General features: G+C 41.4%; 6 protein-coding genes across 11 annotated transcripts in view; 3 read left to right on the forward strand and 3 right to left on the reverse strand.

Moving 5' to 3' along the window:
- Window positions 1-3,375: 3,375 nt before the first annotated feature.
- On the forward strand, window positions 3,376-15,761 carry npc1l1 (NPC1-like 1). The gene is made up of 21 exons (XM_069178362.1): window positions 3,376-3,420; window positions 5,367-5,528; window positions 5,691-6,602; window positions 7,512-7,805; window positions 7,894-8,117; window positions 8,205-8,305; window positions 8,407-8,579; window positions 9,005-9,133; window positions 9,642-9,824; window positions 9,920-10,034; window positions 10,172-10,437; window positions 10,616-10,705; window positions 10,811-11,001; window positions 12,410-12,537; window positions 12,632-12,761; window positions 12,847-12,902; window positions 13,002-13,152; window positions 13,312-13,543; window positions 13,721-13,834; window positions 13,944-14,106; window positions 14,198-15,761. Exons 1-21 carry the CDS (start codon window positions 3,379-3,381, stop codon window positions 14,416-14,418), a joined length of 4,077 nt encoding a protein of 1,358 aa, XP_069034463.1. The 5' UTR covers window positions 3,376-3,378; the 3' UTR covers window positions 14,419-15,761.
- Window positions 15,762-16,342: 581 nt separating this feature from the next.
- On the reverse strand, window positions 16,343-37,427 carry LOC138215896 (rapamycin-insensitive companion of mTOR-like). The gene is made up of 37 exons (XM_069178361.1): window positions 37,364-37,427; window positions 37,191-37,238; window positions 35,600-35,697; window positions 32,701-32,765; window positions 32,313-32,444; window positions 32,031-32,094; window positions 31,375-31,501; window positions 30,443-30,612; window positions 29,989-30,056; window positions 29,481-29,548; window positions 29,291-29,373; window positions 28,209-28,296; window positions 27,873-27,963; window positions 27,699-27,765; window positions 26,921-27,001; window positions 26,580-26,680; window positions 26,193-26,358; window positions 25,779-25,880; window positions 25,649-25,695; window positions 25,420-25,555; window positions 25,118-25,317; window positions 24,862-24,988; window positions 24,362-24,526; window positions 24,130-24,206; window positions 23,941-24,019; window positions 23,710-23,819; window positions 23,532-23,619; window positions 23,286-23,378; window positions 23,084-23,190; window positions 22,700-22,929; window positions 21,472-22,576; window positions 19,732-19,991; window positions 19,437-19,643; window positions 19,105-19,257; window positions 18,465-18,588; window positions 18,198-18,336; window positions 16,343-18,095 (listed from the first exon to the last, which is right to left on the reverse strand). The coding sequence occupies exons 1-37, from the start codon at window positions 37,410-37,412 to the stop codon at window positions 18,018-18,020; spliced, it is 5,193 nt and encodes a 1,730-aa protein (XP_069034462.1). The 5' UTR covers window positions 37,413-37,427; the 3' UTR covers window positions 16,343-18,017.
- A 2,311-nt stretch (window positions 37,428-39,738) lies between these two features.
- On the reverse strand, window positions 39,739-43,070 carry cunh5orf34 (chromosome unknown C5orf34 homolog). The gene is made up of 11 exons (XM_069139062.1): window positions 42,809-43,070; window positions 42,579-42,668; window positions 42,143-42,484; window positions 41,806-42,068; window positions 41,641-41,733; window positions 41,147-41,267; window positions 40,954-41,045; window positions 40,801-40,870; window positions 40,592-40,689; window positions 40,443-40,489; window positions 39,739-40,310 (listed from the first exon to the last, which is right to left on the reverse strand). Exons 1-11 carry the CDS (start codon window positions 43,010-43,012, stop codon window positions 40,132-40,134), a joined length of 1,599 nt encoding a protein of 532 aa, XP_068995163.1. The 5' UTR covers window positions 43,013-43,070; the 3' UTR covers window positions 39,739-40,131.
- Window positions 43,071-44,265: 1,195 nt separating this feature from the next.
- Window positions 44,266-51,269, forward strand: rnf34a (ring finger protein 34a). 4 transcript variants are annotated; one of them, XM_069138697.1, is made up of 8 exons: window positions 44,266-44,425; window positions 44,977-45,278; window positions 46,256-46,642; window positions 47,657-47,719; window positions 47,988-48,189; window positions 48,302-48,331; window positions 48,564-48,605; window positions 49,280-51,269. In XM_069138697.1, exons 2-8 carry the CDS (start codon window positions 45,075-45,077, stop codon window positions 49,465-49,467), a joined length of 1,116 nt encoding a protein of 371 aa, XP_068994798.1. In that variant the 5' UTR covers window positions 44,266-44,425; window positions 44,977-45,074; the 3' UTR covers window positions 49,468-51,269. The 4 variants fall into 4 exon arrangements, with proteins under 4 accessions (XP_068994798.1, XP_068994797.1, XP_068994799.1 ...); XM_069138696.1 differs by having other exon boundaries at window positions 45,060-45,278; XM_069138698.1 differs by having other exon boundaries at window positions 45,064-45,278.
- Window positions 51,270-52,370: 1,101 nt separating this feature from the next.
- kdm2ba (lysine (K)-specific demethylase 2Ba) lies at window positions 52,371-63,448 on the reverse strand. 3 transcript variants are annotated; one of them, XM_069138322.1, is made up of 10 exons: window positions 63,308-63,448; window positions 59,833-60,057; window positions 59,484-59,627; window positions 58,400-58,486; window positions 57,718-57,996; window positions 56,780-57,597; window positions 56,493-56,656; window positions 56,240-56,401; window positions 55,630-55,848; window positions 52,371-53,644 (listed from the first exon to the last, which is right to left on the reverse strand). In XM_069138322.1, exons 1-10 carry the CDS (start codon window positions 63,359-63,361, stop codon window positions 53,463-53,465), a joined length of 2,334 nt encoding a protein of 777 aa, XP_068994423.1. In that variant the 5' UTR covers window positions 63,362-63,448; the 3' UTR covers window positions 52,371-53,462. The 3 variants fall into 3 exon arrangements, with proteins under 3 accessions (XP_068994423.1, XP_068994422.1, XP_068994424.1); XM_069138321.1 differs by having other exon boundaries at window positions 57,718-58,003; window positions 58,398-58,486; XM_069138323.1 differs by having other exon boundaries at window positions 53,554-53,644; window positions 55,507-55,848; window positions 57,718-58,003; window positions 58,398-58,486.
- A 1,912-nt stretch (window positions 63,449-65,360) lies between these two features.
- The window catches only part of LOC138191891 (calcium release-activated calcium channel protein 1-like), a 5,904-nt gene continuing 1,918 nt past the window's right edge, over window positions 65,361-69,346 (forward strand). Inside the window, exons 1-2 of the mRNA XM_069138956.1 lie at window positions 65,361-65,645; window positions 68,106-69,346. The exon at window positions 68,106-69,346 is cut by the window's right edge and continues 1,918 nt beyond it. Of these exons, the coding sequence (XP_068995057.1) occupies window positions 65,532-65,645; window positions 68,106-68,654 (663 nt within the window). The 5' untranslated portion in view covers window positions 65,361-65,531 and the 3' untranslated portion in view covers window positions 68,655-69,346. The remainder of the gene's footprint in view (window positions 65,646-68,105) is intronic.

Below are 69,346 nucleotides of genomic sequence, written 5' to 3' on the forward strand. Positions count from 1 at the left end.
TGTACATTAATGAGAAATAAAATGAACTTTTTTGATTTTAGCAAATGGCTGCAATGAAACAAAGAGTGAAAAATTTAAAGGGGTCTGAATACTTTCCGTACCCACTGTATATATATAATATTTTTCATTATTCATTTAATCATTCTTTTTTTTAAATGTATTTTTGGGGAGGTGTGGTGTTTTTTCTTTTCCAATGGCGATGCCAGTAGGGTGTGATGTCACGACGGAGTGTCCCATTTTACTTTTTATACCATTTCAGCCCTCATGAACTGAAACACTCAAACTTACAGTTGTGACATCAGTCAAATCAGTGAGGGTTTAGGTTTAGGGTGGACATGGAATTGGGCCTGAGTTAAAAGATAAAGCTGATAACCATTGTTGAGTTAGCTCAGGCAAAGAAAGCCTGGGTATGTCGAACTTGCTTCATAGTACACCCCTCTGGTGATGGACTGAAACGGTTTAGGCCTGGATAATAGATAATCAGTTGCAGCTTGTATATGCCTGGCAGTAAAAAAAGAGCTTGGTTTGTATTATCATATTTGTGTTGTGTAGGAGGATCATCAGTTTCACTTGTGTGATTTAGAGCCACTTTGGTTAAACCTCTGCACAGAACAAATCAAACTTCAATACAAAAGTTTCAGACTTGAATGAAGAAACTCATTGCATCCTGTTAAACATCTCAAATGTCAAAACATCTAGCTGTTACATGTTTTTTCACTGTCACTGCTTTGAGAGTGATTAAGTTCGTATTGGTGGATGTAAGACTCCAATCTCTGTCACACGAAGGTTTTATATCCCCTCCGATAGTTTTAATCTGATAACGAAGACCTTTCTAAGAAAACTACCCTTCACCTCTATTGGAGTCCAAAATTTCTAGATAGTCAGCTTTCCCCTTGATGCAGCCTGATAATAATTGTCATGGAGTCTATCATAAAGAGATGAAAATATGTGTTATCTGGATGTGAGATAAGCAAGGTCTAAAATGGTATAGATAGTTTTTTTCTTTATTTTTTTTTTTATTTTTTTAAATTACTGCACTTTGGCGGATAAAAAGGAAGATTTTTCTGCATCTCTCTCTCACTTTCTGTAAAGATTTTCTAATTATGTCGACAAATCCCAGGCTTTCAAGCTGCTACCCCTGAAATCCACATAGATTTAGTGAGTTATTTAGTAACTTTAACATGCATAAATATAATATTCAAAAGCTTTTATTATCATCTGCACATCAATAATACACATTAGACAAAATAAATGTGAACATGTTGGATCGTATTGTCAGTGTTTTTTACCTGCCAGAACCTCTTTATATAAATTTGTATATTTATATAATGTTATGTTAGATTTTTTTTTTCCTTTGCAGTTTCGCCATGAAAATAAATAAATACACCCTTATTCCTTATGCTTCCTTTTTTAGTGCAGTCAGTGCACAACATTTAGCACACGTTTCTGTGTCTTTACAATAATTACATAAAAATGAACATTGATATCAAGTTTATAATCCTTTCATAACCTTTTATTTTTAGCTACTAGATAAATATATTGCAGTAAAAATAAAAGGTTATAAAAAAATGAAATAAAAAAAGAATACATAACATCCTAAAAACAAAAAAACAGAACAGAAGTTACCATAGCATTGAATTAAAGATTTGTTCCTGTCTCAACAAGCAATATTATATCAAAAAAGAGTAGTATTTCTATTTTAAAAGGTGTCTTAGAAATACTTTTTCAAAGCAATTCTCCATTTAGGGAGATTCCTGTGACCTCTGAAGGTGACTCCAGTCAAAACTGTTGGCAAAAAACAATTACACAGTTTTGCAAAGGAACAGAACCAAAATGTGTGAATAATTTTTTTTAAATCTTCATAAAATTGTATTCATTTATTTTGTATGTAGACTTTGTCGTCAAACTCCTAAACATATACTGAAGTGGAAATTGTTTCAGCACATAAATGTAATTCAGCCTGTGTCCTTGGTGCATAAAGATTTTTTACGTTCTTCCCTGCAGAAATACATACATTTTTGAATTATTCAATTATTTGGCTCATCTTTTCGAAAAACATTTTATGAATGGGCAGGGTCCCTTCATATGTGGAGGTAGCACTCATAAACGATGAGTGCCAGCATCTTTCAAGGTTACACAAACATGATAAAACAGAAGTCTTTGTCAGAGCAGTAATAAGATAACAAAGAGATAAACAAAAATAAAAAAAATCTCCAGGTGTAAAACTCCGATGAAGGCAACTTCATTTTATGTCTTTAATATTATACATTCTCTGTTTGTGTGGCTGTCCAATACTACAATCACTCTGTAAACAGTAGGTAGTCATGCCAATAAAACAGTTTTTCCCTTGAATTTGAATATTGTGCAGTGCTGTATATAACAGTATTTGGTGTGCAGGCAAAGTTACAAAGTTGTGTTTGTTGCCATGACTTATCAGCACACGACAGATCAAAGAACATCACCATATCTGCCCAATTTCATCTTGTCTTTTTTATCATCTCCAGTTATTACAAATTTAAATATTGGTGCACCTTCGCCCTGTTGATCTTTGGTTGTTTGCTTTATCGGGGCAATGACCTTGATGAGTGATAAAGGCATTGATTACAAAGCTGATCTTAAATGGTGGGACGTGATCCAGGAAGTCATACTGTCTGCAGGCTGTCACTGGGTTTCATATGAGACTTTAAACAAAGAACAGCTAAAAACAACAACAAAAAAAGCATATCAAAGACATCTCCAGATATACACTCTTTCTGAACACTGTTGATCAGATTCGCTGCACACAGCAGTCACTTTGATGATGGTCTAAAAGTCATGTTCAGCCCTATTTAAACTTGCTGCGTTTTGCATGTTTGTTGTATTGACCACTTTAAAAACAATCAAACTATAATAAAACTGTATGCTGTTGGCTGTAAATGGATTCATCTGATTGAGGTCAGTCATATGTTTATCTGTCATCAGTAGAAATATCAACCGTTTCAGAGGGTCAGATACATGTAAGTGAAGGTCTGGGTGTGGCTTTCACTTTGGATTACACTAATAGTTTCTTCCAGCCACTTTGAAAATTGATTCCTAGCAACCCTATCAAATAGCTCCCGGGTTAATTATCAAGCTCAGGAATTGATCATCCATAGCCATGATTGGCCAGCTGGTGCATCAGACCAGATAAGACAGGTGTGACATCACACGGCGTGATGACGTTGGACATGTCATGATGTTTCTCCCTCCCCAACCCTAACACTGTAAGACAGACAGACGATAGGAGAGAGGACAGAGCAGAGTACCTCTCACTGTCTTTGTCTTATGTAACTTCACAACAGTTATTAATATACACTCCAATTGCTGTATAAGGACTCTGTTGCTGGAACTCTCAGAATCATGGTCCGTGTCGCAGTCCTGATCACTTTTCTGACTTTTGTGGTAAGTTGGTCTCGTGATTTGTCTTTGTTAAGAAACCTGTACCTGATGACAGTTTCATCATGGTGTAATGTACTATTACAATAGACTTTTTTCAGTCAATAGCATTATAACCTTGTACTGTTTATATTGTGTATTTGTTTTCCTCTAAAGGTCTATACTAAGATATGATCTATGACTGTAATTGAAAAGTAAAAGAATGATAGTAATTTATTGTGTAAATCAAACGCTAAATAAATGTGGCTGTTTAATTATTGATTCAAATGTTGGTGGTAGTAAATAAGAACAACAGCACCACAGACGTCACATCTATGCATCCAAAGCCAAGCTTAGGGGACTGTTTATGTTGGCAGCGGAGACCTAATAAGTCACTTAGATAAATGACTCCTCAGAAAAAACGCCTTCTGTGGTTTCAAGTTCAACTGTATGGAGGATAGTGAGTGCCTAAATAGAAAATAAATTAAAAAACATGGGCACAAATTTAAATACATTACTAATTGAAATGTGTATTTAATTTTTCGGTATGTGTTGCGATTTGTGTTTAATAGAGATTTAAAATCTTCCATAAAACTAAAGGTACTTAAAAGTAAAAATGACTTATATATTAAGAATTTACACTAGAGGTAAGTAACCTTTTAAAAGATCACATTTCAAAAGTAATGCCCCTCACTATATTGGTCACTTTAATGTAACTTATTGAGGTTCTTTTGTTTGTTTTGTTTTTTGTAAATGGTGTTCAAATCTATAATTGCTGGGTCAAATATATTTTATTTTATTTGTCTGTTTTTTGAATTAATACAATCTGTCATGATATGAATTTGTGTACATGTTCCAAAAGTCTACATCGTGTTTGGCTATCAATTTTTTTTTCTTAAAGTTTGAATCAAGTTATTAATAAATTACATTAACAATTATTGAACAAATAAGTATTTTTACACAAAAGTACAGAAAATACAATAATAAGATGAAACCAAATGAAGGAGCTTAAGATCAGTTTAAAAAAATACCACTAGCTGGGATGATAGACTAACTAGTGAGGTCTTTCGACAAATAATTGTACTTAAAGTCTTTATAACAATGTGACTCTATGGGAAGTCTGTAAAGTGTTCAGACAAAAAAAAGCTGCTTTGTTATCAAAATGATGTATGAATTGGTAGTTATATTTTAAAGTGGTCTACTCTTGCCACGGATGTACATTGTGGATGTAATCAACCTTGAACATGTGTAAAACTTGTACATTCCCCTTTTTATTGTTCTTGTAGGGCGTTAAGGTGACACGCAGATCAGCACAATGCTAGAGTCACTGATATTTATGGGTTATTACTGCAATATCATAAAGAAAAAGTACTGATTGTTATGAGGTGAGGTGTAACAGGACCGAAACGCAGGCACACAGACTCGGGTATAAGTTCAAAACACAGTCTTTATTGATCAAAAAAGGCCGGTACCTAAAGTCAATGTCTGATGTCGGGAGGGAAACTCCACCGACTCTCACTGGGGGACAGGCTGCGCTGGGGTCATCCCAAGGTCCTCCACAGCAAGCGGCAACAAACTCTGCTACTGGAGTGACTGGGCAGCTCTGACTGGTGGCTCTGACTTGTAGCCCCACAGCACCTGGTACTCCCAGGTGGTCTCCCATCCAAGTACTAACACTGACACTGATAGTGGAAATAATTATCTTTATCAAACCAGACCTAAACATATTACTTGTGAGGCTGAATGGTAATTATAGCGTTAATAATAAAATCAGTGTATTGGAATTGTAAAACGCGATACGTGCAAACTTGTGCAAACATAATCAAAATGACATGCAAATATAAAGTATAAAGAGAATTGGCTAGTTGTAAAAAGAAATTGCATTTAAAACTGAGCCATCTTGTTCACTCACCTGCAGCAGACTGCGACCTCCTCTGCTGTGGTTATTTCTGATAAATTTGCCTTCCACACAGGTGCTGTCGGAGGCCCAACATGAACCAGGCTACTGTGCTTTCTATGAGGAATGTGGTCGTAACCCGTCGCTGGAAGGCACCCTCATTCCTCCTATCGTCCCATGTTTGAATTACAGCCGTGCCCGAGCCGTCACAGGAGAACACTACAAGAAACTCCAACAGGTTTGTAGATCCTGCTTTTTGATTAAGTGAAGCAAAGAAACAAAGCATGGAGTTGGTCTTTGACAACTCTTAAATACATATTTTTAAAAGTATTCCTTTGACAAGAACTGATCTCGTATTTAAGTGAGTCATTTTAGAATCTATCACCTTTTATTGCTGTAGGTGTGCCCCATTTTGGACCGTGGACAAGGCAACACATTCGCCTGCTGCTCCATCAGACAGCTGACATCCCTGGAAATGAGTCTGACCCTGTCCAAGGCTGTGCTGATCCGCTGCCCCTCCTGCGCAGAGAATTTCGCCCACCTGCACTGCATCAACACCTGCAGCCCGAACCAGAGCCAGACGGTCAAGATCATGAATGTCATGAATGTCACTACTCTGAACAAGACGAGGGAGGCCGTGGTGGGTTACCAGGCATTTATCAGCACCAGCTTTGCCGAAGCCTCCTTCCAGTCATGTAAAAACGTCAGGATCCCAGCCACAGGAGGCTTTGCCATCAGCACCATGTGTGGTCGATATGGAGCCAAGTTGTGCAACCCCCAGCGTTGGTATGATTTCCAGGGCGACTCCAGTAATGGCCTGGCTCCACTAGACATCGACTTCAGACTGATAAAAGAGGGAGACACAACAGGAATGCCAGAGGGTGCGATTGCCTACAGTGGACGTGCTCTGAGGTGCAATGAGATCACACCATCAGGAGGTCAGGTCTGCTCCTGCCAGGACTGCCAAGAGTCGTGCCCAAGTGTGCCGTCTCCTCCACCTCCCCTCGCCCCTTTCAAGCTGCTGGGGACAGACGGTTTCCTCATCATTTCCATCATCTTACTCTGCCTCCTGGTATTTGCCTTCCTGTTCTACCTCTCTGTCTCCTGGTTGGTGAGTTCTCGAAGAAAAAAGTCTGAAGAGAAGGGAACGAGGAAGGGGAAAGGCAAAGACCAGAACAGTAATGATGTGACCCAACGGGTCATTCATCCAGATGAGGTGACTTGTGCTGACAAGAACAGCTTGGTTGCTCAAGCTTTCCTGAGCTTACAGTTTCAAAGGTGGGGCACCCTCATGGCAACGTATCCCCTTACAGTAAGTGTTCTCAACCAGCAAAAGAAGACACATGATATGCACCTATTAATGCTTGTGTTTGTTTTAGTTGACAAGTTAAAGCAAGGAAATTTGACTTTTGTTGAACAGTGGCAACTGTGGCCACAAAATGTCTAAAGTTGGCTAAAATAAGCTCAGACCACACAAGGCTGAAGCAACAAAACCTCTGAGTATTAAATTGAGCATTTAATGATTATGAATTTAATTTTGTAACACAGAGTGTGTTTTTTCTGTTCATTTATGGCTTGTATCAAGCAGATTAATTTCGGGAACAATTAGAAGAACTGACTAAAAACAGAGCCGAGCAAACTAATTTTCAGCAAGAGCTCCTTATTTTTATATGACCAAAAAACTTTTGCAATCATTTCAAAGGCATTCAATTCAATTGAATTGTATTTATATAGCGCCCATACATATCAGGGCACTTCACATAGTGAGATTTTACTACATTATGGAGAGAAACCCAATAATTCCCATGTGAGTGATAGCTCGAAAGAAAAACTCCCAGTTAACAGGAAGAAAACCTCTTACAGAACAGGCTCAGAGGTGAGCAGCACCGGTTGGGAGAGAGCAGAGAGAGAAAAGAACGGCAGAGAGAGACAACAAACAATAAACATTGGGCATTAATCACAGATCAGATACTGTACATGCAGCTCTAGTTCAAGAGATACCTGCGGAAAAATAAATGCATGGAGAGTGAAAAAGAGTAAACGAGAGGAGCTCAGTGCATCATGGGAGTTCTCCAACAGCCTAGGCCTAATGTAGCATAACTAGGGGATCGCTCAAGGTCACCTGAGCGAGCTGTAACAAAAAGCTTTATTATAAACACATGCAAACTGTACACACACACACTTTTTTTTCTCAGTCATGAATATTTTCTGTTCATTCAAGGTGCTCCTTCTGTCGGCTGGAGTTGTGCTCGCTTTCTCTGTCGGCCTCAAGTCCATTGAGCTCACCACTGACCCGGTTGAGCTGTGGTCTGCTCCCAACAGCCGAGCCCGCCAGGAGAAGGAATTCCATGACACACACTTTGGCCCATTCTTCAGGACAAACCAGCTGATCTTGACAGCACCGAGCAGAAAAGGCTACATTTACGACTCATTGCTGTTCGGACTGCAGAACTTCAGCGGGATTGTGTCTAAAGACCTCATCCTTGAGCTTTTGGAGCTCCAGAAAAAAATACAGGTAACAGGCCATATAGTCAAAGTTGAAAGCTGACATTGTATGCAAGATTTTGTTGCACTCTTAGATGCCTCTTCTCTACTATTTTTAGAACATTGAATTCTGGTCAGAGGATCTGAATCGCACAGCAAGCCTGAAGGATGTGTGTTACGCACCGCTCAACCCATCCAACCCCTCTCTGACTGACTGTGCAGTCAACAGCTTGCCACAGTATTTCCAGAACAGCCTGGAAAACATTAATGCAAAGGTGAATATGACTGAGCTGGGAGTGACCAAAGAGGTGGACTGGAGAGACCACCTGATCTACTGCCTCAAGTAAGTATGCATTAAAAATACAGGGATTCGTCTGCAGTTGTTCAGGGTCTTCAATGACATAACCGTCCCTTCCCATCTCCTTTCAAGCTCTCCGCTGTCCTTCAAAGACATCACTGATTTAGGCATGAGCTGCATGGCTGATTACGGAGCTCCAGTTTTCTCATTTCTAGCTGTCGGTGGCTATGACAGTAAGTGTCTTTCAGCGTGGAAAAACCTGCACAACACACACACACACACACAAAAAGGTGTTTCTAACTCAATTGAACCTCATACGTCTTGCTTGTCCCAGATGATGACTACACCAATTCTGAGGCTCTCATCCTGACTTTCTCCCTCAACAACTACGCTCGCAACAACCCCAAGTTCAAAGTGGCCATGCAGTGGGAGACAGAGTTTCTTAAAATTGTCCAGGACTACCAGAAAAGCCCAGAGGCCAGCTTCACCTTTGCATACATGGCAGAGGTAAAGTAAACTGTGGGATTTCAGAGAATATGCTATTAATCTTTCATTTGTGCATTTTCTGAAGAGAAATTCTATTTGATTATGGGTATGTGGCAAAAGCTGTTTGAAGTTATTAATCGCCTGGGCATCCGGGTGGTCTAAGATTTTAAGACCCTGACAATGTAGCTCAATGTCTCTGTTTTAAGTCTACCAAGGGACTTTTGTTGCATGTCCTTACTCGTTCTTTCCTCATTTCCTGCCTGCTCACAAGTGTCTCCTATCTAATAAAGGCTAAAATGCTCAGAAAATTTAAAAAAGTAGTAATTAGTAGCCATGCGGATAAAGACCTGCTGCCACAGCTTTTCAAGGGTTGTGTTGAGTTCTCTATCACCTCACTATCTGACCTTTTAAGCCTCTAATACTTTGATTCTCCTTTGTGTCTGCAGAGGTCTTTAGAGGATGAGATTAATCGGACAACAGCAGAGGATATTCCCATCTTCATGATCAGTTATGCTGTAATCTTTGTTTACATCGCTGTGGCACTGGGGGAGTATTCATCATGGAAACGCATACTGGTAAGGCTTTACAATGCTCTACATATTACTTCTTTTTTTTTTAAACACTTGCAGGTGGTCAGTCCACATTTTTGGTCCAGACTAGTCAACAATTATTGCCTGTGTTGTCTTTAAATTTGCAGACATTCATGGTCCCCAAACAATAAATCATAATGACTTTCATCATCATTAATGACTTAAGGGAAATGTCTTGAAAAATACCTCCATTATCTCTTCAGTATTGATTGGAGCAATTCACTTTGTAAGACAAATGCCAGTCCCATCAGTCTCGTCTATACTTTCTGTTTAGTGTTAATTAACATACTAACATGTTAGAGAATACTTTAAACCTCAAACCTGAAATATTAATGTAAGCTGTATAGCGCTTATCTTGACAGTAGAGTACATAGGTTTATTGGCCATGAAGTTATACAATACAGAAGACATGATACTGCAAAATATATCACATAAGTGGGGGGAGGTTCACTTGGTTGAATCTAATTGGGATTCTTATCTTGATGTCCTGTAGGTGGACTCTAAGTTCCTGGTGGGTCTGGGTGGGATCCTGGTGGTCGGCTGCTCTGTCCTGGCCTCCATGGGTTTCTACTCGTGGATCGGTATCCCCTCCTCGCTGGTCATTCTGCAAGTCGTGCCCTTCCTGGTGCTCGCTGTCGGAGCTGACAACATCTTCATCTTTGTTCTGGAGTATCAAGTGTGTATATCTTTGTGCACCATGAATGTACAGTACTGATGATATTCCAAGACACTGTATTACTTTTAGTGATGCTACCTCACTCTTAATTGCAGAGAGATGTAAGGAGGCCTGGAGAGAAGCGAGAGCAGCAGATTGGTCGTGTCCTTGGAAACGTGGCTCCCAGCATGCTCCTGTGCAGTCTCTCTGAGTCTATCTGCTTCTTTCTAGGTAGGAACTTTTGTTATATTTAGTTTGAGGAAAAAAAAAAAAAAAACAGCATCAACAATTTGGCATATTAAAAAGCTGCACCTGGAATTAAATACACTTTGTTCCTCTGTCATAATCGTTCTGTTCTGCTGCTCCAGGGGCCCTGTCCACCATGCCAGCAGTGAAGACCTTTGCTCTGTATGCGGCTTTGGCCGTGCTCATGGACTTCATCCTGCAGATGACAGCCTTTGTAGCGCTGCTATCCCTGGACGCCCGGCGCCAAGACAACAACCGCTGTGAACTGCTCTGCTGCGTTACAGTGTCTACAGAGCGTCCCAACAAGCCGAACGAAGGCTTCCTGCTGCCCTTCATGAGACAATACTACGCGCCTGTTCTACTGCACAGCTACACCAGGATCGTAGTGGTAATCCTACTACCTCATTAGCATTAAAATAAGACATATTCAGTTATTCTCAACCTATGGCCTGTGGTGTACCTTCAATGTGAAATCCAATGAGATCAAATCTAGTGAAATAGGCAGAAGCTCATGCCTGTTTTAACTGGAAATGTTTTGAACGCACTCAATTCTGTGTTCCTCTCAGATGTTGGTTTTCATCTTCATGCTCTGCGGGTCCATATTCCTCATGTTGAATGTGACAGTGGGTCTGGACCAGGAGCTGGCTATGCCTCAGGTCAGTTTTCACAGCTACAGGATCTAACTATACGTGAACATGGCACTCTCCTCTTTCTATGTAACTTCACTAAGGTCATTTTTTTTTTCTTTTTTTTTGGTGCAGGGCTCTTACATGCTGGACTATTTCCAGTACCTGTACAAATACTTTGAAGTCGGTGTCCCCGTTTATTTTGTAACAAAAAAGGGCTTCAACTTCACCACTATGGAGGGCATCAATGGAGTTTGTTCCAGCGTGGGCTGTGATCAGTTCTCAATGACCCAGAAGATCCAGTATGCCACCAACTACCCTGATCGGTGAGTCAGTGAGTTGATGTTTACATTAGAAGAAAATAGAGGCTCTCAGACAATTACTCAGTTACTCAGACACCGTTACTATCAACCAGTTCCTTGTCTCAGTACAGTGAAAAGTCTTTCTTTGTGCATCCTTCACATAATCATAATTTTTCATTGACAAATCCTTGAACCTGCTGATATCGTAGTAACAACCTATGCCATACTTGCCAATCAGATGAGTTAATGATAAACTCACATGAATGTCACTGAGCAGATAAAGGGTGCTTCGAACTGATCGTCTAAAGCAGACGGAGCAAACACGACAAATGTCCTGCGAAATTACTCTCCTAACATGTAAACGGCTGTTTTCAAGCTAATGAGTAGGAGTTACAGAACTTGTTGCCTTTCCTACAGTAAACTAAAGCGTCCTTCAGTATGTGTTATTCCTGCCAAACAGATACTTGTATCTGACGATGCACAAATTAAGCACGACTCATCTGAAAAGTACGTCATTATGATAAATAGTGTCCTTTCAGATGACTTGAATGCGTATTGTGACTATTAGATGTTTTGAACAACACACTTTTGTTTCCTGGAGATAAGGAGGATTATGGTGCTCATTTATTGCTGGCATTACCAGGTGTTGACTGGAAAACACCAAAACTCCTCTCATGAAGGGGGAATGACAAAATTACAGATAAGGAATGACTCAAATTTTCCAGAAGGTTTTTGTTTTTCAAACACTTCCTTAAAATTAGCCCAATGGGGTTCCTGTTAACTCTTATAATGTGAATACCAGTTCAAACTTTAAGGGGCTAGTTTGGTATTTCGTAAAATACTTTTATTTGTTTTCTGACAGAGAGTTAGACATGAAGATTGATATGGCTGCATATTAAATATAAGGCTACAGCCAGCATCTAGTAGCTTACTGGAGCATACAGAATGGAAACGGGGAGAAAACAGCTCACCTAGCCAAAAGAATAATCCAGCACAAAAGCACTGTAACACTAATACTTTTGTGGTTTTCTCTCTTTGGTTTTATTTGGATTAAACTGATGAGATCTAACGTGTTAATTAAAGAGTTTTAAGGTTGGTAGGCGGATTTTGTGACCTTTGGACAGAATCAGGTTACGCTCTACTCATTGATTACAGTTTTTCTTCCAGTCGAAGCTAATTGGTTGGCTTGCTGTACAAATAGAATGGCAGACTATTATTTTGATATGAAGTAATACATATTTTGCATTTTTCAAGGGTCTGACTGGCTTTGGAGTTGTAAACGTTGTGATTATACTTAATGGTATTCTGTATTTTTCTTATTGTCAACAAATTGCATGAAACCATCAGGTGAAAAGATAACACCAGTTTTATCCTTTAACACTGACATTTACATATCTGCCTTCCTGTAACCCACTGACGACGTGATCTGTAGATCCTATTTGGCCATTTCTGCTAACTCATGGGTGGATGATTTCATTGACTGGTTGAACCCCGGATCCAAATGTTGTCGTCTGTACTCCTTCGGTCCAAACGCTGGAAAGTTCTGTCCTGCGAACGAATGTGAGAACCCCTGCAGAGAAAACAACACATTTACATGAAAAAAAGACACCTCTTTTACTTTATTAACACTTTCTCTGCTCAAATATCTCAACAGCTGCTCTTCTCTGTCTGCGTAAATGTATGCCGATCCCTCCAAACGGTGTCCTTAGGCCCTCTGTGGAACAATTCAACCGCTTCCTCCCTGACTTCCTGGGTAACAGACCTGACCTGCAGTGCCCCAAAGGGTGTGTAATGCAGCTGCGCACATTCACGCAAACACATCACAACATGCAAACAATGATCTCACTGCTTATTGTCTCCTTTCAACAGCGGCCTCGGAGCCTATGACACAGCCGTGGTGAAAGATGAGAATGGAGAAATTATAGGTGAGTCACCTCAAATCACTTTAAAGCACTCAAATACGTTATATTTATGTAAAAGAAAGGATAGAAGTAAGAGAGACTTTTTTTTGTCTGTCATCTCAGCCTCTCGGTTCATGGCTTACCACAAACCTCTGACCAACTCTCAAGAGTTCACTGCTGCCCTGCAAATGGCCAGAGAGCTGGCCCACAACATCACCCTAGGCATGAGGAAAATACCAGGCACCTCGTCTGACTTTGAAGTATTTCCTTACACGTACGTTCCTTTATTTCACCTTCCCTCCTCTACAAAAAAGTTGTTTTAGCTTTGCTTTTTCTGCAAAATTGGCAATTTCTTTATTTATTATTATTTATATGGAAGTGGCCATTAAATCTGTAATTTCTGACCATATTATTACTTTACTCCTTCTTCCAGGGTAACTAACGTGTTTTATGAGCAGTACCTGACCATAGTGCCGGAGGGACTGTTCAACATCTCCCTGTGTCTGCTGCCGACATTCGTGGTGTGCTGCTTGCTGCTGGGTTTGGATTTGCGCTCCGGCCTACTCAACCTGCTCACCATAATCATGATCACTGTGGATACCGTTGGTGTCATGACACTGTGGGACATCCATTACAACGCAGTGGCCCTAATCAATCTGGTCACGGTGAGAACATGCTAAAGGGTCTTCTTTTAATCCTTAGTCTCTTTTTATTATGTTAAACAGAAAAAGGACTTGCAATATTTAAACAAGGATAGTTAATTAAACTGTAATGGTAAATGAATGATTGGTAATTTACTTCTTAAGTAATTTCTTAACTTTAATTCTCTGTGCTGTTTTCAGGCGGTGGGCATCTCTGTGGAGTTTGTATCCCATATGACAAGATCCTTCGCACTCAGCACGAAGCCCACACATGTGGAAAGAGCAATGGAGGCGGCGGCCAATATGGGCAGCGCAGTAAGTGAACTCTACGGCAGAGAGCGGACATGAACATATAGTTGAGTGCCACGTTGCACCACAAAGTACCAGCTGCCTGAGTTAAACATGCTTGTTGTGTATTCTGAAGGTGTTTGCTGGTGTTGCTATGACCAACCTGCCAGGCATCCTCGTGCTGGCGTTTGCCAAAGCTCAGCTCATCCAGATCTTCTTCTTCCGGTTAAACCTTGTCATTACACTTCTGGGGATGGCTCATGGACTCATATTCCTCCCTGTGCTGCTCAGTTATTTTGGTATGAACTTTGTTTTCTTTGTTGTGTGTGGAATCAAGGGCACCAGTAAAGTTGAGATTGAGGATTAAATGTCCATGTTTCCTTCTCTCAGGTCCTGGTGTAAATAAGGCTGTGCTGCAGAAGCTCCAGCAGGCCGAAGAAAAGGCCAGGCAGGAGCTGGAGATGAGTACACATGTCTACGATAACTTGAGCTATGAAGACAATGAGATAAAACCGGACCCACACTTAGACATTAAGGATTCTCCCACCGACATCAGTACACCTTCACAAATTACAAAACACCATCGGGAGGTTCAAATCGAACGTTTCTGAGCACCAATGGCAAAAACTGTCTACAAGCTCTGATGACTAAATACCTCTTGAACATACCAACAACGTATGGACACAGAAAAGGACACATAGCAAACAAGGAGCAATGCATTGGGCTACATATGCAAATAATTAACTCAACTATGTACCTCAATCAGAAATGGACCGGTGGGCGAAAAGCAACACAGTTGTGCAATATTTGGAGGTAAAGCAGCAGTGGACTATTGCAATGAGAGTCAATCTTCCTGTCTCTCATATGAAAAGCTTCAATTATGGAATTATTTGAAATAACAGGAAGGTGAACAGGAAGATGCTGAATTCGTCATTTTGTATTTCTTTTTATTAAATGTAATTATTTTGTATATTTGTGCAAACTTCACAATAGTACTGTTTAGAGTGATTTAAATTAACACACTCCATTGTATAGTTTCTTTAGTTGCAGTATGATGCTATTCCTGTAAAATGCGCAATCAGTTACAAATATTTAAACATGTTCATTATGTGAATGAATATTCTTATTTAAAATATTCACTATTAGTTTTCTAGGACAGATACTTATAAATTACAAATGATGGCTGTGCAGAAAGTTATATTCTGTAATAAATTGTTTTTAATTAGTTCCAAAACATGCACATTTTTCTTATCTAGAGTCTAAAACTATAATTGCCCCCTTCCCCAAGACTCACAACAATGTATATTTTCTTCTAATTTAATAAGATAAAAAAAACAACACTTTGTGAGTCATTGAGAAGTGGAAATAAAATTTTGTTCGATTTGCTTTGAGGCCATTAAACAATCCCTTTTTACTGCTCATACCTTTTCCCTTTTCTTACTCTGCACTTCATTCATGTTATTTATAATGGGTTTTAATCATGAAAAATATTATGTACGCCCTTCAATATTTACAATAAGCTGCCCCAAAAAGAACATGGATTGTCGCAGCTTGCCTTGTGTCTGCTGAGCATGTTAGATATGACCCTTTTCACCAAAGTGTTTTAAGCACAACTCAGATGCAGAAAACAAATGGTGCCAGCTCAAATGATTGTGACTCTCAAATTGTAGCTGAATTACACCTTTCTCCCATGAAGGTTATGTGTTACCTTTTTGCGTTAAAAGTGCAAAAATGAAAGCAATACATGAACTCTCGTTGCAGTCACAGCTTGCAAGTTGCCAACTTAATGAGAAGTGCCCCAGATCTGCACATATCTCTGTACCTTCTGTTAAAAGTTGGGGTCATCAAATAACAGGTGTTCATTTAAAGGTTCAATGTGTTTTCGTGGGATCTATTGGCAGAAATATAATAAAATATTCATGATTATTTTTATTTTTTTTGTAATCACCCGAAACTTGTAATTGTGATTTTTGTCGTCTCAGAGGAATCCCTTTACATTTACACTGTGTCCTCTTATACAGAGAGCACCATGTTGTATCATCATGTTTCTACAGAAGCCCAGAAGGGACAAACCAAACACTGGATGTGGAGAGGGACTTTCATATTTTTTTCACGAGTTTAAAAGCGACTGTAGAGTTTTTAACGTGGTTGTAAGGGAAGAGTGAGGCAAGGGGTTATCAGTTGGTCGCAATCCACAACCTTACCACTAGGTGTCACTAAACCCTACGCACTGCTTCTTTACATGTTCTAGGTCGTACAAAGCCACATTTTTATTCTTTTCTTTGTATGGGGCAGCACTGAAGGGAAAACTTTAACTTTTAACTCAGAACACTATTAACTGCATGTTTCTTCCTTTAGAAAGAGGGTTATTCCTACATTATATGATGCGTCCACCCGATTTAGAATTTCAGCAGAGACTGAATATTTCTGCAGTTTTATAAAAGAGAACATTATGACTTTCACAGCAAATGAGCAAACTAAGATAAATGTTACAAATGAGAAATTAAAAGAAAACCTAAAGAAATGTAGAATATCTTGGATATTTCAAATTTTGTTTTATTAACAATGCATCCCTTTGATAGGATTGTATGTTTCTTTAGGTCATGAATGCCCCCAAAAACATACTGTACACATTATACAAGGGAAACCACGATTCAGGCAAAAAAAAGAAAAAAAGAAAAAAAAAATCTTTTAAATTATAATACAGTCTTGAGGAAAAAATATAAATAACTTTTTTTTTCTTCTCTGGTTGAGCTCACTCTATGGTACAGACATATAATAAATAGATCGGATCTGACATCACTCAGCTGATCTATGAATCATCTCTCTATGAGTCCATTTGTGTAGCAGCATTATAGCGAAAACAAGCCAATGGAAACAGAGATCCCCGTTTCCCTGGAAACCTTTTACAAACCCTTTAGTCATCGCACCCCCCTCTTCTCCATCTCCTCTCCCACAATATCAGACAGTGATATTGCATTGTGAAAACAGATCTAGGGCAATTATATTCCTACAATGTAATGGCAGCATGTAATGGCAATCTATTTTGTTTTTACAAAAAAAAAAAAAAAGAAGAAGGTTTTACAAGCAAGAAACACATTAAGGTGATGTTACAACTTTGCCATGCTTGTTGGACATGCAGTGGAGGTGAAGCACAGAGGTAAGAAGCCATAGTGATGGGTAGCTGCAGGGTTTATGCAGGTTTTAGAAACATCTGTGAGCAGAGTTTGGTACCAAATCTGTAATGAAATCATCCTACAAAACACAACCGAGCATCTCCCCAAAGACCGACCCACCTCCTGAGAAGCTTCCTAAAAATGCAATGGCTGAAGAAAAATATTAAAGGTCCTAAGCAAGTAAAGGATGGAATAAACTAGCATTAAATCACATGCTATTCTCTTCATGTACTGTGTAAGGGTGGCAAGATATAATGCTTTAGAAAATACAATACTAGTGATGTTTGATTGTCTGAGATACACGAAAAATAGAAAAGTAATTGGCTGTCTTGGCTGACAAGAGGCTACAGGTTGTAGGAAGTGGTGAGGCAAGAGAAGCAGGAGCACATATCTGGCTAGAAGAGATAACAAGTCAGGTTGGGATAAGAAGCAGGAAGGCTCCAGGTAAGTTTTCTTAAAAACAAAAACAAAAAAAAACAATAGTAGGATCCCTCTGTAGTGTTGTGTTGGAGAAAAGGGTCCAAGGAATCACCGGGTAGACACGACAACATGCCTTCGTTACAGAAAAACACCACCTCCGGAAAGAGTTAAAATGATACGATATTTTTTAAACACAGCTCGAGTCTTTGTCTTGATGATCCAGCTTGTCCTTAAGCATTATGTTGATGTATTATTATTATTGAGTGTTGCTCAGGAATGCCAACCCCATCTGAAAACAGTTTTTGGTTAAACCGCTCCCCCTTTTTCCTGTTAATAAAAAAACAAAAGTCTGCAACAGCATTAGGCGTATCGGGTTACATTTGTTTACAGATACTGACATCCTTTGTTTCCAGCTCGTATTTGCTAGAAGAAAGATGAGCGATGCCCATCTCCTCCTTTTTCCTTGGCCACAGTACTCCGTTTCAAGCAACAGAAACACACCAAATGTTTTCCCATCCTCCCATAACTTCTATCCTCTCAAGTCTTGGTTTCATTCCATGGTTGTAAGGAGCCAGGACTGCAGCTGTGCAGGGAACACAAGCGGGGAAGCATGATCAGGATTCTGCAGGAGGGTCGACATCCTCTTCAGGTTTTGGTAGTTTTGTCAGGATTGCCTCTGCTTCCTCATACATCTGGAAAAAAAATGAGGAAAAACGATTAAATATGTGGAAAAGTAAACACAAAAATGCAGTCAATTTCAGAAAAGGAAGAGTGAGGGTGGTGCAAGCTCTTACTGGCATGAATTGCACGTCCTGGAAGAGTTCTTGTATGAACCGTCTGGAGGTGAGGCGAAACATGCAGTGGGCTAAGAGGTGAGAGACCTCGGAGTACAGGCAAATGTCATCAAACGCGTACGGAAACTTCTCCTTTATCCTGAAGAGAGAGCAGAAATTTAACAGACTTAAAAAAAAAAAATGAAAACAAATTCTGTTATTCTGCAAAGAGTTTGTTTCTTAACATTATTAAAATACAGTAAGCAGAAGGAGAAAAGAGAGCTTTACGTCAGTAGTCCTGTTTCGTGGCCTTTGGTTCCTACAGAGGAGCTGAGGTTGATGATGAGGCGGAGCACCTCCTTCCTCAGCAAGACTCGAGAGGCGGGGCCGTCTTCCGATATCGCCTTGCCGCCTAAAGGACACAAACAAATACACATTTAAATGTTTACATTACATGAATGCAATAAATATTACCACTGCTTTATAGATACTTTTCTTTCCAGCGTGACTGTCTTTCTTCCCCGCTAGCTTCTCCGCATTCTTGGTTTTGTTTAGCTTTTTTTTATTTTACCCCACATCACCTTGACCTGCACCATCCACACGCATCCACATAAACACAGATGATGTCACTGACTAACACGTCTCGTATTCAAAGTAGTATCTTCCAATCAAATTTAAGGGTTGAATTAGTTTAAGTTTTGATCTTGAATTTGACAGCTGACAGTCCAGAGAAAGACAAGAAACAAGGGCAGAGAGGAAGGTGTATGAGATGCAAGGTCCTTTGGGAGGAAATGGTACCACGGACGTGGTGGATATGTGGTGAAATGTCACCAGACGCCCCAAAAGAAAGTTAAATAAATGAAGTACCCACATCGAGACTGTGAAGATCAAAACAGTAATTTGCCACGGGACTCTTTTGTGGTCTTACCAATGACAATGTCACTCGGAGTGGGAGTGCTACAGATGGAGCCTTGTGACACCGCAGCATCGCTGCAACCCGACACTCCAGAGAACTTGGACTGAGGCATCACCTCCAGACGATGGCCGCTCTGGCCTCCCCATGACGGGAAGTCGACAAAATCTGACAGAAAAAAAAAAGGAGCAATTCTTGTATTTTTGCACTGAGTTTAAAACATGTCAGAGTAGATGACTGAATGTGTACGCGTGTGTGCGTGTGCGTGTGTGTGTGTGTGTGTGTGTGTGTGTGCGTGTGTGTGTGTGTGTGTGTGTGTGTGTGCGTGCGTGTGTGCGCTGGCTCACCTGTCCGAGGGTGTGTGCTGTTGATCTGTGGCTGTGTGGGGTATCCGAGGACGATGGCTCCAACGCAGTAGAGGCAGTTTTCTTCAGTGTGATCCTGCAGGCCTGTCTCATCTGAACCCACTATGTGGTTCTGGGTGTCGCCTCGGCACACGATCAGCTCCGAGATACTGAACTGCTGCTTCAGTACTGGAATAGCAGGGCGATCACCTGCAGAAGCACGAAACACGGGTCTGTTTCAAAATCTCTTTTTTTTATGATTTAATTGTAATTGAATGAGGCATTAAGTCACTTTTACCATCTCCATCACCAAAAAGGAAGCGTTTCCGCTCTTCTGAAGGCGGGCTGATCCTCTGCTGGAAGTAGGCAGAGTCTCTGATGTGGAACATATCATTGATGTCCATTGGCAGCGCGAGGCCAATGTAGTCGTCGTTACACCCGAAGGAGGCGCTAGAGACCATTGAGCGCACTGAAGAGCAGCGATGCAGAGTGCTTTGGTTGATGGGACTGAGTAGTTCCTCTTTGTCCAGAGAGGCAAAGCTCAGTGCTTTCAGGAACCTAGGGAGGGCAAGAGGAGAGGTGCGTGAGAGGATCCGGGGGGAGAGACTGGGACGGAGAAGGAACACGGGGAGTGAATGAAAAAAATGTTGGATAAAAACACAGAGATGGGGGCTTATTAAAGGGCTCTAGAGCCTGACACACTGTAGACCGCTACCAGGGCAGCAGCAATTGTTCAACTCTGATTCAGACGATAGATTCACACAGAGAAAAAAAAACAAAAAACATTAAACTGATTCAAAGGAAGGGGTCAGAAATAATGTGACACAGAGCTGGTGGTCAGCATGTTTTTCTCTGTTTTATAATTCTGTCATCTGTTATATTATCTTTGTTACTCCTGCTTGGCCTCTACAAACCTGTGGAAGGGGACTTTCACACCTACCTTGTTTGGTTTGGACCTTTCAAACCTTTCAGTTTGTTATGAGCCAAAATAGCAAGGGTGAAGTTGGTCCGACTGAAAGAGGACTTGGTTCGGATCAAACTGAACCATAGTTCGCTTTGCTTGCAGTGTGAAAAATGTTTATAGATAGTTCTGACTTTTGGACCAATTACAGGAAGTTGAGGCAGGCCAGCGTCACCCATTTAACAACAGAAGAAAAAGAAAATGAACCGGAAGACGAGTAATAATAAATCCTTGAATTTCAATTTCGCACCACTTGGTCCTTGGGTCCTAATGAGCTGCGGTAGCACATGGAGAGATAATGAGATGAAGTATCTAATTGTAATTTGGTCTGACAAAGAAAAAGACTCGTAAAATACTCATGTGCTTTGACTTTTGGATCGGAGCACTATCTCAAACATTCCTCACGCTCGCAGACATGTTTCGGTATCCTTGGGTGCTGCCCTCTGCAATAACTTTCCTCATTTTTTTTTTTTACATGACTGATCCAACAATTAAAATACATTTTATACCAGCACATACAGTCACATTTATCACATTGGCACGTATCTTGTGCCGTTTATTAGGTACCTCTAGGTAAGGTTACAGGGAACGACTACAACATGGGGCTTACTCATACTACGGGATCAAAGCAACACGCGGACCAACTTTAAGCGTGGAGCTGTTACTACGCTAGTAAAAGCAGCAACAATAGATTTGTCTGGATCGATGCTAGAAGCTACATCTCTACTCAGGGGGACACTGGGTAGGTCCACCCACCGCGGTACAAGTGTTCTGGACAGCCTTCGGTACGGACTTAAGACTCTGGGTTCCGGACAGGTACCCCTCCTATCTGATATCCTGACGGGCAAAAAACACACTCACACCTGTCATTGCCAAATTAGACAGAAACCAAAACTCGAACTTTGGCACAGAGCTGCTGCAGCTACAAATGAAGGCATGTGTTGAGCTTTTCTTCAGGATGACATCTTCCCATTCATGTCATTTAAAAAAATTGAGGCACCAATGAAAACAGAACAAAACTAGATACATTCAGTGTCTGCTTTCGATCCCACAGTGATGCAGTGATGGCTGACTTACCTGCGAGGTGTTAATCGGGAATCCAGGCTGCCGGTCTTCATGGTGATGGTGTCAGTGAACAGCACATCTTTGGCCGGTGAAGCCAGCGCCTCACTGTGAGACAAAGACGGGTGTATCCTCTGCTGCTGCAGCCTCTTCAACGTAGCGTAGCCCAGTGCGTCTCTCGGGCTGGTGTACATGAAGCTGCAATCAGCCAGACTTTTTATGGTGGTTACCGAGGGTGACTTGAGGGACTGAGCTCGGCGGGGGAGAGTGTGCGAGGAGCCGGGCGGTACCAAAGAGACGGTGGAGGACTTAGACGTGGACATGTGGTTGGTCTGAGCCTGGGGAGCGAGGGAGGAGAGTGTTTTGACAGTTTTGGCAGACACTACTGTGTTGAGGCTCACACAGTCAGAAGAGTCTGGTTCAGGTTCCGGGTGTTCAGGGTTTCCAACGGTCTCCCGGGAGGGACTGGAGCTCATGGAGCTGATGCCACTGGTTGTGGTGTCCGTGTTAAAGCTCTGACTGCGGCTTTTAAATTGAGTACCTCCGCCGCCTCCCCCACCCCCTCCCACATTGCCTCCACTAGAGGAGGAGCCGCCATCTCCTGCCAGACGCTCTCGACTGCTCTGCTCCCTCTCCCGGTTGTGGTGCTCGACAGCCCCGTGCCCTCCTAGACCGCTGAGTCCGAGGCCTGAGCCTCCTCCTCTGGCCAGCCTGCCGTCCACAAGATGCTCCTCAGAGCCTCCCCTGGTCCCGACAAAAGACGTCTCCAGGCTGACTGTTGGACTCTTTGGCATTCCTCTGCCATTAAACACAGGAGTGAAGACGTCCCCTTGGTTGGGGCTGTAGACAGATGGCTCCGTCACTGTCCTGTTCCGCCTCATACTCCCCGTGTTGAGCTCAGTAGGGGTGCGAGAGCCTGACAGGGTCTTAGGGTCGCTGGTGGAGCGCAGCTTCTTGCTGGGGAGAGACAGGGAGTTGAGGAAGCGGGTGCGAACGAAGCGCGTGGACGCCAGGATTGTGAACGGGCTGCGGTCTTTGACTGGTTTGGAGTGTAGATAGAAAGAGGGCTCGTCTGACTGGTCCAGTACATCACACTTGTCATCGTCCAGGATGTACATGTCTACGAGCACAAACAGTGAATTACGGGGATGGTTAAAACATACCTGAATACTAAGATGTAAAATCATGATATTTTACATCTGTCTGCAAGTGTTGCTGATAAAACATAAGATGTCCTACGTACTTGGTTGAGATTCGCTCTCACTGTTGTGGCGGGAGCTGGTGGATTCAGAGTTCAGACTCAGCGTGCTCGGGACTGAAGAGAGTTCGGAGGTCAGCTGTGTGTCCACCTCGTCTGGAGTGACAGGCCACAGCGTCCTGCGACTGTGTCTGACTGCATCCCAACTGTACTGCTTCAGCACCTCACAACCCTGCCGGGTCTTGGAGATCACACCCAGCACATAAACACATGTCCTGCGGGCGGGAGACGACAGCACCGTTAACCCATCATGCACTTGTACAGGAAATATGAAATGTTTTCTATTCATTGGATTTCTTAGTGAGCACGTTAACATGATCTATCATTCAGTTACTTAATTAATTAAAACTGAAAGGGAAAAAAACGTACCCTCGTACTGACAGCACCTCACAGTGCTGAGCCAATGCAAGGATGTCAGGGATGACATTCTCCTCCTGCAGGAGATTCAGACCCCAGTTTGAAGAGCCAATGTTGCCCTAAAAAAAGAAAACAACACTCACTATCAGAGCCATCTGCTTTTAAGTACTACAACAGTAACAGGGTAACTGAGGTGCTGGCACGTGTTACTGACCAGTGCCCAGAGAGCAGCCTTCAGCTGTTTGATGCCCTCCCAGGTGTCCAGCATCGGGGAGCGAACCGTGTAGCTGAGGTCAGGAACCACACTCTGGAGACAAATAAAAAAAAAAAAAGACAAAAATCAGGAAACAAGTCTGATAAATCTGCACAAGCCTCTGCCTGCCAGAGCAATGACTGTAGAAAAATTAAACACCGATAAGCTCGCAGTGTGTGAAAAAAGCTTTGTAAATAAAGCACTTACCTGAGCCTCCAACAGATGACAGCCTGTCTTATCATGGACCAGCTGACCATACAAGTGAACAGGAAGATAGACATTTGGTCTTTGTAACCTGGAGACACAAGCAAAGAAATTAGGAACGGGTTCAAGAATCATTTCAGTCCTGTGGCTCTTCAGGTGAAGACAAACTCCACGGTCTCACCTTTGGTTGCTGCGTCTGACGTAGTTGTCTCCATCGACAGGTTTGCGGTAAGTCGTTAGTGCTTCGTTGAGTTGCTCCTCGATCAGGTCCACATACTTAAGGTTGTATTCCTGCAATCCAGAAGAGACGAAAACTTCTGTTAGTGTGTGGTCTTACTATAATATAATAGTCACATTTCCAAAAATTACTACAAATGAGAATTTATTCTGCTGTCTGTTGATATCCTGATACCTTCTGCCATTTATCCAGCTGTTTACTGACATAACCCCTCTCATTGAGGTAGGAGAAACCTTTAGGAATGGACAGAAACCTAAACAGTGCGGGGGGGAAAATGTACAGTGTATTCAGGAAGGTATATAATGCTGCTGCTGAACTATTTCATAAACTGTCATGTACTGTAAGGCATCTTTGAACACTCACCTGAGGAGCAGCAGGAGGCCTTTGTCCCCCAGGTGGGACACAGCCGGTTTGAGCTGGATTAGAGCGTGAAGGTTGGCCTGAGGCAGAAAAATGGGAAAATCATCTTTCAACACATTTGTCATTTCTTCACTGCCACTTTCAATATCAATAAACATAAGTAAAATGTGTATTTTTTTTCTTTTTTACTGCTCATCAGTTCAACTAAGTGATGGGTGTGTTTTTCATCAGTCACCTTGTCTTCACAGGACTCGTCCAGTATATCCAGAGCCTCCATGGACACGGCCTTGCTGTGGTCGTGAAGCTGTGTGACCAGCAGCTCCATGCCCCAGCTGCTGAAGAACTCCACGCCCGCACGCAGCAGCACCCGGAGGTGCTTGGTAGCATACAGCCTGCACGTCTGCTCGTTGAGACAAGAAACAGCATGTGATGAGAAGGAAAGGGGGCGTGAGGACATTATTGGACAATAGACTTTGGCAGATCTTGTGGGTGCAGGGAGATGATGTGATTACGAGTAGTTTGGAGATGTTTTAACAACCACATACAATTTTGGGAAGTAGACAAGTCTCAGTTTCATCCTCCCATGACCATTCAGATCATGGTGGTGGTTTTGTACATGTAGTTTTTAAACGAGATAACAGCTTGTGAAATTGTCCATAAAAAACAGCTTCCTCTTTAACACTCTGTAAATATTTTGTGTGTCTAGTTATCTTGTTGTCCTCGTAGCTGTATTACATCAGTAGCAGCAGTGAGGATCTTGGAGAGGATCACTCTGGCCAGACCGTCTCTGCTGTAGTCCAGTGTGGAAACAGCAAGTTTCAGCACAGCATCCTGGTTCTTTACAGAGCACAGATTCAGCAGGCTGCAGATACAGAGAAGTTCAGACGTCATATTGAGCTGTTAGCAGGATGTCTCATCAAAAGAACACAAACGTATGACATTCTTACACTTTATGAAGCTGCTCATGAAAACTGTTTTTCTGTTCACTCACCACTGAAACAGGCCACATTTCTCAAGCAGTTTGACTCCCTGTGGGTGTGCAGAGAGCGTACCGAGGAAGAGGAAGTAGTGCTGGCTCAGTGTAGTGAGCAGGCCGTTGCTCTGCAGACAGCGCTCGGGCTTCAGCCCTGAGGATGAGGAGAGCCATGACACCATGTCCCTCACCAGCTCCTCCAGGTAACCCTGGCCGTCCTGATGATAGCGGGGAAAGAGAGTGGGCCAACAGGAGAGGCAGGTTAGAAATTGACAAAAGACAAAAAAGGACTATGTGTGTTTGTGCAAAACTTCTCTCACCTCATCAGAGTCCATGAGGAACTCCACAAACTGACACCCAACCACAGTGAGTTGTCTGGCCTTTAGGTGATCCAACGCCAGCCCCGCGTACAGTTTACTACTGGGCTTATAAAAGTAAAGCAGCCTCCGAACGAACCTGCAACACAAAGCAACAAGTTGGTATTTAAAACAAGATGCCAAAGTACACATGTCAAAATGCTGCTGTGGGCTTTGATATAAAGGGTCTTACTTGTGCATCTGTTCATCTTTGTTGTTCCTGAGGTTTACATGAGGCCACTGGGGATAGGAAAACAACATTTTAGACGGGAAAAATAAAGAATTACATCCGAGTCCGTGGTGCTACATGAAATCAGCCTGACCTTAAGGATGGTGGCAATGAGCAACCAGTTCCACTCCAGGTTCTGCTTGTGGTGGAGAATGTGACTGTCTCTCAGGTTCATCATCAGTGCTTCTTCTGTGTCCTGAACACAAGGGCAGAAGACATTTATTTAGCAATGTAAACAAAAATAGGAATACAAAGTGGAGTAAGAAGACAAACTAATTCAACTTTGCAATAATTTTGTTCATTATTCATTTTATTGATCTTTTTAAGTAATCTGCTTTACATTATGCCAATCAGCAGGTTCTTGTAAAGGCAAACTAAACAAACCACAGACGTTTTACCAAACACACAGAACTGAAGTATATGAAGCATATTTCCCAAAATATATCTCTTTAAACTACCAGAGGCTAAAGTAAAAATATAGCCTCTGAGAAACATGTTGATATTTTACCTTTATGACATAGATGTCCCTGTGGGCACGTGAGTGTGACTCTCTGCGGTTGTGTGATGACGCAGATTTGCGAATGATATGGTCCAGGTAAAGACTGTGTGGTTTGAAACCTTTCTTCTTCTTCTCATGGAAACGTTTCAGATTGTTGACGGCAGCGCTCGCCCGACTGGAACGTACACAACAATAATTGATTTCTGGAAGTGTATTGTGTTCACTGTTAAAAGAGCACTTGTGATCAGAGCCCCTTTATGACAGAGGGCACATTTACAAAAATAAAATACAAGGCACTGTCAGGGAAAATATAGTTCTGATAAATATATGCGTTTCTGGTCCAAAAATTTTTTATTCTGTGAGGAAGAAAAGTTCAACGTGTCAGATTGTACTCACAGTCGTTTCTCCTGGGCGATGTCAAAGGAGGCTGCCATGTTGATGAGGGTGGGAAGGCAGTGCAGGTGGTGACTGTGGGAATGTGGAAGGATGGTGTTTGCCTAAACAAGAGAGAGGCGTGTGGAGGAAAAAAAGAAACGTGAATTTAGAGTTAGAATCACAGGAACTCAGTTGCAGCAAATAGCTTTTCAAAAAGCACAAGTCTTACAGTTATCTTGACTGTTAACTTTGCAGTGACACAAATATTTAGGTGAAGTTCTTCTTTAGTAATGTGGGCTTCCGTGTGCCAAACTATCCTTTTTTACAAACGTGCATCACAGATACTTTCATTGATATATTACCATGTGTAGAAGTTCTCCCAGCAGGATGGTGGCTCTAACAGCAAGCTGGTCCTCGCTACTGGTCACGACTTCAACAAGGCCCTGCAGAACCACAAATAAGGGCGGAGAGGAGGATGTGGTTGAACAAAAAGTAGTAAACCACCGTGACGTCACCCACTGAACTGACATTTTGAATCCTCAAGTTCAGCATTTTGGCCATTGCCATCTTGTTTGTTTTTAAGTCAGAAGTGACCGCATTTGGACAAGCCGGGGAGGTCCGAGGGGTGGATCCGACTAGGAATCAGAGGACACTATGCCTGCCCTCCTATACCAGCAACCTGACTGCAACTCGGGCAAGTCAAGCAATACCTCTCTTTGAAGCCAAATATCTAAGTAATGATGGAATTATTTCTAGAGGGATGGCAAATACACTGATCAGAGGGAGTAACTTTATCAAATGACGTCATTATGACTTGTGGAAAAAATGTACTCATTTAGTATTTAATGAGAGAACCTGACACTTTTTAAATAGGAGTCCATTGAAGCCAGCTCCTAGTGGCTCCCAGTGGCTCCCAGTGGTATTGCACATTGAGGCACTTAGACACTGGTTTCAGTTTTCAGATGGGGAGTCTATATCCATTTTTATTTACATGCTTTTAAGTCTACACTTAATAGCAACAGTAACATCCTAAAGCTCTTAAATGTGCATTGTAAATTAATTGCAACACAATACTGAGTTATACTCAACAACATAAATCAGCCATTAAGCACAAAGGAAGTAAACACAGTATGAGCTCACCTCTAACAGCCCACCGTTGATGAAGGCAGAAAGAACAAATGCAAGGTAGTTGTCCATCAGGTCAGGTCTAATGTAGTAAACAGAAAAACAAAAATCATTAACAGCTCATGTACACACTGAGCTGACGGCAGTTTTGTGAACCGATTCCATCTGTTCTTTCTCATCATCACTCACCGAGAGCGGGCCCGATGGGGTAGGATGACTTTGGCCTCAGCAGCAATAAACCCATCAGACAGTCTCCAGGTGTCCTGAAACCTGGCAGAGTCTGAAGTGGACCAGAGCAAAGATCAGTTTATACTGTGCATGTAAAGTACAAACTTACAGGGATTTAAGAGGAACAAAGCATTTTAAAGTTAAACTTTCGAGTGTGTTTTTTGTCATGACCAGACAAGGCCAAGTAACCAAACTGGAACTCCATATTTCTGTAATCACTGCACATAAAAACGTATACCAGATACTGGGAGGAAGTATAAACATGAATTCTGAAGACACGAAAGAGGCTCTCCTTACCAACACTTAGAAGGGCTTCTGTGAACTCTTGAGTTACAATGGGCATAGGGAGCCTGAATATCTCGTATAACACCTCCAACAAGCCTTTCTGCAGGGCAAATGATTTTGAAGCAGTCAGAAATATACATGTTTGATATCACGGCTATTCATTTCAACAGCAAGTGTGCCACAAAGGAAAATCATAGATTAATTAATAGATACATTACAACAAGGAACAAACTAGTCACGCACATCCCTTCCCTTTCACTTTAGTGGTATCATTATAATCAATTCGCAACAGCAGCCAATACACTGGTTAATTAATTGTTGCAGCTGGCAAAGTAAAAATAACAACAACCTGTTTGCGATTTTCACAATGAAATTAAAGTATTTTTAAATTTGACAGAGACTTTCGAAGCTTGTTGTTAGTTTAGCTAACATTAGTTTGTCTGTGGCCCGTCAGCTCAGAGTGCAACATGAGACTTGACTGATGGATGTAATCCTGCTGCAGTCAGTTACAGCGCATGTTGTTGCTAACACACACACTGGGTTTCCCTGATCCTCCCCGTCCCCACGTATTCCTGTCACCAAGGTTACACACATAGATTGTCTACAACTGAAGATGCACAACCCTACTTGCTTACATCCTTTTATGTCTATGGTTAAGCCTGATTTGCAGGCACCATTTTTGGGCTATAGAAAAACTTAAAAAGGGCTGCAATCTGGCCCGCAGGCTGCTAGTTGAATAAGCTTGAGCTGCATTACGCAGCCCTAGGGAGATTACCTCCAATATCGTAGTGTTACTGCTGTACAACACAATGACCCAAAGGCTCAAGGGAACCAGTTTCACTGGAAAAAGGATGATAATATCTGCGCTTGATCTGTTGATCTGATCAATCTGTGCCGTGACAAATATATCTCACTCTGTGCTTTGATACTCTGGCTCCAACCAGACTGGGCATCTCACTGCAGCTCATAAATAAATACTGAAGGGGCAAAAGTCGTAGACGCAAGAGAGACCGACATTGCTTTTAAATCTGCAAACTTCCCTTTTCCTCCGATATATTTTAAAATATTTAGAGCTCAGCTGCTCCAATACTCACCCTAACTTCCATATTTGGTATGCAAAGTAAGCCAATTAAAGATTGGATTCCAGAATTTCCAACCTTGCATAGGTTGATAATCCCTGAGTAAAAAAAAGAAAAGAGACAAAGAGATATTTTACTGATGATACCCTCAACAGACAGCAATTCTTACTTGTAGTTGCATTAATCACAACATCAAAGCCCTTACCAGACCAGGAGCGGAAGGCAGCCACTATTGCCATTCTGCTGGACAAGAAACGGGACTCTCTGTCTTCCCTGTGAACATGAAAACATATACACATTAAAAACTGGACAACATGTTCCGTACACACAACATCATTATGATCTCTCTACGGGACATTTCACAAAGCATTATATAAAGCTTTGCCGAGGATCCAAGGATCAGACTACACCACAAAAGCAAAACACTGAAGGTTGTCAAGGAGAATCAATAAAAGATCTTTAATATCAAATCTGAGTTAAAGCATTATTGTGACTTTGCCTGCTTCACATCCTCTGGCAAGTCATTCTGGAGTGAAGCAGCCCTGATAAGGCTCACATAACAAAAACACTAAACAAACCCTCCACTTTCTCCACGCATTGGTGCATTACCAATATTGGAACACAGCAAACAATCAACAGAGGGAAATGTCAGACACTCAATCTTTTTGTTTCCACTGTAACACTGCCTCTTCATATCCCTCACACACACTCACTTGAGTTGCCCTTCAGCCGTGTCTGCATTGTGACGATAGTGAAAATCTGTGAAAGGCGCAAGGATTTGCTGCAGGACAGAACACAAAGCACATCAAAGATGGATATGCAAAAAATACAGCAGACATTAGAGCATTTCATTAGTTCTTGAAAGTGAAGTGAAAGCCTTCTTTAATAGCCCCATGTAACATCTTGGAGTAATAATGAACCTGCTATAGATCTTATATGACATCCGTGTGGATATTATGACTGCAGTGACGAGTTGCTCCTGTCCCAGGTGTCTGTTCACAGACAATGAGGCTTTGGAGAAATGCTGTAACTGATTACTTTAAGCTCCATGGGAAAGAGACAGGTGCCCTACAGCTGCTAATCCCAACTGAAATGACTCCCAGGCAGCAGACTGGCTCATTTATAAACCGCAACTTCCTCTGAACTCGTATCCGTGGGTGTGCGTACCTCCAGCTCGACGTCAACACGCACGTACTGACGGGTACGTGGGTGGTTGAGTAGGTGGAGGACGGTAGTGATCAGTGCTTCATTGATGCGACTCAGCTGACAGTCAATCACATTCTTAAGGATGGTGCTGAGGCCTCCTCGTTTGGCCACCACCTCTGGGTTCTTCAGGGCTACAAAGGCAACAAGTTAGCAACAAGACAATATTTCATAGTCAGATGTAGTTAATATTTATAAAGTGCGATCAAAATTGTTCTGAGACTACGCCTGTTACATGCGAGCGCTGTGCAGCATCGTGACACGGGAAGCTGTGACTTTTGTCATTATGTTTTCCACTTAGGTTGATTGATGAACATCAGCACCTGTGTTACATGTGTTTTTGTGATCACCGGTATGTACAATATTAAAATGTTCCTATGGACGTGAAACTTCAGCAGAGAGCGGTCGCAGGCAGCCAAATCCATCGAGTAGGAGAGGTGGGAAACGACTTTTGTGTTGCTGCAGGTGAAAAACTTGCACTTTGTCTTTGGTCTTGGAAAGTTACGTTCTTCCCCTTTTGAAACATGATGTCCCTCAAAACACCTCGCCCGGATCATTGTTTCATTACCGCAGGCGTTCTGATGAATTTCAAGGATCTTCGCTGCCAATTTCCCAAATTGATGTGCACACTTTGCTCAAGTTCATGTTGAAATGGCAAATGTGTTCATACCAGAGGTCACAAAAACAGGTGTAACACAGGTGCTGATGTTGACCAAGCGATGTAACTTGGAATACTTACTCCCTTTGGGAGGCAATAACCTGCAAATTACTGTGCTGTGATTTGTTCTTGCACAGCAGGACCTCCTAGGCTGCACACAAAGCAACTGTGTGCGCTCACCCAGTGGTTCTTCTATGTCTGTGTTATGCATCTCCATCTCAAAAGGCCAGATACTCACCTAGCTCGCATACGATGGCAATGGCAGCACGGACCATGCGATCTCTCTCTTGCAATCCATCAGTCCCCACAGCAATTAGAGAGTTTGCAATAGAGGTGGGGAACAGCATCGCATTGACAGTGATGATCTACAGCGGGAGGGAGAAGAGAGAAACACGAGTCATCAAACAAGTCTGGACAAAAAGAGGCAAAAAATAACTAGTGGGGGGTTTTTTGGCCACTTTTTATTTAGGGACTCCAGAAAAAGAATAACGACTTTTGAAGTGCAAAAACAGCACTTGGGTGTATTCTGAGGGTCTCATATGCCAGAATATATATAATTATAATTTTATGGTAAGAGGCCTGGCTTTATGTTACAGCATGAACACAAGGGTTACGTTACTGCCTGTATAGCTGATAGTTCCTCCCAGAAACCCCAGCCTGACTCTGTGTGTACGTGTGTGAAGAAGGTTTACAGTAAACAGAAAGCGCTATAAAAAAAAACTGTGTCTGCAAACTCATGCAAACTATCCACACTGACACTGCTGCGAACCCAATGATCTTTCAGGTGGCACACAGGGCTGAGCAGCGAAGGCAAATTCCCCCAGTGACATGACACCGACTCTACAAACGGTTAGAAGGAAGAGAAAAAAACAAAAAAAAAACATCTTATCTTACCTTTCTGACAAGTCGCAGAGCCTGAGTCCTCTCCCCCTCATTGCTCTGCTGGATGTCAATACATCTGAAACAACCCACAGGTATAATTAGTCATGCCCTTTTCTTTTTACCGCAGGCAGTCAGGAGGAGAAAAATAAACGTGTCAGGAGGAGAAAAGTATGACTTGGAAAATGACGCTTGAAATTAATTTCTTGACAAAAAGTAATATGGTTTGACCCACAACATGAAGTCAGCCAAGCAATACGTCTCCATCTGGCTCGTGTGGTCAAAGCAGGGTCTCACCTGGATATCAAATAATCCACCTGCAGTCTGAGGACCTTCTGCAGCACGCTGGTGTCTCTGATGAGGTAGCGGAGCGCCCGCAACCCTGCAGCACGCACTTCCTTAGCCTCATTTAGAAGAGCTAGTCGCAGACTGCGGATCGAAAATCAAAGACTCAGATGTCTAAAGGTGCAACATGGACAACATGAACATGACACAAGATTTTACAGCCTCTTGATTTATGCTGCTTTTCGATTAAGAATTCATGAAATAAAGTTCCACCAAATATGAAACATTTTAACTGATCTCATGCATTCACTCGGCTATAGTACGATGAACTAACAGAGCACATGTCCATGAAAAGTATACAGTGTACAATCACTCACTATTGCTTGCTGACAACACTTACCAAATGATGATTTCTTCATATGTAAACCCAAAGTTTTCCTCATTGTGGCCAATGCTGCATAGCAGCTGTAACAGAGAAACACAACAGAAGATAAATTATTTGATGAACACTATGATGACTGCATTAACATGGCTTTGGTCAACGATAAGAGAAAGCCTGGCTGGCAATGTGGCATTACCAGAACCCCTCAAGGTGTGTATAAGACAGTTCAGCAATTAGAAAATGGCGCCATCCTTTATTTGAGAAGCTCACGGTCTCCAAACCAACTAAACAGCACAATACTTTCCTGCAGGTCACTGAAGACGACGAGCAGGTGTGTTTGTTGTCTGTTCTGTTTGGAGGAGGTGAATCATCGATGAATAATGCTTTCACTGGAGGCAGATGGATGTTTTAAGTACAAACGTGAAAGTGGTAAAACACTCACAAGTTCAGTCATGAGTGCTAGCTTGTGTCATCTCCACCATTTGTTGTTTATGACTACATGTGCCTGTATGAATATCTGTGTTAGACACATGAAAATAGAGGGTGATAACAAAAAAATCTCCAACTAATACTGCTGCATGTAGCCTGACTAGTTGCTCTGGTTTTTCCTCCTCTACCAGGCCTGGCAGTAGGACTCTGTTTTCAGTATGAGTGTCTGTCTACCTTTAGCAGGTCCTCCAGCATTATCTGGGGTACACACAGTCTGTGTCAGCTGGTGGGCCGAAACTAACAACAACGCAGTCTAAAACACATCCTATGTACAAAGCAATGAGATCCTTGGGCAAACGAGGCTGCCATTTTGGATCTGCTATTTCTCAGAGGCACCCTTAGGGAACCTAGCACCAAGTCAATGCTACTGCATCACAGTAGTTTAGTCTACCCCTGAAGATCCTGATGAGTAAATCAAGCCAGTAAATTGTATAAGAATGGATCCTCAATGCTGGGCATAAATCTGTTAACCCTCTTTCCTAACAAACCACTTATCAGAGCAGGAGGCGAGACAGAGCAGGATGGGTGACGACTGGAGGCAGTGTGAGTAGGGGCTTGTTTTAAACCAGCTGTGATGTCAGAGCCTAAGCAGGCGGGAGGCGGTGAGGGGAGATGGGGAAGGGGGCATGTGACGCTCTCCGGGTGGATTAGGTCACCCTCACTGTCCTAGAACCCTTATAAGGAATCAGAGTCACTGTGCTCCAACACACACACACACACACACACACACACACACACACACACACACACACACACATCATTGCTATCCCCCTCCATTGAGTTGTAAACAAGAGTTGGGTGTATGAATTAGAGAAACACAACCTCAGCTCAAACTCAGCCTTTAGCTTGCTGTATTGCTGTTTGTAAGGAGGCCAAGACTCACCAACAATTGTTTACAATATGTCCATGACACGCAGTCAGAAGTGTTTTGAGGCAAATGGAAATCGGCAAATGTCTAAGCAGTGGCAGGAATCAGTGTCCAGGCTTGGTGAATTCAACAGTTGTGTAAACGGCCTTGACATTTCTCAATGAGGTGACAGTGAGAAAAAACAATGTGGTCAAAGCACAAGAAGCTGCTCGTTTCACCCTCATACTCATCTTGCAGTTGTGCAAGTCATTAACTAATTTTCTGCGTTATTCTTGTTCAAAATAACGGAGTTCTGGTATGTTTTGGGTGGAAGGCAGAAAAACATCAAAGAGGTCACTTGCCCATCACAAGGCTGACACAGGCACAAATTTAAAAACACTGTTCAGATGTGAAAATCAATTCTAGACAGACCTTCTTTGAAAAATATATTTTCGGAAAGTTCTCTATCTGCAGAAAAATTCCAAAAGAATATATAACAAGCAAATCTCTCATTGTTCCTCTTTTTGAATTTTTAAACAATTAATCTGTATATTAAACCATCTGATGATAAGTGGGACAGACACTGTCCAGTTATACAGCATGGTCAAAGCACTCTAGACTTCTGGTCCACGATCACTTGTTTTGAATGTTCCATTAACATATTTGCATGTTCATCACACAGTGTAGTAGTGCTGGCCGATATTTTCATCTTCATTGCGATATGAACATGTACATGGTTGGAACAAGCACATTGCAGAAGATTGCCTGAAACATGAAATTAGAAAAATCCTTTTGTTTACACATGCCATGCATTCACACTGTCAACCAATCAGATGTAGCTAGATGGTGGGCCATGGCATTTATGTTTATTTAATTTGGTATTTGGGTGCAATTTTTTCAATAAAAGCATATTTGAAATACTTTCTATAATTCCTGTATGCAGTGGTCATTGGCTGCTCCATTTTTGTGGTCAATGTTAGCTGTGCACCTACTAAAGCAGAGAGGACTGTATAGCTAATATGCAAACTTCAGTATTTGCTTATCTATCACAAATCACATTGTCATTGCGATACTGAATAGTATCACTGCGGATATCGTGCAGGTCTCAAATGTTCAGAATAATCTTCACTTTTACCATCAACATTAGAGCTAAAAACCAATGGACAAAATACACTAATGTCGGGGGAAAATAGAGATTATGTAACTGAGCATGTCTCAAGTTTATAATAATAACTAGACATTAATAATCTCAGGTTTCAAAGCAAGAGTGCCGCTCTTGATGTACATTAGACTGGAGTGCTTTCTCATCCCTGGAGCTCCTGTTACATTCGCTGTCAGCATCACAATGACAGGCACAGCTAAGGCCTGCTGGCAGCAACACCCAAGAGGAGAGGATCAAGGAGAGGTCAGTGGTGACACTACAGAGGAGAGGTGGCTAATCAATCCTTACAGATATCAAAACAGAGCCAACCTTCTTGAAAAGCTGCATGTTTAGCTTTCACCAAATTTCAAAAGTGTCAACACCGTCTTGAATAACATAAAACAGTGGCGTTAAAAAGCATCATAACTTGACAGCTTTACCTTTATGAAGTTGTTCAGGTGACCCAGTTTTCGCATGTTACTGACTCCGTGCGGTTTGGCCACATTTTGAAGGATTTCACGGAAGTTTTCTGATGGCTCTGCAGGAGAATGAAAAGGGAAATGCAATGTAACTAAGGGAAGCATTAAGCCATATTGCCATAATACCTGGCGATGAACCGTAATTGATATGCTGCAGGAAGGAAGTTGGTTTAGCTGGTCACACTAATTTAGGTGTGTACAGTCAAAACAAGGCCAGACAGTAAAAAGCAAGACTCAAGCAAGCAGGGAGTGTTTTTGTTTTCACTTCCTTTCAACTGTCAAGTACTTTATTGCAAATGTTAAATGTTGTAAATGACAAATAAGGCAACTGTTTTTAAAGCGGCATATTCTCTTGGCAAGAATCAATGCTCGAACATTTAATTTGCGTGGAAACCACTTCCAGCTGCTGCACGTCAAGAAAAGAAGAATGCTACAAAAACTATGAATACTCCATCTAAATTAAGTAACGAAGGTTAAAAGAGGATGAGTTTCATATAGTTTCAGTTTCGGCTATCTGTATAATATGTCGGTCTAAAGCGCTTGAAGGACTTTAATGAAGTATTCCAAACTACCTTTCAAACACTTTATTCTGCCTAAACTGGTACAAAATGTGCAAATTAGAAAATCAAACTTAAGAGTAAGATATAAAGTTATATACATGTATCAGCTGTGACAAGACGTCCATTAACTGGTATGGCAATGATGGGAATCTATCTAAACAAGAAACAGTCACTTGCTTGACTGTGTCCGGTGTGAAAATGTGCATGCAGGGATAACAGTTGACATGAACTATACATAATTTTGAACTCTTTGGCACCGACATGATTTGGTGTGTCGCTCTTGTGACACCACCGTATTGTTATGAGACGCGCACAAACAGTAATTTTGCAGCTCCCTGATGAAAAACAGCTCACAGATTAAAGTGCATCCCATCCTTTGAACTAGGTTTGCATTTATCAGGCATTTCAGGTGCAACATGTCACTTAGTTGACATGGTTGTAATAAAAACCAGCAGGTATCGGGGTCTCTGGACTGAGACAGAGAACCGCTGCTCCGTGTAAACAAGCTGGTGTGCAGGATTGTAGCTGGATGAGTAAATCTAACCGGGCTGTGCAGAACCACCCTGTGCTGCCCAAATGGTGCTCAACGAGCAGCCTCGGGACCCGATTTCTCGTACAGCCAGCGATGAGAAATGCCCGATTGCAGGGCTTACGGCTGCTTGGCTAAATAACAGGCTATCTTGCCCACTCACACCGATCAAAAACAACACATCGTCGTCATGGCAGGTTAGCTGTGGCAGCTAGCTGACGCTAACTCAGCTAGTTAGTTAGCTTCGCTGCCGCCTGTTATTATGATGTCGAGATCAATGGTTTTAAAACAGAAAGCCGAACCGGCGAAATAAAAACTGCAAAAAAAACGGGACACGTGCACTGACTATCTACATTTTCACTTGGTGGGGCTGGTGTTTGCAGAAATCCCACCCCCCCCTCTCCCCTCCTCCTCATCCATTTTGAACAATAATCGCTTTCAGGGTGATGAAGCCTCTGCTCACCTCTGGTCAGATCCAGCGGTACGTTCTCTTCCCCGCTGTCATTCCGACCTGTCAAAAACACACACAGCCGACATATTGAGGGGTCACTCCAAGGTCACCACGTGCGGGAGAAATTCTATTTGTCCGATATCTAGCTATAAAAGCTGTCACTGAATCGAGTTTTTCACGCTCACCTCGCATCCGAAGACTCCGGATAGGACGGCCGCGGAAGCTGGCCGCCATGTTTCCAGGAACATACACAACACCGGAAACTTCGCGGATTCTCGCGAGAAATACAGACAAGGTTGTCGCAACGAGCCGCAGCATACCCCTACAGACCTGAGATCAGCTGAATCCTCCTTAATCCCCCTCTAATAAAAACATCAGTCTGACCTGACGACTGTATTATAGTCAGCAAAGAGGGAGCTTATTTATAGCTGGACACCAGACAGTTTAATTACAAATATAACATTATATATATTTTTTTTTTAAAAGTCAAAATATTGTGAAAATTTAACTTCACAACATCCAGTCATTAAATCATGGATATTTATTGTTGATCAACAAAGTCACAATCATCTTCAAAAATGAATAAACCACGCGCAGAGGTATTGATCAACTTGTTTAATGTACAAATATGTTACTTAAATGTTGATGAGTACACAGCTCCAGACACAAAAACTAAAGACAAACAGAATTTGTCAGTTTTAGTCAAAGCAAGCCACCATGTCATTAGTGACTGTTAGAAAGCTTAGCCCTGATAAATTTAACAATATATTGGGGCTCCAATATTATATTCATTATGAAGTTTTGATATAATTTTATTATGCATGCTCTTGGATTAAAGAAAACGCAAAAAAGTTTAGGTAGTATCCATTCACGGGGTATAAACATTCCAAATTGATGACTATTGTACTATATGGTTTCAAAGTTTGATCAGTGGGCTATGCCCTTCACATTTTCACAGCTATTACTTTACTAACACTGCAGTATATAATATACTCAATTACAAATAAAAGTACAGAATTACAAGCAGTTCAATGTCTGTAAAATATCAAACATGAAAGTACTTGTAATGCAAAATGTCCTCTTTCATAAAGTAATATTATGTATTTTATCATATTGTTTTTGTTTTACCAATGCCTTAATGTTCAGGTAGTAATTAAACATTAAAACTAGTCATTTTCAAGATAAATAATGGTATAGTATTAATAATAATGAATAGTTGTCATCAACTTCATAATAAGTAATAATTATAGAATTTGAATAAAATGTAAAAAAAAATACAAAGTTCAATATCTACATAAAAGTACATGAGATTACTACCCTTCAAAGAGGAGTGGAAGACTCTACATTATCATCACTTCAACTTTGAATACACACTGAGTAAGTATTTAGTGTAACATCATCATGATCTATTCACAGGTTTGTGGCGTACAATATAAATACTCGGAAGAAAGGTTCAGACATAATTGTATTTATGGTTGTGCCGAATGAAAAACTCTGATGGGAAAAGAGAAAAATAAATTATTCAGACGCAGTGTGGTGTTGTCAATCAGAAATGAAGGTTGTATGTTTGAAAGTTTTTAATAGCCTAGTTAAAAGGTAATGGACAGGATATCACTAACAACTGCAAAGTCTCTGACTCAGCCTTAACAAAAGTCATACACGATAATATTCAAAAGATATTTGTAGAGAGGTGTTGGGCTATATTGGATTAAAATAGTTTACACAGAAGTGCAAGGTTTAAGGAGGAAAACCAAAATGGCAGCAGTTTATCATAGCTGCAATAATCCTGGTAACCACTGGGTGTCAGCCATACATCACAATCAGCAGTTTGTCCAATAGCAGGAAGGGACCAGAAAATGGCTTCACGTCTTCATTGTTTAAAAATAATTACACTTTCAATGTTGGAATAGAATTTTTTTGTTTCGTGTCTGTGGATATATTTATTTCACTTAATACTTGATTTTATAAAAAATAAGTGACTATATACATATATCTATCTATCTATATCTATAGATATAGATATATATATATCTATATCTATAGATATACACACACATATATATAGATATAGATATACACACACATTTTCATTTTTATGGTGCAACACTGACCTCTGTTGTATCTCTATTGGCACTGACCTGGAAAAACTCATGTCTCTACTGAATAGCAGAAAAACTGAACAACCTTGTCTCTCAGTTATCAATGTCATCATAAGTGTCATCTTCCCAGCTGTGTAAAAAACAGAACACTATCATTCCAAATTTTGTATTCTTTCTAAATCAATAAAAGTCAACAGCCTACAAGGTTTCAGAGGTTTTTTCCAGAATAAGCTTCCCAGAGTTGGAATATGTAATGGTGTAAATACAGTGCTAATTCTTGCTGCAGTTACAGAGAGTTCTTTTGTGAATCAAACAATGTCATTAAATAAATTTTTAAAAAAAGCAGCATGCCTCTGTGCCATAAGCACTGTGCTGGTATACACATTCCTCAAGGGATGTACCTCAAGGCATGATCACAACTTGTTTGAGTTGTGACCTATATTGACAATCATACGCTGAAATTTCAATCCCAATTTGTGACCTAATAATAGTGAAAATTGTATGTCACACTGAGGCATTTTTTTTTTTAGCAATTACAACTTCATTATAATCACAACTTGTCATGGGTGCTGGGGGGAAAACATGAAGATGTTTAAATTAAAATGTCTGACACCGAGAGAAAGAGTGTTGTGACAGACATGGCAATTATCAAGTGAGAAACACTTTCAATATGTTTGCTGTTTGGGTCTGTCTTGGCAGGTAAATACAACCTACTAAATAAAAAAAAGACAATGTGCTACCATCACATGAATATATGTTTATTTGAGACTACAAATATAGTGCTGCTATATGTTTTCATAGACAAACTGATTTCATGGCTTTCTTTTTAAACTTAATTTGAATTCATGTCTCTTTTAGGTCAGTGTGGCTGCAGATATGAGAGTATCAATGTCCTGAATGGCTTTGGAAGTCCTTTGAAGAGCTTCAGCGATGCAGTTCTCATTTACTGGTTCACGACTGACCTCTGCAGACGGGCCTTCCAGGTCTGCATGACCTTTCCCATTTCTGAGCAGGTGGTTGTTCTCCAGCAGAACTGGGCACAGGGTGTTAAAGAGGACACAAGGTCATCCTGAATATAAACATGGATAATCTGCAAACTTTGACAACAATAATCCATATTATTGTCAGCAGCCCTCTGTACAATCATGTATATACTGAAGGATACAGTTGAATCGCTTTATCTTCTCCAGTTCTGCAGCAACAAGATCTGACCTGAAGTGAAGAGAAGGTCGAGTGGACGTCACAAGCTGATAACACACTTTCCAGCTTCCAATAATAAAATACCAACAGAGTGATGACAAAAATACAACTCACTGAGTATATACAGTCTGTGTGACATGCATGTGTTCCTCAACAGGCACAGAATTGGAAAGATTTTCTTTGAACACTGTTGGTTTTGAAAAATGTTTGTCCTGCAAACAAAATCATATTACACAATTACCAATTTACAAGCTTGAACACTGTATATATACACTGAAATCCTAAACAGCTGTAGCAGCATCAGCAGGAATTAATTCTCTGACCTCCTCCAAGCAGCTCACTGTGGCAGGGAACTTCAGTAAATGCTTGGCCTGGTTGTAGCAATCGAGGATCCTGTGAAATAGTTATGTGATGGTTGAAGACCTCAATAGATCTAAGTCTTAAACACACCAGACTGTGATGAGGTGGTAGCTTACCTGCTTGCACGACTAACAATAGAACATATAGAGTAGACCTGTCCGATTACATCAGGTGGAAGACTGTTCAGATGGTAAGTTACCTCTTTCACCTGTGAAATAGACACGATCAATAAGTAAGATTCAAGAAACTCCTTCAGTAGATTGGACTTTAGGACATTTCTGTGATGAGAGACTGAAATTAACAATTTACCTGCTCTGGCGGGAGCTCAGGTTTGTGATGAGTAAAATAAGAGTTGAGGACGCCATTAGAGCGAATGACTGATCCATCCCCTGGGGAAACCTCTATAACGGAGACAGCTCCACTCAGTATCCTACAGCAGACATACAGGTAAACACAGTCATAGGGTGGCTGTACATATCAGCTATTACTGCATATGACTTATGATTACAGTACAGTATAAATCATATTCTATATGCAGGTCCAAAATGGGAAAATATGCACTTCACACAAGACGTTGCCTTCTCTTAAATCTATTTATTTTTACCCTCACAGAAGATATTAAAGCTAAAAAAAAAAATATAATTGTGTATAAAGAGCTTGCTCGCTCATTTTCTAGCATCAAATTTACACATTTTAATGCTTCAATAAGTGAAAGCAAATTATCCTGTTTAAAATTTTGAGAGCAGAGGTGTTCAAACAAATGTCAAAGATCTTAAAGGCCTTTGTTAACCCTAAAAACGTACCTGTAGGTGACTCCTTGACACCACATTATGTTTACCAGCTCTGTTGGGAGGTCCGAATGTTCCTCTTTGACCAGGGGATCTTTAAACTTCCACCTTAAATACATGTAAGTTTAAATCAGTCACTGAACATATAGTATGCAACACACCTGTCATCAGTCTGCAAACCTATGCCGGTGAGGTGATGAACAAGAGAGAGGCAGCGCCTGAGGAAGGTGGGACCTTCTCTCGCCACTGGTGTTGTCCGACATGTTTGTTCTCGCTTTTGCCTGACTGGAATTGCTCGTTCTCTCTGCTGCGACATCTTTAGGTTTAGAGAAAAGAGCCATCCAGTGATGGCGAGCCAAGGAGAGAGGGTACTCCCATATGGGAGCAACAGCCGAGCAAGAGCGATGCTGGACCACCGTGGTGGACTGATACATCTGTTCAGGCTGGGGGGAGAAGAGAAAGGAATTATGGCATCAACCCAAGAAATAAGCACATGAAAATCTGTTATAAGTATTACCTTTGGCTGAGCACTGATAAACCGAGGAGAACAAGACCTCAATCGAGTGGGCTCTTCTGTTCTTCTTCCTCCTCCCTGACGAACCTCTTTGGTATGATCACTGGCAGTGTCACAAATCAGATCGCGTGCTTGCTGCTGACGGCCATTTATGCCGCGGTGCTGATTTTGAGTCTGGCTGAGGCTGCATGTGAACTCCACTGAGAATTCTTCACCCGAGGGCGAGAGCGTCAACATAGCTCGTCCCTCCTCTGACCGGATGATGGTCTCGCCTCCAGGTCCAAGCTCAGCCTCGCAGGACGACCACTCAGGCCACTGCACACCCAAGTCAATGCTGGAAAAAGGCTGCAGGAGGAAACGCAGAACATATAGACACTGATACTCCCGCATACGCATAATCTGAGGGAATTAAAGTAAGGTAGGAAATTTCTCTTGATACCTCGTTTTGGTCAGCAGAGATGAGCTCCAATGGCAGATATGGTCGACTGGCATACTTATTCCTAAATGCCAATGCAGCTGCCATCAGCTCCTGTAAGAGAAAGGCAACCAAACTGTGCTCATTTATTCTAGCAAGCAACAGCCTGTTCCACCATGTTATAACACTAGTCACAAACTGAGGCTAAAAACACATTAAACCAGTTAAAGCAAGCTCATATTTTATATTTATACCTTGTATGTGCTGATGGTGAACCTGGTCCTCTGTCGGACTCTCTCAGCGGGCTGCAGAGGATGTCCGCGGGGATCAGTGGATTTCAGCAGCATGAATTCACAGCCGCACGGTGACAGCTGCAACTGCGCTCCGTTTCCGTAACGAACATCTACCGACTCATCTTCATACATTATCATCGACGTGACACTGGCGTCGGCCTCCATCGTCAGCCTGTAATGGGTCCAACCTTCCCGAGGCAGCTGTAGTCCCGCTGAAACTCAAAACACAGCGGCAGGCCGCGTCATGGCGTCAACGTCATCAGGCGGCGACGTTTGTTATTGAGCAAACAGGCACATCCGGAAAGTTTGGCTTTCAGAAACGTCCCCGCCCCTTTTTTGGGGGAAATACATACGACTGTCTCCATCGATTTAAATGTGAAATAGAGTTACAAAACCAATCCCATGTAAACCACAGGATCAACATTACTGTAAAAATGACATGGTAATGACATGGTGGCATTATGTCGAGGGATCATATTTGCCTCGGCCTGGATAGAAAAAAAAAAGAAAGTAATTTGATCCCTCCTCACATCACTTCTATAGAGTGGTGCTATAGAGCCCTTCTATCAGGATCTTTTTTTAGCACATAATAGGTAAACAAATCGGGAGCCAAACCCTAAGTGCCTACATCAGCGGCAAATATTTGTTTGTAATATTGCACATTGGAAGCATTTTTTGTAAGAGTACAAATATAGAGGACAACCAAAAGTTCAGAACAAAAGATGTGCAATAAATTAGTTAATAACAAGTTAATACAACTTTTTTCAGTCTCCTTTAAATAGTCTTTACTATCACTATTGTAAAATTAAGACTTTCACCCATAAAATTAGACTAATTTGCTCTGACCAAATAATGTGGCATATTCAAGTATTTATTTTTAGTAAAAAAAAAAACTCTCATCTTTGAATTTTCCAAGTTATATACAGCCACATGAAAAGCATCCCAACATAGAGTAAAAAAACACACACACACACACACACACACACACACACACACACACACACACACACACACACACACACACACACACACACACACACAGCTGCAAGTACTTTTACTTGGCAGGAAGTCGTTTTTCATTGTCTGTATCGGTAGCTTTTACTTGAGTAAAGCATTTGAATAGGCTCCTTCATCCACCACTGTGATTTCCATATAGCCCACAAATAGAGTCCACAAATTCTGAAATAAAAAATAAATAAAAAACAAAGCCATTGTCATATACAGTTATGATACATATATGTGTATATATAGATATATATGTGACAAAACATAAGGGTTTCAATCATTTTGGCCACTCAGAGGTTATTGTATCTCTAAGACAAAGGAATCTACAACAACGTCGGGGTTCTTTAATACACCAGTAGGGGGCGATAATGCTCCGCCCGGTTGTAAACTCGGCATTAAAACGAAAAAGCAGCAGCAGAAATATCGGCAGTAAACTCGGTGCTCGATCGGCGGTCTGATCACACCGAGACGCATCCGGGCAGTTCGTCCAAAACAACTGTCGCCGCCGCACTTTGCAATGGTTACGCCGTCACTCTGTACTTCCTCAGCGGACACGAAGGAGCTGCAATGAAGGTGCATTTTCTCCCTTTTTTTTTTTTTTTTTTTTTTTTTTACCGTAACCTCCGTCTCAAGTTTTCAGGTCTGCTCAGACTGTCGCTGGCAGCAGCTAGCTGATGTTAGCCACCGAGGTACCGTTAGCGTCGCGTCGCTGTAACGGAGAGCTGACCTGCTTTACTCAGGTGACAACGGTCGGACACTAAACATCCATTTGACATCATGGACTTATTCATTTTAATTCATAATCGATTGAATACTTGTTTCGTTTTTTTTTTTTTTTTTTCCTGCGCTTTCTTACAACATTATAATACGCTGTTAGTAAACGTGTTGTAATCAACGGTTAGTTAACTAAGCTGCCGTTGCTCGTGGTGATGTTTTGACAGTTGCTCTTCTTCCTGTCGGTGCTTCATGATGTTAAACGAGCACTCAACGGCTTGCGGTCATCTCATCTATAATTAGCACCCGTATGTGACCCCCTTTTTTTTTTTACGCAAGGTGTAGGAGTTGTTTCTGTGGTAACCGTGATGCTGCTGCACCCCCCCCCCTCCCCCCCCCTCCCCCGTCAGGTTTATATCTTAACAACAACACCGTCCAGACTGATGTGAAGACGTGGAAATACTGAAGCTGATGGTGTGTTTGTCAATGCCAGGCAGGGGCCTCGTCCATGTGGGCTTCATGCTGTGGTCTGCTGAATGAAGTCATGGGCACTGGGGCCGTCAGAGGCCAGCAGCCGGGGTTTGGGGCCGGTGCTGGACCCTTCAGATTTGCCCCCAGTGCGGGATACTCCACGTACCCGCCCGCCAGCTCAGGGAGTCCCAGTCTTGTATGCAAGGCCTGTGGCCAGGCCTTCTCGGTCTTCAGGAGGAAGGTAGGTGTCTGTGTGATGCCAGCACATGTAAACTGATCTGATGACTTGATGAGAAGGAAATGATGCGTGTGTAGATGCAGAGGGAGGTGCTTGATTAATATTTTAGGAGACGGTGCATGTTTATACTCGGTTTCTTCTTATGTTTAGTATTGCAATGATGATGATACTCTATTGTAGGACAAGTGTGAAATTGCATTGCCTCAGAGCAGGTTCATTTGCAGGATCACAAAGAATACGGACATTGAAATAATAATAATAAATGACATATTTAATTTTAGCAGTGACTTATGCGCAAAAGAAAGCTTCAGTCTAATCTCATTAAATCACAATTTTTTTTTATTTCCTCCAATTAAATATGAAATTAATTAAGCATAACCCCGAATTACTAGTCTCGTTTTTTAAAGGAAGAAAATGTTGAATGGGTAAAAAATTGAGGATAACTGATTGTGCTTTTTTAAAAGAGCTGAAATCATTATTTATCTCTGGTGACAAAAAGCCTGAAGTCGGGAGACGTATGGACACACTGGTGCTGTGATATCGTCACTGAGTGCGCATATTCATGCAGGTTCTCATTCTGCCTGAACCTTGCTCACCATGCCAATCTAATCCCACATCTTGCATTTATTACTGTTTGATGTTGACACTTAAAAGAAAGTGCCTCCTGTCTCTGTGCCTGGAGAGGAAGAGCAGATGTGAGTGATTGAAAAATGCAGCAAAGGTCTGCGGGCATTGATATACCTCCCTGTGATCTATGAAATTTTGTCGTTCCATTTAACACCTTTCCAATTTTTGTGAGAAATTAAAAAAAATATTTTAACAGGAAAGAAAATAGGGAGGTGAATGAGGCTTTTTTTTTATGTCTGCAACATGATTCTGTCATGAGATATTTTTGGCAGTAACATATGGTAGAAATTGAGCATACATCACTAATTGCCTAATTTCCATCATCTGTTTTTCTCTCCCTATTTCTTCCTCAGTATATTTGCTGCGACTGCAAGAAGAGCTTCTGCTCTCTGTGCTCCGTGCTTCAGGAGAATCTACGCATTTGTACCACATGTCATTTGCTGAAGGCCACGGCCTTTCAGCGGCCGCGGCTCATGCGTCTACGAGTAAGAGACCTGCGTCAGTACTTGCTGCTGCGCAACATCCCCACCGATACCTGCAGGGAAAAGGAGGACCTGGTGGACTTGGTGCTTTGTCACCAAGGCATTGAGGAAGAGGAGGACCCTGACATGGCCAGCCTCCACTCGCGCTCCCTGTATACACCAACCCCTTCTACCACACAGTCTGCCTCAGAGCTGTCTACTTTCGCCACCTCTCAGGAGGAGCCGCTCAGCAGGAGCGATAGCTCTGATACCAACCAGGTAAGGACCGGCTTTTTTAACACATGGAGAAACCTTGCATTTCACACAAATCCTTGCACTCATCTACTGAGACTACAAGCAGCAATTAAAAAGTTCTGAGACTGTTCCAGTTGCGCATGAACGGAGCATAGCCTTGTGATGTGCACAGAGCAGGGGGGAAGTTACCTTGGAAGTAGTAAGGAAGTATTCAGAGTTACGTCAGCCCCTGTGTTACAAACGTTTTTGTGTACACAGGTACGTGTGCATTTGCAATTTCAACAAGGACTTGAGGGGGACTTGCTTCCCCCTGCTACGTGCACAACATGGTGCCGGGCTCTGTTCCAGAAACAGTCTCCCTCATATAACTACCAGGCTCTCAGTTTTATAACTAGTCATCACATGGCGCTTCTTGTTTGCTCCTAAAATTAGTTGGCAGCTAACGTAATTACCATGGCTGCTGAAATGGTGGGTTTTCAGTGATGCTGGCCTGCAGGCACAAAGCTGACATGTATGAAGTGTTTTCCACTATTGTTTCCTCACATTTTTTTTACGCGAGTTATGCAGATATGAGTATGTCATGTCATCACTTTCGACAGCTGTTGTGCTGCTGCAGATCTATAAAAGTGTTTGGGAACACACTGACATGCCACTATAGGTAGAAGAGAAAGTGTTGAAGAGAGACATATTGTTTGTCCTTTCTTATTGCTTTCACTACAATTTGTAAACCAGCAAAAAAGAACCAATCTGGACTCTAGAAAGCGGAGAGATTTTTTTTTTAAATGGAGCAAAAGAAACTACAACTTGAATTAAAAAGAGCTCAGCTCCAAGCAGCCAGGATCCACTATAAATACTTGTACTTGGCCTGCTTATGGGGCAGTAAGCGTTTCTATGAATGGGAGGTACTCGGCATGTTTGTTCCCAAGGTATCAATGGGAGGGCCGAAGAGTGTCTAATCCTAATGCCTAGCAGGCTGCCGTGTTTCTCGCATGTAATGCACACTAATGTCTGTTTTTTTCTGCTATTGTTGTGTTGAAGGATATGGGTGATGCCACATCAGTGTCTCTCCTCAACCTGGACCCCAGTGAACACACTCCTGAGGTGATTTGTGTCTTCCTATTTATCTTCCAGTTAATCTCGCATATCATGTGGATTGGTGACAAAGTAAGGAGTGCTACTCCCTACCGGCATGTTTTCTCCCTTGCTGCAAAAAATGCATTGCCCTGCAGATTGCGGTGCTCAACACGCCTCCACATTTAGATCAAAAACATTTTGCACTGAAGACGTATGACAAATGAAATTACGGAAATAAGTAGTAGAGGTGTTTGAGTACAAAACATATCACTTAGTGGTGTTTCCTGTCCCTCAGGTGAGTCCCCAGACGCGTCGTCGGGCCAGAGCGTCCCTGTCAGACATATCCAGTTTGAGGGATATCGAGGGCCTGTCTGTCAGGCAGCTGAAGGAGATCCTCGCCAGGAACTTCGTCAACTATTCAGGGTGCTGCGAGAAGTGGGAGCTGGTGGAGCGTGTCGGCAGACTGTACAGAGAGACAGAGGAGAACAGGAAATCATGTGGGTATTCACTTTCTCGCTGAGAAAATTCTGTGCTTTATAGAAATCATTTTGTGAACACTGATAGAGCAGATTGTGGATCTAATGAAGCCTTGCTTTATTTTTCTTGCAGTGGAAAATGTGAGCGGTAGTGTAACCACAGGTAAGCTGTCGATCTTCTTTGTGTGCTCTGTCCGAGATGTCACTTTTGGATACCACATCCTGTTTTTAACCATAGAAACGTATATCTCTGCTGCATCTGACAATATTATGTACACTAGGTAATATTCATATTTTGCTGTAAGTGGCACTGATCACAAGCAGGGTCGTTCAAATGTCTCATTCAGAATCATGATGAAAAGTCTCATGCTTTCTTTACTCCTCCCACAACAAAGTGATGGCCTTTCCCCCTCCTATCTGCAACGGTGCCATTAGAGGTAAGGCTTGTAGATTCCTCGCCACCGTTGCTGTGGTCAAATGTTCTATCTGTGATTCGCCTCTCCATCTAATGAACAGAATCACATCTCCACCACATCTGTATTCATCGTGAACCTGTTCTCATTCACTACCCAACCCCGTGTCTTTGTGAAATCCCTGTGTGTGGTCCTGCCTGTGGAACGGCGTTTACTGTAAGGGCCTCTTGCTGTTTTATTGAGGATGAAAATGAGGGCTCATTTGTCCCACTTAAGAACTAAAATTTGAATATTTCATATTTTCATTTGCCATGCTCCCAGAACATTGATCCTCCTTGAGATCAATCTCCCTCATTCATCTATTTCTGTGTTGAATATGTGAAGCTAATTATACTGAGAACTGCGGTATGATAGCTATTCACTCTCCGAGCAGCACGCCTCAATTGATAAATACTCTGTGGTCGTCATAGAAACATCGTGACACATCGCCGTAACAGGCGATGACATTTTGCAGGAGATTGTGAGCATGACCTTACCCAGAGAAGGTGCACAGGATCAGACGACGTGTTGTATTAAGCTGTTGAGTATTTTGGAGCCCCCTTGTCCTTCCTCAGTTCATGATGTATCACTGTTTTTTGTTGTTGCACTGTTTAAACATATCCCGGCACCTCTCTGTGTCTTCTGTCTTCCTCTTGCAGATAGTGAAAACTGCCCTCTGACGATTCATGACGACAACCTTTGTAGGATCTGCATGGACGCCACAATCGACTGCGTTCTCCTGGAGTGCGGCCACATGGTCACGTGCACCAAGTGCGGCAAGAGGATGAACGAATGCCCGATCTGCAGGCAATACGTTGTGAGGGCCGTGCATGTCTTCAAATCCTAATGCACCACTGCAGCACCACTGCACCTGCTTCAGACTGAGGCTTTAACTCAACAATGCAGCTCATAACCTTTGAATCCCCAAAAGACTTATTTTGTGGATGTTTGTATTTCCCAATTTCTCACATTATTTGCACATTAAAATATGAGAAATATGTTTTTTCTTAAGAATTTGACTATTTGGTTTCAAACTAAACATATCTCTTATCTGTGTTCATTCTCAAGTGTCTGTTTAGTTTTTCAAAGCAAAGAATGTGGGGCACAAGCCATGTGCCGACTTGTTAAAACACAATACATCACTCAGATCTGCCTATAAACTGTAGCTGGTACTCGGCTCTGCTGAGTATTCCTCAGAACACTTCTCTTTACAACTGCTGCAAGCGACTACATATCTTAGTAAGGACGAGGGCAGACACATACTGACCCTCAACACAGGGGAGAGGAGGTGAGTCAACTAGGTGCCAAATAATGGGTCACGCCCTTAATGGTTCTCACCCATTGTTTCCCTCCACTGTGGGGGCGGCAGTGTGTAGCTGCTTGATTCTTCAGCATGTTAGGCCAGAAAGCACTTTGTTCACACTGTGTGTTGCTGCACCACTGCTCACAACCCACTGCAAACTACGACTGGTAAAGGTAATGTGTACTAGTTGTGGAACACTATATTTAAAAAATTTCCCCTCGGGGATTAATAAAGTAACTACCTAACCTAACCTAACCTAACCTTAACTGATTTTTGAAGGCCACTAACTTTGTTTAAGTCAAAGGGGAAAGCTAATAAGAACTCATTGTGTTTTCTTTTCAACTCAAACAGAGTCATACTCGGCCCACACATGAGCCAGTGCTCTGCTGTGGTGATACAAAGATAATGATTGATAATGGTGATTTATGATTAAGTTGATGCATTATTAATTTGAACATACTCACTTATTTTCCTATATAAGCGCTTACTGCAATGCATTACACATTTAAATGATCTAGTCTGTCATTACAGCAATAGCTAACCTCTGCTGTCACCTCTATCCTGCCTCGGCGCTTCAGTGGCGACATAATACATAAACCGGTGCTAACTCATCCAACAATCTTCCGTTTTTCAGCTCAACTGTGGATGTGAAACTGAATGTTTTTAGTTTTGTTGTCGTGAATCGTTGGGAGTGGAATGAAGTGTCTTAATGCTTTTTATTTGATTTTCTCATGTAGGAGTAATGTATTGAACTAACTATTCAAGGATATAACTACAAGTTTACTGACACCTGTGGTATAGAAAGTATAGAAATAATGACTTGCTAATGTACATTTGCATATATTGATCCATATGAGATGTGTATATATATATCTATATTTTTTTCCATTTGATTTAAATTGTGTAATATCAGATTATTGAAATGTCCCTGGGATTGGGTTAGTTTATTATGTTGCGTGATTTAAAAATGTACTTAATCTGCATTTGTTTGCTTGAACTCTGTCCCACTTAAATCAGAGCATGACAAGAAGCTTTATGACACTGGTTATGTTACATCCTCCTCCTTATATCCCATCTACCTATAAAACAAATTCCTTCCTTTTCTTTACTCTGAATTCTGCTCATTTAGAAGTATTGCACTCAGTACTGTACCCCAACAAAGTCAACATTGCTGCTATTACAGGAGAAATGTCCCCTACAATCATGAACAGGAGTGGATCAGGTTGCACTTTTTCTTTATAGAGGGTGTAATTGTGTGCAAGGTTTGGTCTTTGTATTTGGGAATGTTGAACTTTTTATTTTGGTAATTAAAGATTTTAATTAAAGTCTGTTTTTGTATAATCATGCATCACAAGCAGTGTCCCTGTACTCTCTTGGGTAAAGTAACAATTGATTTCAGAATTAGTAGTTGATTCATTTATCTAATTTTGATAATAAAGCCATTGCTTGAAGCCCATTTGAAGGTAAGCTAATTTACAGGTCTTTGTTTGCTGTAGTGTCATTTTGATGATTTTGGACAACTAATTGTAGAAAAACATTTTATAAACTTGATATTGGTGCATATTTCAGATATTACCTACAAATACAAACTGACAGAAATCTGGTTGCAAATACAATAATTGTAATATAACTATATTATCAGAGGAACATCTTTTCAATCTTTTCTCTAAATTACATTTGTCACATCGTGAATGTCAAAATATACAATATTAATATCAACAGTTTCAAACCTGGGAATCAGGACCTGCTGTTTTCCATGAACTCTTTATTTTTTTCTGACATTTCTCTTGTTTTTGTGAAATATTTTATTACCATTTACATCTTTATACCTCATTAGTGACTGTGAGGCTGTACTAAGTGTTTTGAGCCTAAAAGGAGCAGTGTGTAAAATATAGTGACATCTAGTGGTGAAGTTGCAGATTGTAACCGACTGAACACCCCTCACCTCACCTTCTCTTTCCAAGCAAGACTACACTACCTGCAAAAAGTGGAAAAGGCTTTCTCTAGAGCCAGAGTTTGGTTTGTCCCTTCTGGGCTACAGAAGCCAACCTTGATTTTTAGTTTCAGGCGTTTGTACACAACAGACAACTAATTATTTTTGTGCTTGAGGTCAACACGCTGACATGCTAATGTCTCGCAGGTGTAATGGTTATGATAAAGGAAGAAAAGTCAGGGGGATTGGTCCTCCCTTGAACAAAATGTCATGATGGTAAGAAATATTTCAGTCTGAACCAAAGTGACGCACCAACAGACCACAATCACTCATATCCACTGAGACCATAATCTATAATAAGGTTTCTCAAGCCAACTCTCAAGCCTCATTTTAACGGGTCACAAGGGATTAAAATGCACCTCCATCAATGTAAAACACTGCTACCCATGAGCGCCTACTTCAGAGAGCAAATCCTTCAGCTGCATTGGAAAAATGGCAAAGAGAACAGACTCAATGATGGTACAAATGAAATTCTTTTAATGCATATTATCACTTCATTTTTGGATTTTACAAATATAAACAATATCACATTCACCTGAGGTGATAGATTACAGCACAACACCCAAAATACAACACCTACTGTGTGGAGTATATCTTTAAATGTCTGCAAACGAGTTATTTGCAAAGGTCATAGTTAATTGTTTATATAAACCAGTATAGAGATCCAGATGTGTGAGGTTGACTGCATTATAGAAAAGTCAGGGTCAGGTTTGCTGTGACTGTCAACTATTGCTGCTGACTTTTGGGTGTTGAACCTCCATCAACTGGGTGCTGCATCAGGCTCAACCCCATCCTGATCAATTATTTGCACGCATTATTTGATCCAGGTATAAGAGACATCTATGTTAAGTTACTGAATAAATGAATAAATACAAACTGTTATAAAAAAAAAATAAGAAAAAAAAAAATCAATAAATTAATGTTGAAATATTGATGAAAACCCCATCAAGAAAAACACTCCAAAATTCAAATTACTAACATAATGAAGGCATGAGGATGTAACAGGAGTATGAAATTTGTTTATTCTGTTTTATGATTTTGAAATACATTCTAAATATTCAAAGTATTTAATCAGATATTACTGTACAAGCTGTTTTGTTTTTTTTGTTGGATACTGAGGTGACATGATATCAAATGCAGATTTTGGCACATAGACACTGTTACATGAAGGGAAACTGAAGGGGACAGTTTTCAGTTCACATGCCAGACAGTCTCTCTGTGAAATGTTGCTCCTGAGACACTGTAAACTCATGAAATGATGCTGGTATAAAAATACTATGTTTTCAAATATTTAAAGAATAGAAATAACCCGACGGTCAATTACAAGCACGTCTTTATAAAAGTACAGTCTCAACAGAAATACAAGCATGCCATTTCCTCTTTCTCTGTCCAGTGAATGTTTATCACCTCACATAAGAGTCCAACCTCTCCATCCAGAAATCTCTCACCTCAGTTGACTGGGACAGCGGTTTAGATTCATTAAAAGGGACCAATTGCTCCATTAAGTGCAAAGACAGTCTTTCAAAGCTTTTTGTCCTCTTAGGGACTAGCTTGTCTTTTGCAGCAGTTTGTCCTCTTTCAGCCTGAACGGCACGCTCACAGACATCTCTGCGATGAACCTTTCGCACGCCGTCCTCGTCACCTGCTTGCAGAAGCGGAGGTCGATCTGACAGATGCTTCCACACCGCTTGAAAAAGTTTAGGGAATGGTCTGTGACGCGGTTACACACTAAGAGGAAACAAGAGAGAGCAACGATCAGATGCGTGGAGATAATTGCTGCTAAACTTTCACCTTTAACTATGGTCCACTTAAGAGGCGTTACGTGGAATACAAAACAGATTTGTAAATTCATGTAAAATGCCAGGAATTTTCAAACCTCCTTCTATCTAAGCCCAGTTTAAGCCCTATAGTTTAGCTGAGCGCAAGAAACCATGGAGCCGAATACTCAGTTTAAAAGCTGTTTAAAAGCTCCACATAACCACCTCACTCAGACTAAACAGCCCCAGAACACGTGAAATGTAAACCTTATCATGAACTGATCAGAAAGAAACATTTTAACTTGTAAAGAATGAACGTGAATACTTCCAAGCAGCATTCTTTCTGCACATGCACATTTTTATTTAAAATAAAGTGGACTTACATTTTTCTAACAAATACAAATTCAGAAGGCTTCCAAGCTGAACTGAACCACAGCAGAGTTTGTTTGTGATGCATCCTCTTAAAAGAACTGAACATGTGTTGTTGCCCAGCTGTTGCTTCATTAAGAGCAACACAATAATGCTTTATACTGAACAGATGATGGCTCTCCATATTTCCCCCCCCCACATTTTTCTTGCCCAGAGATCCACCCTACTCTGGCTCTGATTGGCTCGTACTGGTTGTGTTTGTTGTTAGGGTGATGAGTTGGTTTGGTTGTAAGAGTATCACGACCATTTAGAAGCAGACTAGTGGCGATCAAACACTTGAGGTATGCATCATTTTTTTTATGTGACACAGCTGTTCCAATTGATGCATCTGTGCATGTAAACAACAGACCCTATAGAATCACATCACATGTAAACAGCTGACCCGAAAACATTCTTCTGAATGAAGAAATGTGTGCGCATATAACCACAGCTAATAAGAGCCAATGAGCCATTTTTGAATTGCTTCAATTTACTAACCCAAAGAGTCAACTATGCAGGTGTCCTCTTCAGAGGACTGTGTAGGCGTGTAAACAAAAAATAGCTCGATTGACAGCTTGTTAATTTGCTACACTTGCTGGTCCGGAGGAGTCACATTCTTGCAGGTTAATTTGGCCGTTTATTTTGGTGATTTTACATAATTCTGTCAGAGCTCCACCCAGTCTGCACAGAAGTCGAAACAAGCAGAGTAAGTGACAAACACCTCTGTGTGTGGGACAGAAGCGATCATTAATAACCCCACTGAAGTCCTGAAGAAGGTGCAGCGGTGAAGTCACAGCATTTAAATAATTCAGTGCTTAATATCAGCTGTGGTACAACTGCATTAACATAAACATACTCCATCCTCCTACTCTGCGGTTATAATATGAGCACTTTGAGAGCGCACTGATTGACAGCATGTTAGTGGGAAACCCTGTTTTATTCTCCAAGTCAGCTGGAATGAAGAAATAAGCACAGACTTGTACCTTTTCTTCCTGCCAACCAGGTGCTTCAAAATAGTTACCTGACGCAGCAGGTAACTGTGAAACGGCAAAAGCCATTCTTTTGTTTGTCTAATAAAAAAACGTAGAGAGCCTTTTCAGAGGAAGGCATTGTGAGCACAGGTGTAAATAGAAATACAAAAGATGCTGTGGTTTAAGGGCCCAGGTGGTGTACATGTTGACTCGCTGTCACGGTTTGCTGAAACACTAGCATTAAAAAAAAAGCAAAGCCATCCTTTGTGCTATTAGTAACACCTGTTCTTTTCCTGCAACAAGTCAAAATGTCAGATTTTGTATTGCCCTTTTTCATGTTAGATATTAAGAGAGAGACATAGAGCGGTATTTTGTGGCTCTTTTAATGTTCAGTTTATATTGATAAACATTCTACTTAAGGAAAAATTTACTCACATGACAAAAAAAACCTTACCGGAAAAGTGACTTGTGGGGACTCCCAGTTTAAGGATCTAACAACTGTATCACACCAGAACCCCTGCAGTTGTCTGTTGCCTGTGTATTCCTGTGATGCTGCTCGTTGGGTCCCACATCTCACCTGACAGGTTGATTTCTGCGAGTGAGTCTCTGGTTGTAGTCCCTGCTGCTGTCAGCAGGTTGACTGACTGGTCGTTGATGTGGTTGCAGTAGCTCAGGTCTAGCCTGGAGAGCAGAGGCATCTGTCGAGTGATGAGACGTAATGACGTGTCGGTGATGTCCAGCCCCGCCAGCCGCAGGTCTTCCACGTTCCGCAGCTTGCAGCGGTTGTCCAATTGACCTGTTGGTTAATCACATATCAATTTCTGTATTCTGTCAACAGATAGTCTGAACGGTATATAAGACGCCTACGAGCTCAAATTATGGTTTTTACTTGCAAGAAACCTAATTTTATTAATAATGTCTTCTTCTTAAGACCTAAACCTAAAGGAGGTGTTTCAAGACAAATCATTTCTGGTCTAGAGAATGGACGCAATAAAATGTTCACAAATATGACTGATCCACCATCAACAGGAAACCCACCCGCTCACAAGTTTTAATCCACAATAGTTTACATTCAGTGGAGTAATCACTGAGGGTTTTAATCGTTAAATAATGCGATTGCATTATGAAACATTGCATTCAACAGGCGGAAATAAAAAAACACTTTCATGACGGTGCTTGTATTTTACCTGGTCTGTTGTCTGTGGGGGGCGACAGGAGGTCCCTCATCTGCGCGTCTTTGAGCCCCTCCACCCACTGGACGTCCAGGGTGCGCAGCAAAGGGCAGCTGGAGGTGCAGAGTGCAGATACAGCAGCCCAGGAACAGCCCGATAACTTTAACAGTCGCAGGCCTGAGAGACACAGAAGCATTTAAAAACACTGATGCAGAACAAGTGAAACAGAAAAATAACATTTTACAGATTAACAATCAATCATATTTACCTGGCAATCTATTAATAAGCCAGCTTAATTGTTTCTTGGAAATGTTGGTCCAGCTGAGGTCCAGGCAAACTGGCTGTCGGCGGATAATCCCACTTAGCATGAGTGGAGTGATGGAGGTGCAGCGGTTCAGATCGATCTTTGTCCAAAGTCTTTTATCACAACACCTAGCGAGAAAGAAAGATTTGTGCTGTAGGTCATATCAACGATGTCAAAGCAAAGCACTCCAAAGAAATCTCACATTACTCCTTTTGGGATGTTTTGCATAGAAATATGTGCTGTGCATTTACCATCTGTTCCACGTCTTGCAGACTCTCATGCAGACACACAGCTCCTGGTGTGTGAGGTAGCGAAATATCTTCATCCACACCTCACGCTGTATGACGTGTGTTTTGCCGTCTTTCAGCGGCAGTCTGTCGGGAGGCGGGCTGATCGGAGGGGGCCGAATGACGTGCCGCTCCATTTGGACACACTTAGGTGGGGAGCGTGGGGGCACCGGCCGGTTGGTTGGGGTGCTCCTGTTGAAGCCCAGCGGGGTGATCGGGCTCGGATAGAAGTGGCGCAGCTCCCAGGGGGTCCCGTTCATCTCTTTGGTCTTGAGGTGAGCCCTCTGGTCTCCGATTTCATTACCATTGCGGAACAACCTCTTGGGCTCCTCGTTCTCCGTCTCAGGTTCCACTTTGAGGGGCTGCCGGTTCTCGTTGGCCAGGCAGTCCTCCGTCTTCTGGATTTCCTGGTTCAGAGCTTTGCTCAGCTCTCGGCTCAGCTCTCTATTAGGTAAACGCCGCTTGCGGCGAGCCTTTGGACGTGGGCCTTTTTCCTGGGTCTCACTTCCGCCCTCGCTGCTGGGGCCGGCCTGTGGAGAGCTGCAGTGAGACTGGTCGCTGTCTCCAACCGGTGTTTTAATGCAGGGATTCAAAAAGTCAATCCTGGAATCTTTGTAATCCCCTTCTTCTTCAGCATCTCCAAAACGCCCTTTCCTCTCAATGCCACTCCGGAAGTGAGGCTCCCGTCCTTCCTCGTCCTCTTCGTCATAAGCGTCTTCATCCTCCTCTTCTGTCTTAATTTGGTGCAGAAGTTTGGAAAAGTAGGGATCATCTGACTTTTCCTGCAGGTAAAAACCAAATGATATAAAAATGACTTACTTGACATTTTGGTTTGGTTTGGTTCATCAAATTACCCCTAAACACATGAATCTATCATATCGGTCTCTGTTAATTACACAAACCTTCTTCCTCACGCCGAGATCCTCCTCCTCCTCATCATCAAACAGCTTCCTCTTCTTCCTCAGTTTGTCCTCGGGCCTGGGCCGTGGCAGGCCGCTGGGGGAGAGCAGCGGTGGCTGTCGGTGGAGGGTCTCCTCTGGTCTGTACCTGGGTGTCTCCTCCCGGTCCGGTCTCCTCTTGGCTGCAGAGGAAACGTCCCCATCCTCCTTCACTGGCTTCTGTTCCCTCAGCAAAGAGCCAGGGAGGTTGGAGGCGTACTTGAACCCTGGACCCCTTTTTTGCTTCAATACCAGAGGGGACAATAATTGCGAGACAACTTTATACCTTTTGCCTATCGTGACAAGCACAAACAACTGTGTACCTACAAGTGTACCTAAGGTTTAATCAACTCATCCCTGTGACCAAAACATATTGTACATCAGTGGTTTCCTGCTTCTGTGACTGACACAGTCACATGAATTACTTTCACATACAAGAAAAGCATAAACAGGAAGTGGCAAGCTTCAAGTACCTCAGTGTGCAGATGACACACTGAGGTACTGGAAGCAGTGAAAGAGAAAGTGGACTATAATACCAAAACTCTTTTGTAGTATTTCTTTTTTCTTTTTATAGTTTTCTGAAAATACACACAGATAGTGAGCTGCAACTCAATCTAAATCCCCTGACTCCCATATTTGTACTCACTTTTCCACTTTTCCCAGCATGGTTGCATTTGGGACATTCCCAGCAGTTGGGGAGTTCATCATTCACCACTCCGGAGGCATCGCTCACCTGATAAACCGACAGAAAGATAAGCCAGATTTCAACCACAACAGCCAGCTTTAACAGAGTACAGTGTGTTTAATAGAAACAAGACAAGGAAGTGAAAGCGCCTGCTGTGACATGTGCTTGTTAGGCAGGTCAGCGCACTTGAACCTCAGCCATAGCTAGCATGCAGACTCTTGCTCCGTGGATTCTATAGAAAAGGGAAGTACGGATGGTAAAGCGATCCCTTCCTGGTTTCAATATGCACCTCTGAATGCTGAGTGGCCACCACAGAACCCTGATCGCAACATTATCGTGTCGGTCTGAGGTTACGTGAAGAGACAAGCCATTGAGAAAGCAAGCTCTACCAGATGTTTGAAACAACAGATATACCTTAAACGACTGATTTTAGTTTTTTGTTTTGTTTACTTCACTTTGTATCTGATAAATAAATGCATTACAATACCTTAGCTGCTGCATGCAAAACAACTAGACAGTGCATGTTTCAGAAACTGGTTTGACCTAGCCTATACAAACAGCCTGCCAGTTACAAACAGGGCGTGTGCTGCTTTACATTTTTTTTAAATCTTAATCTTATGAGTTGTCTTCAAGGCTTCAACCAGTCAAGTCTAGTCTACTTCTAGTACTACTAGTAGTCAAGTCTACTTCCACAAATCCTTTAGAGAAAATCAAATTGAAATCCTGTTGTACATGGTTTTAATTCCTGATTGCTTGTTTTACTGAGTATGTGCTGGGAGTCAAATCCTCAAACATGATGCTGTCATGCTTGAGTCATAACAACTTCACAAACACATAAAAATGATGGGTGTGATGAATATTATATAAACAATGCCATTTCCACATCCAATTACCTTCAGTGACTGCAGTCCAACTGCCTGAGTCACTCCCTTAATGTTAAAATGACCTTGGGTTCCTGGCACACTGCTATAACACAATGAGTCACCATGAGAATGACTTGATTGAGGTGGAGTCATTCAACTGCTCTCAGTCAGGGTCTCTGTACCTTGAGGCAGTTGGGATGGACGATCTCATTGCAGATGGAGCACTCCATTAGCATGAAGTTGAACTTGTCCTCCTCGTCCTCGAGTGTGTCCTCCTTCCCTGCTTCTTTACACACCACACACACTGCAGTGTGGGGCAACACGGGCTGTATGGATCAAGAACAAACAAACACAAAAAGCAGGAATAAACACATTTAAAATGAATGACATAATGTCTCTAGTTTACTGCTGTTCCAAACTTGCAATTTATTGCAAATTATTTTTTTCAGTCTTATTTATTAACAGGTGTGGAAAATGCTCTCTAAAATGATAAATTCAACTGTGTTATAGTACTTTCTACTACCGACTCACCGCGATGCATTGTCTCATAATGCAGGACTGTTTCATGCGCCCCGGCCCGCCGAACTTCTTCATGTCCTTACAGAAGTGACACTCTCCACATTCAGTCCGGAGGCACGCCTCACACTTCCGGCAGCGCGTCCTTCTGCGTCTGGCTCCGGACGAGCTGCGGTTGGACGGCAGCTTAACGGCTGACGACGTCCCCATCTTGGGCTTCGGCCGGTTGGCTGCCCGTTGCTGGAAGACAAAAAACAGTGAGAGCGGTTTAATGAAGGCCAGTAAATTAAGAGAGTTTGCGTCAGTTTGTACCCAGAAACAACAAATGTGTTTATGGGTATTTAAGTAAGATAATCTGTCCCAAACTGCTGAAACATACATTGCATCAGTAACGGCATGAAACTGATGTTGTACCAACGTAAGACACATGCTGGTTTAACAGGCTATTCCTGCTGCTCCATAACAGCCAAATGATCCAGCTGCAACAAAAATTTCAACAACAAGCATGTTTTCAACAGCTGAATTGATTTTACGCCTCCTGAAGTGACTAGAGACACATGGAAACAGGTACTGATTAAGGACCCTCATTAAACGTCTGTTCCAAGCATTCTGGCTATAATCAGTTAAACAGTCCTTTTTCAATTAATTGTTTTATCTATAAAAAAAAGAAAAAAAAGAATAAATTTTATGAAAAATGGCTCTTCTAATTTTTGACAGCACACTACATCTCCCAATCTCTACTCTACTTTTATTGAGCGGCAGTCAGAAATCAGAAAAAAATGATCTATCTAGTTTACCATCACGTAAGTCAAAGAAAAGCCTCAAGTCATCACAATTTAGAAACTGGAAAAAGCAAATGTTTTACATGTTTTGATTCTAAAAATAGTAAATGAAATGCAGACTTGACAGAAAATTATATTTAAAAAGCTCATCACAGTTTCCACAAGCCTACAGGAACATCTGACAGTATTATAATGTTTTTATTGTCTGAATAAAGGTCAGAAGAATGTTTAATTTACAAATATAAGACTATAAATCAACAAAAAAAGGAGCAAATCTTCACGTGAGCAGCTGCAACCAGAAAATGTTTGGTGTTGTGTTTTAAAAACAATTTAAATGGCAAATCAATGAGTAATAATTGTTGATTCATTTTCTCTTTATCGAGTAATCAATTAACTGAATTTACTAAACTCACTTCTGTGAATTTCTCACATTTCTATAGACTCCTCGCTGTTGCCATGGCAGGGCTACAAAGCACTATGAAAATGAGACAAGTCATAGGCCATTACAGTGATTCTTGTTCTAGCAGGAGAGGTTACCTTGGCAACACATTTGCCTTGCTGGTGGCAGCTGTTTGACTGGAGGACTGCGAGAGATGGATAAAAATAATCTCACAGGAGGAGGTTATGATTTACTGTGTGGCTGTGAGCACTTTCTTGATGTCATTTTTCTTACTTTGTTACTGATAACGACACAGTCTACATACTACAGATAAATGTAGCTCTTTGAGCAGCTATCACTTATAACACAAGACTATTTTATGAAAAAGCATCAAGAGCACGTTGGTTTCTTTTCTGAAATACAATGGCAGTGTTATGGACAGGTCAAACTGGTAAAACGATATGTAGAACAAGATATTCCAGGAAAATGACAAACTCTCGACTCCTGCGTTCTGAATCATATTACGTAGAACGAGAGGAGAAACCTGACAAGTGACTCACTAATGAAATGACAACCACAACATGTTCCCTCATGTTTACCACAAACTGTTGTCTTCACTTTCCCTCAGGAAACATGTTTTTGAAATCCATACCTGTATGTTTTTCCCACTCAGCAGCTTGTCTTTTTCAAGCTGGTGCTGATGGAACATTTAGACAAAACAGGGCTCTTCACAGCTTGCCATTAATCCATTTCACGACCCGTGGAAATACGGGAAGGAAACATCAAAGGAAGGGCAGCGACTGCTGCTGCGGGGATGACTGCGACGGTCAACAATCACGCAATGTTTTTTGTTTTTTTTTCAATTCAGCTGCCTCATTGTGTTCCTGACCTTTTCGGTCACAAAAAGTTTCTCTAATGTCTTGTGTAAACTGACGTGGTCTACTTGTAAAGTCCACGCATAGTTTCAATCACAACAAATAAGTGGCGTTTCCTTCGTCCCCTGCAGCTCTTGGACGTGTACTTTGCTACCGTACTCTAATAAACAAACAAATCGAAGCAGCCCCAGCCTCTCTGCAGAGCAGCTCAGCTGACTCGTCTTTACTGTAACTCTCTGCCATGATATGTCAGGAATTTGGGATTGGTTGCTGAGGCCTGTGAACAAAACCATGGCCTATATTCTGAGCGCAGTCTTCTGACTCAGCTCCAGCGTGTTAGTTCAGTGGGAGGAAGTCACAAGGCTCATCATCTGCTGCTCATGTACAGCGGTCCTTAACACAAATACCAGCGTGTGTGACTGTCTCCCAACAATCTGTCACAAACAGAAATACATCTTTGATGATTAGTGGGTGTTTGTGGGTATAAATATTGTGTAAGCACAATGCACAAAGGCTCCGGCTCTTACATCAGCACTCCTCATATTTCTCCTGAATCGCTCATGCCAAGTGTCTAATGGAGGCTTGTGTAATATCCCACAAGCTCTGTCAGAAAGCATTCATGCTGTTTGACCCCATCAAACGTGCGTTTCATTCCACAGATGAAAACTTTGTCCACACATGTCGAGTTTACAGCACGTTGACTTCCAGAGACAAAACAAAAACAAAAAAACATACTGACAAAATACAGTTAGAAATCTTACAGCCGGGGGGTTATGAAGGGTTCACTGCACCCTAGTTTGAGAACCACTGGACAAACAAGCAACAGAAGTCGAGCCACTTCATTGTTCCCTCTCCCCACCACCTCCTCCTCCTCCTCCTCAACAACATTTTGCCCTAAAGCCTTCTTAAAGGCGCAGAGAGGTGGTGGGACAAGTTTTGGACGCGTGAGGAAATCAATCACAAGACAAGCATTTGCAATAAGTGTGGCTGAGGAAATCACAGCATGAGCCAGCCACAAAGTTTGAACGGTTTACCACCTCGCTGCTGGGTGATATCGAGGTTCTGGTCCCCCCAACCTGACTCGGGAGGAAAGTGGTCGGTATAAAGTGGGTCAGCGGTGGCTTAACGCGATAGATGGTGTCCAGGAAGAGATATAGGACGCGGTGTGTTTGGACGAGCATGGTATCAAACCTGACCACCACCAGTTAATTTAACGGTGTACGGAAGATTTAGCCGGCTATTCGGTTTTGTAACCTTTCCGAGAGAAGAAGAAGACGACGACACATTTCTCTTTTCAACCCGATTAACCTACATACAAGAGGAGAAGAAGAGCGGGTGAAAACCTGACGTTAACCCGAAGCAAAATGCTCACAAACGGCTTTCTTTCTCGTTACGCACTTTGGCATAACACACGAAAGGTTATATCAACAACAAAAAAATGCGGGAGCTCGTACCTGCTCAGACTCTGAATCATATTCCTCATCGTCTCCGCTCAATGATAAGGCCATGACTCCTCTCTCTCATCGTTTGTGAACGGCAGAGAAAACTAACATGGCTGCACAAGCCTCCTCCTTCGCATCACACCGACACAGGCAGCTGCTAGCTAGCTGTTCACGGTGTTACGTTCAGGAACCTTGGGGAAAAACAACAACTTCCTACTTACTTTATCCACCTACAGCATTCAGGTTTCCAAAAAACCAGAGGACTGAAAAATGTAAAGGGGAACACAGTGAACACATATGTGTTTTAAATGTAAAAAAAAAAAAAGTAAAGAAAGAGAAAAGAAAAAAATGATATCAAGGTTTCGGCGCCACAAAATCCTAAACAAAAGCTGGCAAGGTTGGAAACGCTTATTAACGTGTAACCTGAATGCAGCGCCATAGTAACAGGAAGTGAAGATAAGCAGGTAAAACAAGAGGACTCACTCCTACACACGTCCGTCTCTGCTTCTGCTGTTTTTGCTCTGTATGAGTCAGTGACAGATTAAATTCTTCAAAGGTTTATTTGATTTATTTAACATTCTAATCCCTAAGGTTTTAGTGGGTTACTAATGGTTTTAAACTGTGCATACAGTAGTTTATTTGACATTTTGTGTAATAGGCTATATTTGGTGTTAGTGATGCTTATTCGTAATTTCTGCTTGTACGCAAGCTAAAAGCAAAAAGCCCTCCAAATAAGCAAGAATTAAAAAACTGCTGAAGAACAAGCATGACACCGCCTGAACCCCGTATCATTAATGTTGATGGTTAATGTGGATGGCCTCTGGAGATTGCAAGGGATTTGTCAACAAATGTTTAAAAAAAGAAAAAAGAAAAAAAAAGATTTATTTTATTTTGCATTTATGTGTATGTGCAATGTATAAAACTAGTTCATATTTACACAGTTCACCTGATATAAACACTATTAAATAAAGGCCAGAGTCAGCACTTTAATTTCAAGGTCATTGTTTAATTTCAGAGTACAACAGAACAAGAAATGGCCAACTCAGAATTTAACTATATTATATAATTATGATGTTACGACAGTGAATTATCTAAAGCAACTGCATCTAGAGTGATAAAATGCTTTATTTTGGCGCCACCTAATGGTTAGGCATGTTTAGTCAGCCTGTTAACAGAAGGTTATGGACTCTTGAATCGCTGCTGGTTACTATCACTAGTCTTAAAATAATAATTAAAAAAAAAAAAATCATACTGTGCAAGGACAGATTCAAACGTGCAGAATTGCATGTGAATGTGAGAAATGTTTTGTGCAAGAAAGATAAACTGTCACCAAAATTGAGAAGCAGCAGCTGAGCATTCAAAATGAATGAGTCTGTCCCCATCGACTGTGAATGACTTAAGCTTTAAGTTTTACTATCATAATAACACCAAAATGGATTTTGTAAACTTAAAAGGGAGGCAATCTATAAGATCTGCTGCTGACACAAACACACTTTAACATATCATAATTTACTGTTCATTTGCATTTACATAAATTTCACATTAGATTTCCAATTCTGTCTCTGAGATGTTTAATTCTGCTCTGTCCTCAGTGGAGGACAACGATGATTTTATTATTCTATAGATAAATCAAATTTAGTACGAATTAGTCAATATTGCAACAAATTAAAATAACAGCAATAAAAAAAAATATATTATGCCAGTTCTGTGTAAATAAATGTTCACATCCTAAATTTGTAGCATTTTTTGTCCAGATGCCATCAACAACTTAAAAACTTAAAATAAAAGACATCACCAAACAGTTTTTCACCAATTTCAAAACTGCTGACATGTAAAATTTAGGACACAAGTCAACACAACGATTTTAAAGATGCATACAAGTGGATTGCACTGTTGGGGTGCATGCTGAGTAGATTATATCCGTAAAGGAAAATACTATCATGACAGACAGTCTATTAGTGGCGCAGGGAGGCGAATTTACTGCTCCAGCGCCTGTGAAGAGCATTGGATTGTGGGTACCTTGTGTTTCCTGATAGATTCTGACAGCCAGTCAGCTGTTGGGGGAATGTTTTGGCACAAGTTCGAGAGCTTTATATCCGGTACTTTTAGTTGTTTTATTGCTTTGGAAAAAAGTTTCCTGCGTGCGCATTTTATCTGCCACCGAGCACTGTTCGGTAAATCTACTCGGTTCCAAACTATTTTTTATTTGTAAAAGGAAACTGGAACAACTTTCGGAATGAGTTTGAGTGAACACTCCATGCAGGCTCTGTCGTGGAGAAAACTGTACTTGAGTCGAGCCAAACTCAAAGCCACCAGTCGCACTTCAGCTCTTTTGTCGGGCTTCGCAATGGTAAGTTTGACTTTACGCAGATCAGAGTTAACTGCACGAATGCGCGCTTAACTTTAGGCCGTAACACACTTTCAGTATGTGACGCAGATTATTGTTTTCAAGGTCTGCGGCGATCACGTCATTGTGCAAGCCTGTATTACGGCTTGAGGGCACCAATATGTACCTCTAACGACCGTGTTATTTCCGTGAAGACATTGTGTTAACCAAAGTACATGGAAACTCAAGGTCAGAATATGAGACAGGAACAGTCGTCAAACCAATCAGTTATGTGTGAATTTATACAACATATGGCCTACTGCAGCCTATATCTGACGGTGCAACAGGAAAACAACAACGACCCAAGTGAAAAGAAACATTACATGTACATTTCTCGCCTACACGCCATCAAATCCAGTCGTGTCTTCTGCCTTAACAAGTAGACCGCAAAGCAGCACTGACATCTAAAAAGGGATGGAAGAAGTGGTTCTTTACTTCAGTAAAAGTATCTGTAAAATGAGAAACGTAGGCTACACATTGCAGAAAATGCTCCCTGTCAGTGTTTTACTATCATGTATGATGTTTGTGGATCAGTTTTACCGCTGTGTTAATGTGCACTTTACTGCTGTAGCTGTTGAACGTTGAGCTAAGTTTTAAGTGCTTTATGGTTGCGTAGTTAATTCTACAGTCATGCATCATATATTGTATAAAATGATCATGTGTGTTGCATCACTCTTAAAATAACAAAAGCTAATCTCTGTTACATTTTCCATCAGATCCAAGTGGGTTTTTAAATGTTTATTTAGCTTAAGAAGTCTTGAGAATTTTCTCAACCCGTACAGGAACACATAATCCTTAATTTTATCAGAAAAAAAAAAGTTAATTACAAATCACCAAATTTAGAAATAGTGGTTTTCACCGCACAGGAAGGGTAGGATGACTTGTAATCTGAAAAGTAACGAGTAACTAAAGTTGTCAGACAAATGTACTGGGGTACAAATTACAAGATTTCCCTCTGAAAAGTAGTGGAGGGAAAGTATAAAGTTGCATAAAATGGAAATGTTGAAGTAAAGTACAAGTACCTTGAATTTGTACTTAAGTATAATACTTGAGTAAATCTACTCACTTATATTCCACAGCTGCATATTAACACTAACAGCGATACATTTAAAGTTTCTAAAAACAGCCTATAGAGCAAACAAATGTTTGATTTTCTTTAGTGAAATGTAAAATACCACATGTAACTTTGAGCCTTTTACAATAAATAAACAGTGATATAAATAAAGCTTGAGACTAACGTGGAGCACAAAGTACAATGCAGTTACACAGCATATCATAAAATGCACCAATAACAATATAATATATTTCCTCTTCCTTTTTAAATCTCTACTGAAAATATCCACCTGTAATAAAAATACAATCCACCTCCTGTGTACATACACCAAACTTTACATAAATACAGATCCTCCAGAGTCATAGTCGACTCTTTAGAATCAAAACTATTGCTGAGAAAGTCTGTCATCTTTTTTTATAAACAGTATTTTTTGCACATGTCCCTCAGCCTTATCAGTCACTTATTTTAGATTAACAAAATTGCAGTAAGTAGTGACTGATGCAACCACAGTATTGCAGCTGCCCTGCTCTCATAATTATTATTTATACGTTTGACCATAATCTGCCATGTGTTAGGTCTTGAAGTAAAGAGGCTTTTTGATTGTTACATTGGATGTAATTAACATTCATGTATATCTTTACCACATGGTGGAAATATCACGACATAGCTTGCTATTTAACTCAAAGAGACCATTGTTGGGCCTCTGATCCCACTGTGGAAAGCAGTACATTACGTAGTACTATAGTCATAGTGCATGTAAACACAGCAGCCATATTTATCGTGTCACTGATGCAGTTTGGGTCAAATGTGAAGATATATAATACAAAGTCTTACTTGCACAGTTATCTGTTTATATTAATATATATGGAGTACAGTAGATTTTTAGTCATGTATTGACCCTTGACCTGACTTTTATTTACCCAGTTTCCAGCATTTCTACAGATTTATTGAATACTTTAACAACAGCCTTAACTTGTAATTTTTTGACAAACTCAATGATTTTCTCTCATGATATTGATTCCTATACCTGAGCTTAGCACCAATCAGATAACATACTATTGCTCTCTTTTTCACCTCATGTCACAGTGAGGAAGTACTTTGAAGCCTTTGAATGTAAGGCACAAGACCGGGAGCTGCAGCAGTTGCTGCTTACAACATCAGGGCAGTGCTGCTAAAATTTGATTTATTTAACAGTTCAGTGACGCAACTTTCACAATAACAGTTGTGTCAGCTGCAGATAGCTGCTCACCCTCGAGTCATTACGAGCCTTGATACATTATTCTATTGGATGCTTTCCATGATATCAGCTCATAAATACACACATAAGTAGTGTTGCAAATATAAACAGTTTCCTTGTTTGATGTTCCCAGGTTGCCATGGTGGAGGTACAGCTGGAGCGGGATCATAACTATCCTCCAGGGCTGCTGATAGCCTTCAGTGCCTGTACCACAGTCCTGGTTGCAGTGCACCTCTTCGCCCTCATGATCAGCACCTGCATCCTCCCCAACCTGGAAGCCGTCAGCAATGTTCACAACCTCAACTCTGTGAACGAGTCTCCCCATGAGCGCATGCACCACCACATAGAGCTGGCCTGGGCTTTCTCCACAGTCATCGGCACCCTCCTCTTCCTGACAGAGGTGATGCTCTTGTGTTGGGTCAAGTTCTTACCCCTCAAAAGCAACAATGACAAAACTAACAGCACCATAAGTCCCGGTGAGGCCGCAGCCATCGCTTCCACTTGCATCATGGTGCCGTTCGGACTTGTTTTCATCATGTTCGCCGTCCACTTTTACCGCACACTTGTGAGTCATAAAACGGACCGGCAGATCCGAGAGCTGGAGCAGGTCATTCGCCTCCAGAACCAACTGGATCACAGGTCTGCGACCGAAGATCTGAAGGCAGCTGTCCACTTCCCCTGATCACAGCCAACGAGCATTCAACAGTAGGGACAGTCAACAGTCTTTTTTTGTGAAATTAGGTTAGGTTAGGTAGTTACTTTATTAATCCCCAAGGGGATTATTTTTTTTTATTATTTTTTTTTTAGGTTAGGTTTAGGTTGTTTTTTAGGTTGTTTTTTTTTTTTTTTTTTTAGGTTAGGTTATTATAAAAGCTTTATTTTTTATGTTTATCCAATGCTTTTCTTTTGAAACTGCAAACTTCATCCTTTGAGTGTTGCACGTTTTGGGTCAGTCCACTTTTGGATGTTGCATGTTCACAAACCACAACACATTCTATATTACTTTGGCTTTTTAGTCATTAGTAAATCTTTTCCTCTCAACCTTTAACATTTCTTTAATTTGTATGATGACATGTCATCATCATCATATTGTAACATTACATTTGAAAGTTAAAATTTCTAAAGGAGCTCACTCCAGTGCACTGGGGACATTTACCAATTTGTTTTACTTTCTTATGAAGGCAAATTATTTTATATGTGACAAATACAGGTATACTATATAGTAAACAATGATAAGTTGCTGTTTATTTGTAAATGACGGCAGAAAGCTATATTAATCTTGTAAAATCTGGGTCAATTAGTTGATCAAAGGAAGATCACAACTTGCTCTTATCTCAGGAACGTCAAATACTGCCCCTTCGTCACAGCTCATTA

The sequence above is a fragment of the Embiotoca jacksoni genome, unplaced genomic scaffold (assembly GCF_022577435.1).
Source record: "Embiotoca jacksoni isolate LCO1_2020_lvr unplaced genomic scaffold, fEmbJac1.0.p SCAF_8, whole genome shotgun sequence".
Taxonomy (NCBI): Eukaryota; Metazoa; Chordata; class Actinopteri; family Embiotocidae; genus Embiotoca; species Embiotoca jacksoni.

What these genes read in the sequence shown, in the direction of transcription:
- npc1l1 (XM_069178362.1), top strand. Translation starts at nt 3,379, where the DNA reads ATGGTCCGTGTCGCAGTCCTGATCACTTTTCTGACTTTTGTG. An exon ending in AGCTCCAGAAAAAAATACAG is followed by an intron (nt 7,806 to 7,893) that starts GTAACAGGCCAT and finishes TACTATTTTTAG; the next exon opens with AACATTGAATTCTGGTCAGA. An exon ending in CATCATGGAAACGCATACTG is followed by an intron (nt 9,134 to 9,641) that starts GTAAGGCTTTAC and finishes GATGTCCTGTAG; the next exon opens with GTGGACTCTAAGTTCCTGGT.
- LOC138215896 (XM_069178361.1), bottom strand. Translation starts at nt 37,412, where the DNA reads ATGGCGGCCAGCTTCCGCGGCCGTCCTATCCGGAGTCTTCGGATGCGA. An exon ending in TATGAAGAAATCATCATTTG is followed by an intron (nt 32,445 to 32,700) that starts GTAAGTGTTGTC and finishes TTCGATCCGCAG; the next exon opens with TCTGCGACTAGCTCTTCTAA. An exon ending in GTGGATTATTTGATATCCAG is followed by an intron (nt 32,095 to 32,312) that starts GTGAGACCCTGC and finishes GGGTTGTTTCAG; the next exon opens with ATGTATTGACATCCAGCAGA.
- cunh5orf34 (XM_069139062.1), bottom strand. Translation starts at nt 43,012, where the DNA reads ATGGAGGCCGACGCCAGTGTCACGTCGATGATAATGTATGAAGATGAG. An exon ending in TCTCTGCTGACCAAAACGAG is followed by an intron (nt 42,485 to 42,578) that starts GTATCAAGAGAA and finishes TTCCTCCTGCAG; the next exon opens with CCTTTTTCCAGCATTGACTT. An exon ending in CAGTGAGCTGCTTGGAGGAG is followed by an intron (nt 40,690 to 40,800) that starts GTCAGAGAATTA and finishes TTTTGTTTGCAG; the next exon opens with GACAAACATTTTTCAAAACC.
- rnf34a (XM_069138695.1), top strand. Translation starts at nt 44,527, where the DNA reads ATGTTAGCCACCGAGGTACCGTTAGCGTCGCGTCGCTGTAACGGAGAG. An exon ending in AGCTGACCTGCTTTACTCAG is followed by an intron (nt 44,593 to 45,059) that starts GTGACAACGGTC and finishes TGTCAATGCCAG; the next exon opens with GCAGGGGCCTCGTCCATGTG. An exon ending in CCAGTGAACACACTCCTGAG is followed by an intron (nt 47,720 to 47,987) that starts GTGATTTGTGTC and finishes CCTGTCCCTCAG; the next exon opens with GTGAGTCCCCAGACGCGTCG.
- kdm2ba (XM_069138321.1), bottom strand. Translation starts at nt 63,361, where the DNA reads ATGGCCTTATCATTGAGCGGAGACGATGAGGAATATGATTCAGAGTCT. An exon ending in GCTGGGAAAAGTGGAAAAGT is followed by an intron (nt 58,004 to 58,397) that starts GAGTACAAATAT and finishes GTCCCCTCTGGT; the next exon opens with ATTGAAGCAAAAAAGGGGTC. An exon ending in CGCAGAAATCAACCTGTCAG is followed by an intron (nt 53,645 to 55,629) that starts GTGAGATGTGGG and finishes GTTTCCTCTTAG; the next exon opens with TGTGTAACCGCGTCACAGAC.